Source organism: Opisthocomus hoazin, chromosome 2 (genome assembly GCF_030867145.1).
Source record: "Opisthocomus hoazin isolate bOpiHoa1 chromosome 2, bOpiHoa1.hap1, whole genome shotgun sequence".
Lineage (NCBI taxonomy): Eukaryota > Metazoa > Chordata > Aves > Opisthocomiformes > Opisthocomidae > Opisthocomus > Opisthocomus hoazin.
Window position 1 is genome coordinate 39,590,624 of NC_134415.1, and position 72,089 is coordinate 39,662,712.

Sequence of the window (72,089 nt, forward strand, 5' to 3'; positions counted from 1 at the left end):
CGGCTGTATGTGGGCTTTACTGGTCCCATAGAGCCCTGTGGCTCATTCAGCCTAGAAAGAAATAAATACAAAACCAAGGCGGCACCCAGAAATGGTCAAAGCAGGGAGTTTAAAAAATCAAGACCAAAAGGAAGTGCTTTTTCACACTGCACACAATGAAATTGTTCTACTCATCAACACAGGATGCTGAGGAGACCTGAAGAATAAATTGATTCAAAATAAATAAAATAATGGGATTAGGCAACTTCATTAGAAGAGGTCCATTGGTGGTTATTAATGAAGTAGGTGGAACCTCCAGGTCAGGAAATACTGGAGCCGTTGATTTTAGGAAGCAAGACACTGTAACTAGGAAAGGATCGCGCTTCCCTGGCCCCATTTTTTCCCCTGGGTTTCTATTCCTGAGGCACGCCAGAGGCAGCTACCAGGTGGAGGGACCTCAGGCTGCAGCAGAGCAGCCCTTCTGCTGGAAATGGCCTGAAACTAGGAGCTTGATTCAGTCCAGCTGCAACCCACAGGTCTCTGCTCTGAGAGGAGAGAGGTTGCCATCTGCACAGAGGACAAAACAGGAGGTCGTATTTCAGGATTTGGCATATATCTGCAGAGAGCCTTTGCTCTCAGCAAAGTCTCAGTGGCTGCTCCAAACTTCTTATACTGGGGCAATAAAGGCCGGACACGTGGGTATTAATGTGAAGCGTGGGCTCCCTCCACTCCGTTGCTGCAAGAGGCCTTGTATAGATCTGCCTACTCCAGTATACATGATAAATGTACATGATAAACATACACGATACGTACACATGCATGTATATATGCTGACTCTGGGAAATGAGCAAAAAGAGAGAAGAATCAAAAATCACATGCTCTATCTGTGCTCCAGCAGCATTTCAAGTTATTCGGGGCTGCAGCCTAACTTTTTTACAAGTGACTATTTTAAAACTAAGTAATAAAAGGATTTCAGAGATAATTGATGTAGATCTGTGGTATTGTGCAAGAAAGTGCCCTGAAGAAAGACCCTGAGACAGGCAGCTCATTCAGATTGTAATTAACTCAAAAAGAGCAGGTGAGGGGAGGGACAAGCCTCCAGCCTTTTCACTCTTCTTAAACAAAGAAGACCTTTACAAATATGTGTATATTAGAGCCTTTGGTCTGCAAATTTCTCTCTCGCTCACACCATCATAAAAGATTCAGAGGGCTGTATCTTTTTGATTACTAATTTATGCTGTTTACAGAATGGGTAAGGGGAAAAGAAGAAAAGCTCTGAAAAATCAGGAGAAACCAGCATTCATCAGACAATGTTGTTCACCCTGATACGGGATTTTGTTTAGCTGGAGAGGAAGGACCAGCCTGAAAGCAGGGTGTGCTCTGCTGAGGTAGGGCCCAGTTCAGCAAAGTGGGTTCTCAGGAAGCGAACAGGAGGCAGGAGCGGTAACGATGCCCAGTTTGGGGAATATGTGCTGAACAAGACCCAATGTGAGGCCAAGTCTGTGGTCGGGGCTCCTGGAGATGCTGGTTTCACCCCAAATTGTGGGAAAGTCTCGTGTTCTTAGCTTCGGCTGACTTCTTCCCATCTTCTTCCTTGGACCAACCTGAGGTTGGCTAGGCGCAAAGCGCTCCCCTTTCCCCAAATATGTTAGAGCCATGATGTCCCACTTGTACTTCCCAGAGGTCAGAAGATGTTTTGTCTACTTCAGATGCATGCTGCCAGCACCTGAAAGCAGGGTAGCCTTTTTCTCTTGCCCTGCTGTGAGGCTGCAGGTTTGGTACCACTCTCATCATCTGCTCTGCACTGCTGTAATCCCTGATTTTAATTTTTTCAGTACCAAGCCCCAATTTTTGCCCATGGGAGTCAAGGTGTGCCAGGAATGCAGTCCTTCATGAGACCTGTCCGGGACCCCTGCAACGTCGCATTTTTCCTTATTGCTCTTTTTCCTTTCTATTAGCCAAGCAGAAAACTGACTTTCCTCCTCCACCGCAGTGCAGTCAGCACATTGAAGGTCTACATATTATAATCCATATGTATCTTTTTCCTGGATATCTTAAACTCATTTGCTCATCTAAATATGTGAGCAAAGCTTTTCCTCCCTTGCCTTGACTGGATCCAGACACCCTTAAATTAAAACAAAAAATGGCATTGGGGTGCTGTCACTACTTGAGAAAAGCCAGAGGAATCAAATTAACCATCCCTAATTTACACATTTGTGGGAAGGAAAATTGGAAGTTCAGCACCATGACTGAAAGATGGAGTCCCGGTTTGTCATCTTCTTAAAAAATACATCTTAGTGATTTGATAGATCACAAGGATCCCTGCCTCTGAAACAAAGAAATGGGAGATGCTCTTTCACTGGTGACGTAAAGCAGAAGACACATCAAGCCAGCTGAGGATGCATCCTCCATTAGGCACATAAATAGTTGCACTGAGATCACTTGCTTAAGGTTAAGCACGAATGCTGGCTAAACTGGGGCTCAGACAAAGCATTATGGGGAAGGTGTTTCCATGAGAACATGAAAGGCTGAGTGAAATCAGGGTCATGCTTTAAAATATTGGTGCCCATGTGACAAACATAATTTAGGGCGCAGAGTGTCTGTTTCTGTTAGCACATAAGCGAGCTCAGCTATTCTTTGGCCTGTAGTTTTGTTAACCTGTACACATGCAGTCTGCAGCTGCTTTGCTTTTAAAATGTATCCCCGGATCTGCGCTCTTTAACCTGCAAGCAGTTTTGTCTCATGACTACCAGACTTAACCAGCTTCATCAACAGTTCATTTTTCTTTTTAAAAATCAAAAGAGCTTAGAGAAACATTTTACTAAAAGGAAGGGCTGGCTTTGACATCTGGAGAAGGAGGGGGAGAGCAGGTGTCGTAAGTAGATCTTTTATTTGCTTTTCTAAAAGTTTATCGGGACTCAGTAGTCAGGCCTGAATATTTGCAACGTGCCTCCAAAATGTGCTAATGCCCAGACAGTCGCACGCACACAGGCATGCACAAAAATCCGCCCATAACGCCAGCACATGCTTCTCTAGTTCAGAATAACCTTCTTCCCTGAAGGGCCACGTGCTTAAAGTGCCAGTAACATAACGGCTCATGTAACTGAATTTTAAACTCCTGAAAATAGCAGCTTAGATTGGAAGTGCTGACATAGGCTTAGTGACAGCAGTGCCAATTTAACAGTTGTATGCACTATGGAGTGTTCTTGCAACATTCCTCATTTGAAAGACAATCTGTGCGTGGTATAGACTAGTATGGTTAAAAAAAAAAAACAGAAATAGAGGGGGGGGAAAAAACCCAACTGTGGTCTTGGCTGACAAACTCTGTCAACCAATGCAATCTGTGCTCCTGATGTTTACTGCTTGAAGCTAAATAGGATATTTAGCCAAATTTCAGTTCCTGCTACAAATAAAGCTCAATTTGTGTGTGTATGTGTGTGTGTGTGAGAGAGAGATGATTGCTCATTTAAATGACAACTTTATATATGATAATTATAGTCATTAATGAAGACACACTTACTTTACCATAGATTATGAGGATAAAAGAAGATCGCCCAAGAATCACACTCTGGTATAGACTAGACTCAATAAGAAAATTAGTCCAAATACTATCCGGAAAATTGTTCTTAAATAATGCCCTAAAGGTTAAAGGAACAATGGGTGTAAATGCAATGGAAGAAATTTAAAAAACACACTAGAGGTCACTGTTGCTACTTGAGCAAAAGCTTTTTCTGCTTCCTTTTAGTTTAAGACACTAAAGATCAAATGTTTCAGCAGAAAAAAAAGTACTTCTATTTCTATATATCTTAAAGCATGTACAGTTTGATATCCTGAAAAATAAACAATATATTGATATGGAACGGATGGTTGTGCTACAATTGTGGAACTGGTATGTACTGTACATATGAAAAACTTGGAGTCGTAGGACAATACAGTTCTATGTCATGGAGCCTCTTTCATACAAATGGCATCCCCAAACATTTTATAGCTTGTAGTATTAAATAATATAGCTTTAAATTACAGAGATAAATAATCAGTGGGAGAGGAATTAAATGTTATGGGCAAGGGACAAAAGAAATGTTAGATATCTGTAAGCTGTGCAAAGGCATATATTGCAATTCAGAGCCAAAGATGAAAGAGGAAGCCAAACAATTAAGTCTTGTAATGCAGAAGAAAATACCTCAGTCTTCCCAAATTATTCATGAGCTGGGTATTAATAGGGAAGCAATCGTTTTATATCATAATTACAGTCCTATGCCAAAATGTATTTATAAATATATATATGTGTGTGTGTAAGTGTGTGTCTGTGTATATATGTATTTATAGCTAAAGAAGAAATCCCTTTGAATGCCCGAGGGTGTAGACACTACAAATGCAGGACTAGACCATGGCATGTTGCATTTGTTACCACCTCAGCAATTAAAAAGGACTGGATTTAGAGGAACACTTTTACTTATTGACATGGAGAAGAAAATCATACACTTCATATAATAGGAATTTTACCACCATGGACTTCAAAAGCAGAAGGTGAAATGTTCCCGCAGAATGCAGTTCTCTTCTCTGAGATCTTAGTTGCCTCTTGAATGCCATTAAATTTCATCAGACAACTGGTTTCTCTAACAGCTCCAGGAATTAAGCTACCAGTATGTAAATATAATAAGTAGTCCAAGTGAGTGAGAAGGCAGGTAGATGGAATATTTCTGAATATCATTGTTCTGTGTTTGGTCTTCAGCCTCTGCTTATCACCTCAAATTTCAGAGTCGCCACTGAATTGGATATGGGTTTAGGGTGTTGCCCAGGGATGGTTGCTATATCTGGTGAGGCTCTTACTTGCTGATGTCAGTGGGAACCGAATTTCCAGCTCCATGGGAACAGTATAACAGCTTGAGATACTTTTCCAGCTTTCCTTCAGGTAGTCTTTTTGAAACTCTGTGGATTTTACCTCTGTAGATCCGTTGCCCCTGCAAGCAAGAAGCTCAAGGATTATTATCTCATACCTGTAAATTCTGTAATTTTTAGTGATAAGGCATATCTTTTGCAAGTTATCTGTTGTCTTATTGTCTCTTTTGTCTGTATGCCTGGGATTTTCAGTTATCTGGCAGCCCACTCAGCTACTACTCTGGCTGGCTGCAGGATGTCTGGACAGTTGGCCACTGCCACAGGCCCACAGATCGGCTCTGTATCGCCTGTGTGTTGGTGGCCTGGCATCACTCAGTTCTAGGGTCTTCAAATGCTGGCAGCTCAGGATTATCCCTAAAATACAACACTGAATTACAGAACTGAGAAAGTAGCAGCAAGAATTTATATAGATGTATTCTGTATGTATACACTATTAATTTATGGATTTAATACAAGTCAGGGCCATGTTAAAGCCTCAGGCTGTTGTGCCTTTTTTTTCCCAGAGTTTAATATTTCCTTTTTTTTTTGCTGAGCCAGTTTCTTCTTATAGCATTAGGCATGGCCCTATCTTTTCATGTGACTCCACCCAGACCTGCAATGTGTTATATTTAGACATCTAAAGCATTCCGTGGTACCAAAGCAGCTTTATCATTTCAAAGTGGAAGTTTCTTTGAGTGAGGATACATTAGCAGCTGCTGAGGAACATTGGGCCAACACAGTTTTCCGCAATGGTATTTGTGTGTCTGTAATTTTCCCTGTGGCCAAAATGCTCTTCATTCTAGACAAATGAATTCATGCTGATGGGCAAAGCTGGGGTAGAAAACTGGGGAAGTCACCCAAAACAGTTTGTACAAGCTGGGACATTCAGTCTTGGATGTCCACTCTGAGGCACCTTAGAGAGATCTCACTCTGAGCGAGCTGTCTGAACATTTTGTGGAAAACCATCTCCTGTAGCTTCTTGTGGCTGTGAGCTTAAACTGGATGTGGCCTGAGATTAGGGTATGAGGGGAGGAGGGAATAAATAGTTTACAAAGACTGGCAAAAAAGTTGCATTGTCTGCCCCTGTTTTACCTGTTCATATTGTTTTTGCACTGGTCTTTGACTATGTAACACCTGGTCTTTAGTCCTTTTATTTGGTCTTTACTTGAACAAACCTCTTCTCATCAGAGCCAGTGGAGAGGATTGCTATGGACGACAAAATATTTTGCAAGAGGAGTACTTCCTAGTTTAGGGTAAGAGTGAGGGATTCTGTGGAGTAAGAAAGGCTCAGTGGAAGGTCCTGCCTTTTCTTTCTAAGAGGAAATGCAGGCCAAAGGGTAAGGTGTTTTGCCATTAGCTCTCACGCTTAGTTTGTCTTCTCCAAGTTTGGCAGCAAAGCCCTATCCCTCCTTTCTTTCAAGTTCCCCTTCAAATTCCATTCCTACCATGCAGCCTTTGGTGAATCTTGTAACCAGAGATAGAAAATCGCATATGCTCTTTCCCTGCTGTCATTCATCTTACATCTCTGTATATTGGCTGTGGATGTTTGCTGTGCAGACACCTTCTCCTCTTATGTGTCAAAACCAAGACCAAGATATTGTGGTTGCCAGTGAATTACACTGTACGGCCCAGCAGCTTGGCTTGGGAATCAGCTCGTGAGTGAGCTGGTGAATTCTAAGCCCTGCCACCAAGCTGGGCAGGTAATTTCCTCTTTCAGTTTTCTTTCTCATCTTATTTTTGTATTATAAATTCTATAGAACAGCGAATATCTGTTACTCTGTGAATACACAGCACCTAGAATAATAGCTGCTAGACATTACTGCAATGCATATTATAAATAACTGGGAAGATGATTTAGCATTTTTAAGGACTACGGTATTTATTTCCTTGCAAGCCTTTTTTTCCCTTTTTTTTCCTTTGTCTATTCAGTGATAGCTTTCTCTGAATAAAAGCAGAATCTTACTTTCTTTATGAAGCACACAATGAAAATGTGAAAACTCTAGGTACTGCCTCAATATTATTGAGAGACAATAAACACATGTCTTAGTATCTAGCAATCACTGCACATGAGAGAGAGAGAGACAGGAAATAAAAGAATCATGTTGCTTGCCCTTACTGAACAAATATTAGCTCTTCAGGGTACTGTATTATCACAAAGCACTTAAAAAATCCAAATTATTATAACAGTCTGAAGCAAACTCGCTCAGTTCCTTCCCTGTCACACAGACTCAGCTGCTAATGTTATTTTAATCAAAGATTTGATCAACAATATTAGGCAGATAGTCAGCAGTGAAAATTAACACATATGCTTCTCGCTAGGGAGGAGATTATTATTTTTAAATCTGCATTTAGTTTCCCACTATCCAGAGTCATTTCTTTGGAGACAAGCACAGCAGCCAAAATGTAGTGTGCTGTATCTGACAGTCAGTAGAAGTAGTCCCAGTACGACAAACTTGCCTCAGAGTAGAGGTTTGAAGTTATTGAAAAAAACCCCAATTTGTAATAGTTTAGTGTAAGGAGGCAAAAGAGTTTTCCACTTCACAGCTTCAGGTCTTACGTGAACGCTGCTGGAAGAAGGCTATTTTTCTTGCAGTTGGATGCATAGGGTAAATCAAAGTATTAGCTTTTTAATTAATCCTAGGTAATAGAAAATTAGAACAGACACTTTGGGGCTAAGAAACACTTGTTCCATTGGGCCTGTTTTCCTCTCAGAGCAGGGTAACTCAAGCAAATATTCCTGTTTCCTGGGAACATCAGAGAGACAAGAACTTAGGGCAGGCCCAGGGTCTGCTGCGCAGAAGCTAGCTCAGGTACCGGAGCAGCCCCTTTCCTTTCCTGCCTGTTATTCCTCCTTTCCCAGCTGACTCAGGCAGATGGTGTAGCCAAACTGTGAGGAGCGGCTGCCTGTCCCTCTTGGGAAGAGCTTCCACCATCCCATGCCACCACCTTGGCTAAGTGAGCAAGCTCTGGAATGGGATATGGGATTTCAGTTCCTCTGAATAGCCGGGGGAGAAGCCTTAAATCAACACAGTGCATTCACATCCAAGGAGGTAGCGTGGTCCAGAATCCACATAACAGAGCTGAAACATGATGGCACACGACATTTAACTGATGTCAAATTTAAATCCCTATTAAAAAGAAGTGTTCTCTAGTCTGCACCAGGCCATCCATTCCGGTAATCTCATTCCATATTTCTTTTATTGTTGAAAGAAGACGTAGATTGATGACAGAACGAATCCCAGTAGAAGGAACGCGCTCCTTATAAGGCAGGCTTGGGGGAGAGATGGTGGAAATCGTAACATAGGATGACTTTGTTGCCAGAGAAAGTTGCATTTGTACCATTTATATTTGAAAATCCTTCACCCAGGTCAGCATAGTTCAGCCAAATTAACTCCATCTGGATAGATGGAGCTGAGGATTACCTGTCAGAAAAAGACCTAGAATGGCATATTGTAACTTAGTGCCACGTTTTAAAAGCCTCTTAGCGACTGTGGCAGATCCGTTCAGACAAGGGGGGTGGATGGGAGAGGTACAGCAAGGGCTCCTCGTGCTGAAGCACACCAGCATGGTTATGAAAAGATCTGAACAAAGCCTGTTTGTTCAGCCCTCTCTCCTGGCTTGTCCGCCCCGACTTGTTGTTGCCTTTTAGAGAAATACAGTTGTGGTTCTTGATGGTCTTGAATTAATATACAATCTCGCTAGACAAGTGAATGTTTGCTATTTGCACTGCTGTCAACACATGATATTTAGTGAGATTCCTGTGATGATTTCTAAAGCCTCAAGCTCTAGAGTCACATGAATGTAGACTCATCCCTAGCTTCTTGTAAAAAAAACCAAAAACCAACCATATACAAAAGCTTTGATCTTCATGAGTGTAAAAGAAAAGGACAAAAGTGTGGTGCCAATTTGCCTGTTAAAAATAACGCATGGCAAATGAAAATAAGCAGTGTATTTATAACAACCCCACAATCTTAAAACTTATCTCGTGATGGAGAGAAGAGGCTGGTGTGCTCATCTGAGAGGTTCAAAGCACCATAAAGCCACATCATGCTGCGGGGAGGCTTGTGGTATCTAAGTAAATACTGGTCCCATCACCTGTGGGTATTTAAGCTCTGTAGGACCGTGAATGTCCACACCACCTCGCAGATCTCATGAAACAGGCATTGCCCTGCCACTCATTGGAAAAGCCTGGGCTTGTTCAAGGCCACCCAAAACATCAGCAGAGCAGGGAGCTGGTGCTTCCCGCTTCCTATTACCCTGCTGTTAGATGTGAGAGATCCCCCTCCCTCTTCCTGGGGATATCTATGCTCCCGACTCCTTTCTGTCCTACAACTGCTCTCACGAGCAGGTAACCATGTACTCTTAGGTAGGAGGCTGCATTGGCAATGCTGGTGGAGATGCAAGGTTTTGTTAAATGTTCACTGGCTTGTGGAGAGAGTCAATACGACCATAATGCAGAATGGAGGAAGGGCACACACTCCGGTCCATTTTCAGATCTCAGGAGCAAACTCAAAAACGAAGACTTCTTTAGTTAATGGACTTCAGCTGGCCATAAGAAACCAATGAGAGTGACTGTGAATGGACCACATCCTCCTAAGGTACCTGGCAGCCTAGTATTAAAGGGATTCCCAAGTCAATATATGTTTAAGGTTTCTGAAGGAAGAGGGGCTTAAACTGTGGGGTATATGTCCTCTGAGTGTGACTTGGGGTGGACAGGAAGGGGAAGGACATGATCATGTCCTTGCCTTTTTTTGTATAGGGTGTTTAATGTAGCTTTTTTTTAATGTATTTTTTTCTGTTACTTTTTTTTTTTTTTTTTAATCCCCAAATGGAGATGTTACGTTGCTTTCTGGGTCAGAAGGAACCTTCTGTCACCTCTATAGGAAAATCTTTTGGATTTTGATGGAGAAAGAGGAGGAAGCAAAAATGTTCACTGACCAACCCAAACAGATTTTATTTTTCCATTTCAGCCACTGAAGTGAAAAAAAAAAAAAAAAATCAGTGATTAATACAGCCCTAATTTGGAGATGTATATTTTAAGGATTGCATTATGCTGAATATGTACATTACATACGCAAAGTAAAAATCCATGCCATTATTGTGCCTGTTCAGTAGCCACTTTTCAAATTGAAATATCTCAGCCATTTTAAATGACGTTTTTATTTTTGCAAAGATGCTAAAAGCAATTAGAGGGCAATATTGACTGTTCACTTGCCAGATTCCACTGTTCCAATGAAAGCTGCTTTTGAGTTACTGTACACAAGTGCAAAAAGCATCCCAAATCATTTTACATACATTACAAGCAAAACCAAAAAGAAATCACCATTTAAAAGAAAAGAAAAAAACGTTTATAAAAGAATTGCCTGCTCCCAAGTTGAAACCATGTGTCAGCCTAGAGCAATCTGTTAAACTTGAGTTATGAACCCCTGGAAAAAAATAGTTATTTGCAGTGCAGATGCTGAGACTCACAATTAAAGCCGAGACGTAGTGAGGAGAGGTCTCGTGCTGATGGTTCTGCATAGGGAAAGTTCTCTAAATGCCTTCGATGGGAGACATGATAAATTTTGTGTCTCTTCCATCAGTAACATTTGTTAGTTAGCTGTTTCAGCTGTCTCTTTTTTAATAAAAAAGTAAAAATATGAAAACTTTTGCATATGACCATATACAAATGACCAGGATGGATTGTCTGTAATTTTAAAAAAATCACAATCAACCCATCTTTCCAGAATTCAAGGCTACCTCCAGTTCACCTGAAAGGCTATTAATTTCTTCTCTGTGTGAGTTTATGCAGCAGGATCGTTCTTAGAGAGTTGAGTAAAGGCACAGATAAGTCATCTCAAAACTTTCCTGAGGAGTTAAAACACAGGATGTTGTTTGTATCCAGAGAAAACTATCAGAATCCTATCGAAAGGATGCTTTTGACTTGAGTGGTTGGTAGGTTATCCAGGCTGACCTGGCTGGACGTTGCAGCAGATGCTGTCATCCCCTGGGGATTTGTTCTCCATGCACACTTTGTCTGTGCAGTGTAAAGGGCTACTGCCTTTGGGATCTAATTCTCGGGGTAGATGGTTGTGTTAAAATCAGTTGAGTTATGCTGTTGGGGTAAATTGTAGGCTCTACTCTGCTATCTGCCATTAATTTATCTGTGGGCTATGAGCCAACATCTGTCTTCTCTGCCTCAGGGCTTGATTCTCATTAATACTGAGGCCTCTTTACACCTTCTTGGCTGTGAAAAATGGCCTTGCAGAAGAATTTTATTTACACCCGTTTGGTGGCCCCTTTTTTCACGTCTGACACACTCTTCTGCCTTTTCAACATGTTGCCCTGAAGAACTCGCAAGTGTTTTGCTCTTGGACCTGTATTTTCATTACTGTGTTGTCTGCCCTCATGCATGGAAACAGAGATTTTATCTGCCAGAAATGAATGAGGTTTTGTCGTAATGGTCCAAGCAAATGTCATGATTGAGAGTGTAAGAGGATCAACAGCATGGATGAGTTGCACAATAAGTCTGTGTAAACAGAAGCTGGGATGTGAGGAGGCGGAATGTCTTCCTTCCTTTTCAAGAAAAATGTTATCTAGAAACAAACCGGGCTTAACTTCTCTGAACTGGGCAAGACTCCCCTTATTTTATAAGGCTGAGTAGTGGAAATACAAATTTCTCTGCTCTTGTCTTCCCCCCACCTCCCCTTAGGGGAGGTGGGTTTTTTCCTGGGACATCCCAGAGTTGATACATTCCTGATATTTTCCAGTATCTGCAAAAACAATTTTCTTCACCATTTCAAAATAACAATTGAGTGCCACACCATGTGCCTTTGAGATATGAGACACGGTAACCCTGTTAAGAATTCAACCACAGCCATGCAGAAAAGGAAAGGGGTTTATTTGAGTGGAGTGACACGAGGGTGATGGTTAGTGGGCTGCACTGAGCCATTGTTCATGGGAACATAGTCTTTATTTATAAATTATAAGTAAAGATCTGCTAACTGCTCAGCTGAGGACACTTACTCGTCTGCGCACTTCAGTCCAAGTGCAATAAATACTGATCAAATGTTCACCATCCATATAGTAACAAGGATCTGATCCAAAGCACATTTTTATTTCTACAGGGTTACCTTGGATCACGTTGTGTTTTGTTATGTTATATATGGATACATTGTTATTTAAAGGGAAATAAGGGACAGAGCTGAAAACAATTGTAATTGCCAGTTGGAACTCTTGAGACAACTGGAGACACTGTCTGAAAAGTAGCACCTTAGCCAGTATCTATTAATAAATTTTTTTTGTGCAATTTACAGTGCCATTTATTTTACATAATTTTATACTGTTTTCAGTTAGCTCTTAAAATTGTGAAACAATTAAAATGGAAAATTTTTAAAAAGCTTACTGTCAGGGATTCAAAGTAATACCCAAAGCTTCTACTGACTTCAGTGGAAATTATAGGTGCTCTTTGGCTCTGGAAACACAGCATTTATATTTTGCTAGGTAATCATAAAGGAAAGTATTGTGTAGAGCTTCGTGCCAGATTCCCCATTATGCTGCAGGAATGCACTGATTGCAAAACGAAGAGCTCAGAAACCAAGAAGTGACGCAGTGAGTGTGGCAGGCCTGACCTTTACACCTCTCCTTTCTACGTACGCATTCTGATTTGATCTTTTATTACCTAACCGTATACCGCTTTCACACAGCATCCCTGCCTAATGGAGAGCACCAGATGGATGATGTGTAGCCAGAAAAGCAGTTTGTTGAACAGTCCTTTCATACACTTGCCATTGAGTACAGCTTTAATTTATTAAGTATCATTTGTCTCGGTGTAAAATAATATTGGGCTTTTAAAATTTTTTTTTCTTTTTAATAGACTTCCTCATGGTGACCATTTTTGCAGGACCTGAGTGTATCAAAATTTTTGAAGGTTTTACCTTCAGAAGTAGCCCTGGGAGTATGTTTGTCCCAAGTTCACATGCATGGGTTTAAGCACTTAATTTTAAGCACAAAAATCTCCTCTGGCTAGCATATATTCAGCACAGCAAAGCTGATCCCTCTGGAGTGCAAGTCAAAGTAGGCAATAATTAAGGAAGTAAGTGGAGTCCTTGGCATGTGCTGGTGGAGGCATCTGTCTCTCCCCCGTTATTCTAGGGTTGTAAGGGACATTTGGGGATAAGAATACACCAGAGTCACAAAGAACCGAAGTGACTAAGAGTCTGCTAAGACATTTTCTCAGGGAACTAGCAAGGCTAGTAGCAAATATTACCATCCCAAGCTGTACTTCATCACTCATGTCCTGGAGATTATTGTACTCAGGAGCTCCATCAGCAGCAGAGAGGCAGTGTGTGCTCCCTGCTCTGCCTCGGTGCCAAGCCAGCGGGTTAGCTCTAAATGCCTTCATTGCTGGTCTTCCTCGAAGCTTCAGACCACATCGACGGCAACCCCTGTCCTGTTGAATGGCAAAACTCTGGGGCAGTACTTCAGTGCACCAAGCTGAGCTGCTTCTTACTGGACATACCTTCCTCTGCCTCTACAGCCACTCTGCAGCGTCACCAGGCTACACGTAAATACAAGGCAGAAGCAGAGATCCTCCCAATACTATTTAATGTATTGACTCTCCTGTTGCATCTCTTTCCTGCCTGCAAACTGATGAAGCAGGATCATGCAGGAGCTAAAAAGGAAAAGAAGAAAGATTTGTAGACTTGTAACTTCTCCACTCTTGGGACATGAGTAAGGTTTCTCTAGAGATTTTTGTTTTATTATGGATGGGATGTGTCTCTTGTCATTTTGGATGGCAGTGAAGTAGATACCTATGTCTAAGCCAGTAGTTTGAATGTTTCATCTAGTCAGTGGTAGGAAAATGGCACTTGGAGCTCACAACTGATTTGACCTGGTTTAGATGCCTACCATAGCAAGAGATTATTCACAACCTGGGAGTACTTATTTCTGCCCACTTACTATAGAGAGAGCCCCAATGACTAGCTCAGAGCTGGATGCCTGCACTTGAACATCTAAAATTGGAGTGGACTCCTATTCTTCCGGACTTTGAGGTGCGTCTGTCATCTTTTTGGGCTCCTGCTCAACAGAGCACCAGGGCACACGCTTTACTTGAAAGTGTTGCTTCCAGGCTTTGCTGTGGCGAGGTGGCATTGACCACCCACCTCCGTGCCAGCCTGCTTAGCGTGCTTTTTTACGGGATTTTTACAAAGAATAGCAAAAAATATTCCACTGTCTCCAGCTGTTGCTAGACAGCAAAAACTCGGTGCAGACCCATTCGCCTGAACCAAAATTACAGACGCAGGAATAAAAAAGAGGTGCCTAAAGTTAGCTTTTTAAAGCCCCGTTTAAACTCATGCATATGAGTCCCCATTTCCAAAGCAGGGTGTAGCTGTTTCTATTACAGTTGCTGTGTTTTTCATGTATCTTTGAAAAGTTTTAAAAATCCTTCTTGCATCGTTGAATTTAACCACATTACAGAAAGTCATTTTTTGCAACTTTAGGGGAACTTCTTGGAAAACCTAGGAAAACCTTGGAAAACTGTCATCTATTACCATCAGTGATGGCACACGTAAGAGAAGCTATGCAGAGAAGAAGGGTGTTTTCTTTACAAAGAGCATCCCAGTTTTTTTTAAATGAGGTAGAAAGGAAGGCTTTTCATGCTGTCTTTAGTTAAACTGGACAATGTATTTGTTTTTTTCTGGAACAAATCTTCCAAGTTTCACCTAGAACGGGGGAAAAGTCTTAGCTTTAGCTTCTGTATAAATATTTGCACAATGTTAATTCTAGAGCTTTTGTGTGATCATCTTTAATTGCTTTAAATAACCATAATAAAGAAAAAAACCACTGAGTTTTTTACAAGAAAGACTGCATGCAATTATGTATGGAGATTGAAGTAGTGGCTTAAATGTACAAAGTTTGTTGAAATACGGAAGGAATGGATTTGGCTCAGCAACTCTGAGATGAAACAGAGCTGTTTCTGGAAAGCTATTACAAGTGTCAGTCTGGAAACTGGCTATCTCTGCACCTGCTAAAGAACCACATTAACACCAGTCTCCATGGCACGATCTTTCGGCTGTTAGAATAAGAACAGCATAATTTGGGTTTCAGAAGACCCTACTGATGGCAAAGTAGGAGAGGGTGAAGTTACGCTGACTTCAAGAAGGAAATAAAGGGAAGAGCAGCTGACAAAGGGTCCACTGTATGTTCATAGAGTTTTCAAAGCTGGGCTGTTGTAAAAATTAAGATTGTAGACGAATGTGAAAATTAAGATGGTCTCCTTGAAGCTTCTGGCAGCTGCCCTGAGAGCCCTGGTTGTCCATCTGCTTTCAGACTTTGCTCCAGCACCTGCCCAAGAAAGGTGCATTCCTAGAGAGGGCTCTGTGAGAAGGCACTGAAAACTTCACAAACTGAGCTAGCAAACCAAAGGCAAGATCTGATTATGGAAAAACAGCTGTTGCACGTTGTGCACTTCTTCAGCAGCTGAGCTGTACAGAGCTGTTGCATCAACCCATTAAGTGACACCCTTACTTGGATGAGATGTTATACCTGGTTTTTAGCCTGCTTACTTCTTACTTGCCTCACTTGAGGCTAAGTTAAGACTGTTAATGTGCATGGAATAGGTGGTTATGAGTGTTTTCTGGGCTGTGACTATTTACTTTTACAGAATATCATTTTAATTCGGGGGTGGCCTTTCAGATTTCTTGGTCCTCTTTAAAGAGCTGCTTAGGGTGAGTATCACCACTTTCTGCTGCTCCTGTACGGATGTTCACACAAATACCAAAGGAAAGGCACCCAAGCCTAAGCTCTTGATCTGAAGGGGGCTCTGAATTTTAGAAGCGTCCCTCACCCTAATAGCGAGATGACTACAAATCCTGTGTCTGAGCAGCTCCAGACTTTCTGGGGTTTGAAAACTAACTTCAGATCTGATATTTGGCCCAGCTTGTTAATGAAAATGGAAAATTGCGTTTTGAGCCTCAGCCTTCCTGAAGAACAACCTGTGCCAAACCTGATGAGCTTGAGATAAAAACAAGGATTCGCAGAGCGCTGTGTCCCATCTCAGGCAGAGGTCAGCGGGAGTTTTGAGCGAAGTGGGACTGGCCCCTCTAGCTGGAAACTTCATTATTTTCCTCTGAGTTCCATGGCCACTGGGGTTTGGGACCTATGCAGGTGTGCAGTGGGGAGAGAGCCATTTGTTTTGCTCAGAGAGGATATCTGTGATGAGGGAAATCACAGATTTTATGTGCTCACATTTTTTGTTTCCTTCTTAAGCAGAAAGGGAACCTTTAGAATGCCAAAATCTTGTCTTAATATTTCACGGAAGTATTTTATAAACGCATGTTGCAAATGGCACTATAAATTCTCCACTATGGAAAATTGCTATCTGTTTTGAAACTAGGCAGGATAAATAGAACTATAAAAGGTTACCTGGAGTAAACAGATAGGGTTTCCAAAATGTACCACATGAGATAGATTGGAGCTCATAGTAATCTGTTTTCCGTGCTTAACATACGCTCAGCATCAGCTGAACTCTGTAACTGAGCTGCCATCTGTATCAATCCCGTTCCTAGATGTCATGGCCCTGTTAATGAAATCTGGAAGTGAAATTGTAAATGGATTCAGTGAATGGTAGATGTCAGCCATTGCATGATGGGCAATCATCAATCATCCACTGTCAGTTATTTCTGTCTCAGTGAGTAAGCCTTTATTTAAAGCATAAAGTAAGAATGTTGCCAGACCACAGGAACAAGCCCTGAGCTGTTTGCAGGTGCTGCTATTCACAGCTGCCAATTAAACCCCTGACATTTCCATAATGGCCAAAAGGCAAAGCATATGCACTTGATATAAACATTTTTGTAAAAATTAATCTCAGTTTATCAATACTTCACTTTTTTTTTTACTTTCCCAGGGCGACATACACCGTCCTACTTGGCCTATTGTTTGTTTGCTGCAGAAAGAGAAAAATACGAGTTGGAAAGCAGCCAGGGCATTCATTTCCCCAGGATATACAGCAGATTCCAGTGGCTCGTTTCAACCCTTAATTGGGGAGGGAAAGCACAGTAGTGAGGAATCCCACCTTCGGAAAATGTTATGTGTGCCCCTTGCCCCCAGCCATGTGCACGTGCTCAACTCCATTGCTTCACATTGCGCGCTGGCACTTAGTTCTGTAAAAATGTAATGCTTGGTCCGGCAAATGCTGTTCCTGAAGTTACCCAGCCCATTGTGGTTCTTTGCTGCTATGCCAAAATTTTGCCTTATCTGGATTTTTATACAGAAGTCTGGGTCCATTACTTCTGGCTGGTCCTTTTTGTTACCCCTCTACTATCTGAAAAAAAAAGTCCAAACCACCAAAACTTAAAAATGCGAGCCCTTTTTAATATACACATTATTTTCTTTTGGGCAGGAGGAAAAAAATTTGTCAACTCAATTTATTAAAGGCATTCATCAGTACTGCTGCAAATTTATGTATGTATTTCATAAAGTTGCCAGTGACGAGCTACCTTTTTTTCAGAGAAAATATTTTCATGGAAAAAAAAATTTATATATTTCTACAGAAAAATAAACTGCCTAGTATTGCCACCTGACATTTATAGTTTGGAGGACATAAAACTTTTCAGAGGTCCCTTTATTTTTTGCTCTCAGCTGTTTATAGTTCTTCAGGGGTACACTGATCTATAAGTAAATACAGAAAAAGAAAGGGCTGCATTCACATTTTGGAGGAGATTTCATCACATGCTAATTGCTCTGCCCTGTTTTGCTGCAAAGTCTAGACAAGGCAGAACACCGAGTGGGAAACTGGATAGTACTGGGGCATTTTAAAGTTGTCTTCTTCACTCTTCATGGTACTAAGGAAGACCACATAAGTCAACCAGTCATTTGAAGTGTATTTTCATGTGTTGTATGATCTGGTTGTAAAATGATGCACTATTGGATGAAATTAATTTCTGAAACCTATAGAATTCTGTTAACATAATATATCTGGGGTTGGTGTTAAAGGACTTGCTAGCACGTGTGCGTTAAATTTTATGCCATGTTTTTGCCAGATAGCTGTACCGGTGTAATTGTCAGATGCAGATAGACCCGTGCAGCTTTTATTAGCATAGCTTATTTTACATCATCTGATTGAAATAAGCCATCCTGCCTTAAGCACTTCCCTGGCAGTGGAAATTTGTCTATACTGAGCGGTTTTCTACCTATCAATGTACCTGAAAGTGTTTAGATTGATCTTTTTCAATTTTAATTTCTTTTGTCTGTGTAGGTGCCTTGTGAAGTTCCACTTCACTCCAGATTTCAGGGATAGATGTTGCTTCAGATACCCAGGACCCATTTTTAATTCAGCTAATTTTCTAACATGTATCTTAAGTTTTTTAATGCATTGTTTTTAATTCAAAACCATTCAAAGTGTTTGAGATATACAAAAAAAAAAGCCTTCAGACATCAGAAAAGAATGTTACAACCTCATAATGCTGCTCTAGATTCAGTCTCTTTAGAACCTGAAGAACCAAACTGGCTAAGTTACCCAGGGTAGGTCAACTAATCTCACACATGCCACCTGTTTCCTGTATTTTAAACAGAATGAGTTACAAAAGACTGGCTTAAAACAATTAAACAGAAAAAACCCACCCAAAGCCTCAGCATCAGATGCTTCTCTATGGCATATCTTTGTGGCCATAAAGTAATTTCTTGGGTTCCAGATGACTCTGTATTCATTATCACCCAAGATGTCCATCTAATTTGTGTACCTGCATGTAAGCACAAATAACTGCCAAATTTAGTGAGGTCATGCGCCAGTGCTATCACCTCTGACTCGGTCCCTCTGCACTGAGCTAAAAGGCAAAGGTAGAAGGTAACTAACCCCCGTTAGGCTCAGTTCCTGCGCTCTTGTAGATGTTACAGCAATAATAACAATATTGCTCTGAGTATGTCCACATGACAATGTAGAAATGCCCAAGCTAGCTGTAAACGAACCGTTGTGGATACTGGACGCAGTCAAGATGAGACAGCAGAGAACACCACGAGGACTAATTTACCCTGCTTTTTGGCAGTGTTAGCTCCATATGGGCTAATTTATCCTGCCAGAAAGCCGGCTCATTTACGGCCAGCTCATTTATAGCTAGTCTGAGTACCTCTTCACTATACTGGAATTTGCAATGTAGACATACTTTCTATTATGATGACAAGCATGTGATTGTATTAAGTAAAAATACGGAGGTTGGGATTTTGAAGGCACCAAAGGGCTTCTTTCGAAGGTGGTTTCAGAAGTTACCACCTCCAGCGATCTGCTTCAGAACTTGTGCTGAAGGTAACTTTTTCAATGTCTGAATCAGCACATGGGAGCACGTGCCCACCTAAGAGCCTCTTGAGTTTACAGTGCAGTATTTTGGCTTAAATCACTGAAGAGGATGTGCTTTCATTAAGACGCTAAATGATGAACTCAATCAGAGCAGATGTATCTTTTGGTATGGCAGAAGCAGGCAGACAGCTTGGGTGACAGAGCCCAAAGAGAACTGGGTGCCAGGTCTCATGGAAATGTCTTTCTGCTTTAGAATGCAATAGGGGTTGGGTACCTCATTCTCCTCAAATCTTTTCAAAAAAAGCTGTCAGCAATATTTGTCTTTTTAGGGTTGCATAGATCCAAATGTCGCTATCTAGTCACCTACTATAAAGTCTGATCCAGCTAAAAAAGCTAAAGCACAAACCTAGCTTTCCAGCATGCCACCAGTGAGATTTCTCAGATGCTTAGAGCAACACGTACTTTAAAATGAAGATTTTTATGTTCAAATTCTACCTCCATTTAGTTCAGGCTAGTTAACACACGGTGCAAAGGGAGACTAGCAGGTAGAGGGGGATTTGGCAACTCAGGAAAGCAAATGGGTACTGGCAGCCATTCTTGCTTCTCCAGATGCAGTCACGTACGATGAGCTCCAGGCTCGTCTCTTCCCAGCTTCTAGGGCTGCCCAGCTGTGATCTAGTGTGCTGACCTTACTAGCCAAGTAATGACTTTCATGCTGCCGAGTCCCATCAGAAACTTCATGTCTCTTGTGGTCGTCTTCATCCATGGCTAACTTGTATTATCGTTGGCATGCTTAAAATTGTGATGTTATGTTTCAAATGTTTTTAAAGCTGAAACACACAAGCTCTTTTATTTCTCTTCTGCCTAGTAGGATTATTTCAGCTCCACACATGCAAAACCTCATATTATGCAAGAAATTAATCATATCAGGGTAAAGTAGCTACTGAAAAATTGCCAAGCACCATAAACATTGGTCAAAATGCAGGCCAACCATTTACAGAGCAAGTAATTGAAGCTAGAGGTTCATTGGAGCAACGCGTAACTTTTCATTATGAATTAGAAAGCTTTTCAAACATAAAATGATATCTGAGAAGACTGCACTACCTAAAAGGTTTCAGTAAACACTGAAAAAAAAGTGTTAAAATATGCTGGAGAGATCAATCATGCTTTATGGTTACTTGCTCCACGTAGTTTCACACACATTCTCTGATAAACAATGTCCCACAGACTCTGCCCAGACCTATTATTTTCTTCACCATCAAAGCATCAGGGGCCAGATCCTCATTTGGTTTAAGTCAGCAGAACTCTGCTGAGGTTGACTGCTTACCATTGATTTATGCCAGCTGAAGATCTGGCCTGAAGAGTGACAAAAATGTAATTTTATGTTTTATTTATGTGTGTAAAACAATAGTCCTAAAGGGAGCAGATGTTCCATGTCGAGGGAGGAGGTTTATGAAATGCAATTCCAGACACAAAAGCTAATCTCTGTGGTCAGGGAAGGCATGAGGCCTGTTTTACATGATGAACTTTAATTGAAATCTTGCTCTTTTGTGTTCATTTATTTCTTCTATTTGGAAGCCAACAAGCATCCTTTAAATTGCTTGCCAGCTGCCAGACACCTTAAAAAGCAATAGGTAGTTGTCTTAGACACCTGGAGAAAGTTGGACAATCTTCACTTGTCCTCCCAGTACCTGCTGAAATGGTATTAATTTCGTATCACATATTTCATATTAAGTGGTCACTTCACTAAAGAAATTTCCATCTGTTTCGGATGGAGCTGTGGAGAGAAAGAGCATTCAGTTTTATGGAGGGTTTTGCAATTGTAAAATGTCTGGGGTTTTTCCAGTTTGGAATGAAAACCAAAGCATTTTGAAATTCTGTAAAAAAGAGAAGGGAGCGTCTGCCTCTAAGTCTCAGGCCCTGGACCTCTTATTGTCCCCAGTGCCGAAACTATTCTCTTTGTGGACCATGTTCCCTCTGTTGGTCCTAGAGCAGGAGTTCGGCTGCTTTAAAGCAGCTGCCAGAATGCAAGTTAGGGAGCTGAAAGAAAATCAGTGGCAACAGCCTACTTGCAGGAATGTCATAGATTTTCAAGCACCTCTTCATGTTTTCTTTCAACAAGCTGATTCCTATGCCACAGCACCCACCCTAAAAAGGAGAGAGCATTCAGTGATACGCCTTCACCTTGGCTTTATATGGCACAGGCACATCCCATGGTGAGATCTGAGCTCTTCAGAGGCACAAAACAATAGTCAGCTGAGCTGTGCCGATTCACATCAGCTGAATTCTATGATTCTATAATTTTGGGCCGAAAAGTGTAAGGATGGATTTTCTCCCTGACCCTTCTATGTTCCTCCCCATACCCTTGCAGTCAAGTACGGAGAGATGGAAAATAAGCTGTGCTTATCAGAGGGCAACAGTGACATCTAAACTGCACCTTCAGAAAAAGAGTAAAAGGGGAGCAAAACTGGAAGATAATATTCCCGTATTCTATTAAGAGTAGAAGACAGAAACAAAAATACAGATTGAGGAAGCCTGTGTACGAGCAGCAGAATGGAGCAGGAGCTAACTCTCTTAACTCAATTTAGTTGGAAATCACCGATGTAAAGTGTGATTTTGTCCTGAAGCAGGCTGAGCATAAGAAGTTTGAAAGTCTCTGTGAACCAAAATTAGAAAAAGAAACCTAAGGCTAAACTGAAAATGGGATGCAGGGAACGCTGAAACATTTCATTCACGTTTCAGCATAATTTTTTCTTAATTCATTTTAGAAGTCTGGTGCATCTTCATTGTAACACTTTTCAACACAAACAGCAGCAACAACCACAACTTTCCATTCTGAAAACTTCAAAGCGGGAGCTTCCAAGGTTATAAAAATACTTAATTTTTGTTTGCCTCTCTGACTAAGAATAATTTTTTCAGAACAGCTTAATTTTGTTAGACATGGCATTCATTCTCTTTCAAAGCCACTCTGAGCGATGTTTCGAGTTGCACATTTCCAAGGGCGTGACTCACATCATGTAATGGGAGATGTCGATGGGACATGTCTTCACAGCCACACCAGTCCTTCTAGACTCCCTTACAAGTCTCCCAGCAGAGAAACAGGCATTTCTAGGACACAATCTGACCTGTTTTAAACCCCTGCTTTAGGAGGACATCAATTAAGTCCTGGAACTGTCTCTTTTCCCGTTATTACCTGAAAAGTAGTCTAGGGTGACTAACGCCAAGGATCAAAAGAATCCCACCCAAATATTCTTGTCTGTGGGGATAGCTGCTGTATTATGCTGTGGTAAAGCAGTTCACATCTCTGGACACCATATGCAGGCAAGTGAGAGAAATAAGGTTTATAAATTGGAGTGAAATCACAGAAGAGTAATAAAATGCTCAAAAAATTGGAAAGACTTACTTAGAAGGAAGTATGAAAGTACCTAAATATGTACAAATGCAAAGTGCAGGAGGAATGTGTTAGATTCTTGATTATCACTTGAAATGTGAAAATGCAATTGAGGCAGAATAAAAATGAAGGCTTTCCATGGGAACAAAGTAAAGAGGGTGGGTTGTGATAAAGGGGGGAAGAATTTTCTTATCAGATGGTCTGTTTAGTCTGGGGAGTAGTTTTCAGGAGAAGCAGTAGCCTCAGAGTTTGAGTCATTTCATACCAGAGCTTGGAAATGCACAATAGAGATCACTCCTGTCTAGGCAGGGAATGAAAAAATAGGGTCTACTGATCTTATCCAGCCCTCACTTCATTCAGCAGGAATCTTTTCCACTGACTCAAGCGGGATTTGGATCAGACCCTTTTTTACCTCCTATGTTGATGGCTGTCTGAAAAGACTTAGGAAAAGAGACAAACTAGAGCCCAAGTATGACACCAAGAATGGCTTTTTTGGGCTGCAATAAGGAAAAATGCAAGTCTCAGAAAATTATGAAGCGGGCAGCTGGCAAATCAGAGGGACTGTTTTAAAGCTGGGAGCTGAGTCAAGCTCTAAAATGTCGTTACAGAATTAGATGACATTGAGCTTGGGTGTAGCTAATTCCCTTAAAACTGGAAGCAAACACTTCTCGAACAGCAGCTATAAGGGCAGCGTCATCATTTGGCAAGTTTTGCTTTTGGCACAGCAGGGGGATAGCTCTGCATATCCAGCTTATTTTATTTATATGCCCAGTATTTGAAAGAAGTTTTGCTGTGGGTAACAAAACATAGCTACGTTTTATATCTGATTCAAGAGAAAACAATAATAATAGAAGTGGGGTAACATTTTTGTATATGCCTGAGTGATTCCCTTTGCCTGTTTTCAACCTACCTAACGGCAAACCTCACTTCATTCTACACTGCTGTAATTAATTTGACAGGACTGGAAACTTGCTCTTCCCATTCACACTTATTATTCATCTCCTCAGAATGCCCTGTAGCGAGTACAAAGCACAATAAAGCAGTATTTACCAAATCCCTCAATGCTAAATACACCTTTTAAGCTGACTCTGCACAATGCCAGCAGTGAGAAGATCCGACTAAAGGGCAGCCAAAGAAAAACAACATTTTCCAGAGCATCGTCTCTTCACACATGGCTAGCGAGTCTTAGGCAAGGAAACTATGTCTTTTTGCCCCCCTTCGAGTTCTACAGTAGGCTCTGGGGATCCCAACTTATTCCTACTGAAAGCTTTGCTGTAGCCAAAGCAAATGACAGAATGATCATACTCAATAAGATATGATGTTAGTTCACAAGAGCCACTGGGTAATTTCATACAGGCGTATCTTTTAACCTTTCATCACCCAAATTAGAAACATCATAACACAACATAAAACACATCTGAAAAATCCATCGGAGACAGGAACTCAGAATCATGCAAGTAGAAATAAGCGGTTTGAGAATTAGAAAGTATTTTGAGAAAACACTGAAATTGAATGTTAGGTTTCCTTTTTAAAAATTCTTTTTGCAGAAAGGGACCTTTTACAAACACACGAGGTGATTAAGGAATTTAAAAAGTGACACACGCTTATTTGCACATACTAGGGAAGTAACTCATACATTTCGATCAATGAAAGAGATTTTCAGCAGCAAGTTACCAGTTGGGTCCTCGACTCTAATCGCCAGTTCCCTTTGCACCTTTATGCCTCTGTAAATCTCACCTTATGTGAAGCTAAAGGTTAAGTTTTCAAAGTACCCGAGAAAATTTCTACAGAGCATAGGGCAGCACCGTGCAGCTATACCCACATCACCCGTAAATGAACTAACTCAAATACCGAAAGGGATAGAATCACAGTAGTAGGGCAGTTTTTTCCAGCTTTTTGCTCTTAAGCTCCAAATGTTGCTTTGCATGGCATTCAGCCTGAGTTAGATGCCACAGTATGCAAGTCACTTTGAAAATGGGGACTTAAAGCCAGTTTTTGAAGATGTGTAAAGAAACGGACAGGCATTCAGTGGGATTTTTCAAGGCACCTGTGAAAATGGAAACTAAGTAACTGCACATAGGTGCTTTTGGAAATTAAATACTTTAAACTTTTGAAATTTCTGAGAATTAGATTCCTGACCTGCTTCTGAAAAATTTACGTTGAGTCATTTTTCCAAGATCTTGAACCTCCTTATTCATGTTGGAGAATAGCAAATCCCGACATGTTTCATGGACAAGCATGCACGCATACACACACAGAAGCTTCCTTATTCCCTTTGGTCTTAGCTTTTCTCCATTTATCCACTTGTTGACCTATGGAAAATTTACTCCTGATTCCTTTTGCAGTCACAGAGATCTTGCACCAACATTACATTGTTCATTTCTGCACAGGTATTTCGGTCTTACAGTAACGGACTGTTCCAGCCTTGATGCAAAGCCTAATGAAGACAAACAGGAGACTCCCGCCAGTTTAGCTTTGTTTTGGATCAGACCCTAATAGAGAGAGGATTTGGGCTCGTTGAATTGTAGCTAGAATAACAGCTCAACTCCTTCAGGCGTAGCTCCTTTCTGAATTGCTGTAGAGGAAAACCCACTCTAAACAGACTGAATCTGGAATAGAACCTTGGATAATTGGGAGTAGAATGGATGCATTGACTTCAAGGGGAACTACTGCATGAAAAAAGGTGTGCTGGCATTGGCCTTTGCTGTGTTACATAAGAAAGATGGTTCTTGAAACTAATTAATCCTTGAAAAGATCAGCTGACCCATCTCATTGTTAGCAATACATTTTTAATTATTCATTTTAGTCAAGCATCATTTGAACACAAGTCAATTTGCAATTTCATTAGAGTACAGAAAAGGCCTGGGGTCTATTCCTGGTAAAAAGGAAAAAATCTCTGGCAAAAATTCATAAAGGATGTTAATCCTCTAATTAATTTTATGTATCAAGCAAGAATTAATGTGTCCTGCTATTTAAGCAGAAGTCATCTTGCCAAGAAGTGCATTTTGTCATACCTTCCCCTCCAGGAAAACCTCTTTACAAGCTTTGTGGCAAAATACCCTGGCAACTAATGACTAGCTTTGAAGCAACATTCACAGACCATTTGCTCTGATGACATTTGGAGCTTTTTTCTCCCCCCCCACTACTCATTCCAAAGTCTATTGTAAGTGTAGTGCTCTCACTGCACTGCCTTTGAAAACTAATCAATAAAGCAAGATTTGTCAGGTTGCATCTGAGGAGTATCACATCTTTTAGCTCCTTTCTTGGTTGAGTTGCTGTACACATTTTTAAACTAAACCTTATGAACAGATTTGAGTATGCTGTACTTACAATATTCACAGGCACACAAGTGTGACGCCTTTCTTTTTCTCCCTTATGTTAACTTCAAAAGTTCAAAACCTATGGCAGTTAACCTTCCATAAAGCTGACATTATATGGTCACCATACATAATCAAATGATGGATTGCATGTCAAAGAGTCACAAACAGCGAATGATTACCCCCGTTACAACCATGAGAATTACAGTATTGCAAAAATGGAAAAAAGTGACTTCACCCCCTGCCAAAGAATTCCAAAGAAAACACATCCATGTTAGTAAATACCGAAACGCATTTTGATTACCTCACTAGCATCAGTATAAATCCTAGAGGGAGGCAGTCGTACTCACAGCGATGGATGGAGATCAGAATATGGGCCACAGAGTTTCATCTTTATTGTAACTTTTGACTTTCCTTAATCAATGCTAAAATCTTTAGGTCTGATTTCTCATTTCAATGGCTTTGTGTAATGTGTCTCAACCGTACCTCATCTAATTTAATAAGATGCAAGCTAAGGAAGTACTTAAGTTACTTATCAAGGGTTTCAGATGACACATTATTATTGTACTGAAAAGTCAATATTTGTTAATCATGTTAGTACAGGAACTGATCCAGGGCTACAATTCTTGAATTGCAAAGGCATTTAAGATTAATTAAACCTATCTCCTCTTCACTCAATGTATGCACACAGAGCACCCCCCTTCACTTCTCTCCTGGAATGGACAAATCGGTGTCTCCATAAGAAAAACCTATCTAGTCCACAGCTTTAGGATGAAAAACTATTAAGTTCCTCACCTCCTCACTTCTCTGCCTCCACCATTGCTCTGGTCATTCAGAGCACAGCTTCAAGCATTGGGGTAGCTCATGTTCAGCATCTTGGGATTATACCCCTTGCCTTTGACACTAGTATGATATCAAGCCTATTTTATTCTACCTGTGACCTTTGCACAAGACTGCAGTTGAAATCAGGGGAGAGCTGCATGCTGAGCAAAAGCAGAGCCAAGCTGGGCAGTGTGCTGCAGGTTGAGAAAGCTTGATTGCTCATTTCATTTCAGCTGGGATTGCTCATCTGACAGGCTCCCACTTTAAAGGTACTGAGGTGCTGAGCAAGCCTTATTCCACACAGTGGCAGAAGAGCAGTGAGTTTACACTGTATTACTCATTCCAATTTTTCTTTTATCATACATTGTGGGAACAGTTAAAAACGATCTATGTCTGTCTTTCTCTGTTCTAAAGTTGTTGATGAATTTGGCATGTATAACGTGAAATGGTTTAGTGCACTTCCTAGGGCTAGGTACAGTGTGAGCAGGTGACGTGCAGGCTTCCACATGCAGAGCTGCCAGTGCACTTTCAGGCTGGATTTGCAACGCTTGCGCTATGCCAGTCTCAGTCTCCTCTAAGCATACCGTCAGCTGCTCAGGGGTGATGTCTGTGTCTGTAAATGCGCATATGATAAGCGACGTGGTGACTTCCTGATACGATCCTATATTTATTCAGGACCTGGCTTAGAATGAGAAACAGATTTGCCTTGAAGCAGGAATCTCTTAGGGGCTGAAATGTGGCTCACCTGCCACCCAGCATATAGTATTGTACTTTGTATATTGTTGTGGTTTTCCTTTACTCCTTTAAGCCATTATTATGCTGGTCTAAACAGTGTAGATTAAATGTTTATATGAAAATAATAGAACAGAGTGGAGAATTGGAATCAGGTGCATTAGAAAAGATTCTGATCTACATAAAACTCGGCAAAACACAACAGCGAGGCTATCTGCACTGGATTAGCCTAGATTTACACTCATGAATGTGATAGTAGTATTGGAAACCACAGGTCTGATTCACCTTAGAGTTACTTGCAAAATTGGTTATCAAGTGGGAGGGGTTCACTGTTATCAGGAGATTGAATTGGTGTTGTGTATTAAATCATACAGTGACTGCATGGGTTTTGATCTAAGCATGGAGAACATCAACGTGCAAATTAAAAAAAAAAGTAACTGTTTTGAGTACTGTGGTATCTAGTCTGCTTACATCTCAGATCAACCCAGTATTAAGTAAAATGCTCAGATGCATGTTTTACAAAATCAAAATGACACATTCTGTTTAATATTCCAATTATTGTTGCACTATTAATCTGAACGTGCTAGTAGTGGCTGTCACATATGTCTAGCATCTGAAAGCCTCTAAGCAGTAATCCACTATCCTCAGGTCATTTTTTTATATTAATTCAATTTAAAATACAAGACAATTTACTCTTTAAAGTTCCCCTCCCCCCTTTTTTTAATTAAACATTATTTTATGCATGTGTTTTAACACACCAGTTGATCCATTTAGACCTGCTACACACAGGCTGAGTTACTAATCAATTTATTTATTTATTTTTCTTTAAATCAATAACTATGCCATTTTTAGTGTGCTTTGGAAGTATTCAAAATCTCAGACATTTCTCTGTATTTATTTGCTTCAGTTGATTGTTAGGACAGGAAATGTCACACTTGTATTTACTGGTCTATGCAAACTCAGTTTGATAATCTTAGCTCATCTCCCAGTGGAGTGTGTATCCGTGTCACAAATGTCACCTTTGAAACTGGCACTAATTGGCATTCATGTTGGAAGTCTCAGTGGAATGGCCACAGACACAAGGTGAAATTTTGGCTCTGTTGAAGGCAATAGGAGTTTTGTCATTGACTTTAATAGGGTCAGGACTTCTTCCAGAGACTGAACTGCCTCTCATATAGATGTTCATAGTGGGCTGGGAGCTTCAAACCCTCTGTGTTTACTCACGAGTAATAAAATGTGTTTTTCTGCTGATCTTCGTCCTTCCCCTGCCAGGATCTAGTCCTTTTTTTAAAGGACAGAGTGAATAAGCTCAGATAAGACCTCCAGCTTCCTCTTGTACTGTCCTCCCCAAGCCTCAGCTCCCTTCCTTCTCTTTTACTTGATCATAATGTCTTTCCAGGCTCAGTTCAAGTTCTCTGTCTTCGTTATCTCTTGGTTCTTCTTCCGTTCTTGTGTGTTTTTAACCACACTGTTTTCTATACCCTCTGCCTTCAAGCATGTTTTTTCTACTTTGTTTTAAAAAAATGAAATTCCTTTAATTCAGTCTGCCTTTTTAACAACACACTGTTTCCTCATGTCTGTTGTCTCTACATTCTTAGAAGTTGATGTTTGTTTCCACTTGTAAGTAGCTTCTCTGTCTCTGATTTTTAATAGACAGGCTTCTCCAACTCCTGTACTTGGCTCCATCTGAGGACAGTCTTTGCCCTTCTCTTTCCTGATCCTCCCTCCCAACACTTGGCTTCTTAGTTCTCTGTTTTTTCCCATTCCTGATTTATTTTGGAGATGCACTCTCGCTGGCAGCTCCTTTATTTTCTGTGCCTCCCTTTGCAACTTGATTTCCCCATTGCCTCATAGAGGTATCTGTGTGAGAATCCTCAATGCACTTGCCCTTCACTCTCACCCACTCTCCTTCTCTACCAGTGATGCTCTTGTCTGGACTTTCATAACCATCTGCTTCTGTACATCCAGCTGCCACTTCAATATTGGCTTGACTTCTTAAGGTTACTTATTTACAACTTCTTCCTGATTTTCAGATCCTCATCTCTTCTATCAGTTCTGCTACATAGGCTGTCTCCTAGACCATCTTTTCTCCCATCTTGCTGCCCCTTCTGCTGCCATTGATTGTCTTCCCTATCATGGTGGCAATCATGATTTTTTTCATCAACTCAGGCTAAAAATGTTATGATCATCTCTGTTCTTGATGGGTGATGTCGGCAAGATCTCCTTGCTTCTTCCCTTCCATCTAAAATGCTGCTTGCCAATGCTGCCTTGTCTCCACCAGCCAGCGGCTTCCTTGATTTTCTACTGCCTGCTATAAGAAATTCAAGCCATTAAAATCCCTGTTAAATCTATTGTTTGAAGTGCTGCTGCCATTTATCTTCCACTCTTTATAGCTGACTGCTTCTCCCATTCTTCTCTTTTACAGATTTCCTCTGTCCCCTTTTTCTTCTCTGCAACTTTCTGCTGTGCTGCTGCATAGACAAGGAAATATTTTTTTTGTTGTTTGAGCAATTTTTTCTTTTGCTTCCTGAAATCTTTCGTTAAAACTCACCTCTAAAATTTCAGCTGTCCCTTTCTCTTAGTCAAGGAGAGGTTTTAATGCACCAGAAGACAAAAACTGTGAGACTGTCCAGAGTCCTGTTAATGCAATCTCTTCTCTCATTCTCAGGCACAGCTCTAGTAAAGTCAGTTAATGTCCACCATGTTACATGGAGCCTGTGGAGATGGTAGAGAGCAGTGATTGGGACTTATGTTTATACGGCATGGAAGGTGCTCGGTCTGCTACAATACATTATTGCTAAGAATGTAGAATAATCACTATACTGAGAAATGAAATAATTGCATTTAGGGGAAAAAAATGAAGAAAATGGTGAATACCTTGAAGCCTGGTTCAAAGCTGAAAGCAGGAGTTGCAAGTTATATGGCTCCTGTTATCTTGCATTGAAACACACTGTCTACTATTTTGGAAAGTTTCCATTAAAAGTTGAGTAGGGCGTTCTTCGTACAATTACTTGTGACTCAGAAAGCATCGATACACAGAACTTCAGGTTTTACTGGGTGAGTTTTTATGACTAAAGATATACAGGAGTTAGAATGATGTCATCTCAGTGAGATTTACAGAGCAGGGTGAATTTTTTGCATAGGTTTTTATTTTATTCTGCAAAGTTCCCCCAGCCAACCTAAAAGGAGTGCTGTAGGAGTATGACAACTAAACTCCCTAGGACAGAAATAATGAAATACTTCTGTGTATGGACCATTAAGTGACATTACTAGAAATATTCCCTCTGATACAGAGAGAGAATATAATGCCACACAGTGCTACAAAATGTTTCATTCTTTAGTATCATGATCTAGAGGCTGTGTAGGCCTCGACTCAAGAGTCCAGATGTGCTGCAGACAAGTGAGTCATTTTCCAGTTCGTACAGGGCTGCCCTTGATTTTATGAACTTCAGGTCAGACCAATATATCCTGTGTTCTGTGAATGACTCTTTTTGTGTCAGGACCATGATATAGTTTGGACAAGGCCTAGAGCTGAAGGTTTTAAGTGGTGAGAGCTACAGAAAAATTAATGGAAGGATCCAAATCTAGATCTCCAGCCTGCTTTCGTGTATCCACATGCCACAACTTTTATGGTGACCAAAAATCCCCCACTACAGGAAACCAGGTTAAATTAAATGCTTGGGGTCACTATATGACCTCCCTGTCTCACCTTTTTTGTCCTGTAACTCAGGTATTTTGCCGATCCATTTTTTTTACAGAGTGTGATAGGAAAGCTTTTCCTTTGGAAACCCTTCCATTCTGAGCCAGCTTTGAACTCTGAGTTGGTTCAAGGCTTCTCTGCAGTCTAGAAAATCTGAAGGTGACCACCATCCTTCCACTGTGGCTTTGTGGCACAAAGTCTTGTCTTCTTTCCCACTGCAGACTGTGTGCTGACAACAGGCCCTGCTGTTTGTCACAAAATTGATTTGACTAAGTTTATATGATTCTGTTTAAGTGTGAGTTAATTACTGTAATTGTCTGGTCTCTGAGTCCATCAGGGCTGATCAAGCCTCATGACTCCTTCAGCACAGCAGTGGATGGCCATGCAGCAGTGTATTTATCTAAGAACACTGAAAATCTGTGCTGCCTCTTCCATCTGCTGGAAATCTTCCAGCTGCAAGTAAATTTTTCCTGACACATTTAGAATATACCTTAGAAAGGAACTTAAAAAGGCATCTCTCCGTTACCCAGTAGCCCATTGCAAATACCCATCTTGACCAATAAAAGGTGAAGCACACCTGTGGGGCTGGAATGAGAAATCATAAGTTTCCCACTGAGCTCAAAAGAAAGTTTCCATGTTCCTGCTGTGCAAGGACATTTTATGTATTGGAGGTCAATGTTCTGCACATTCAGAGGAACAAATCCTCAGGTTGTGTAAAGTGTCCCCAGCTCCACAGAGGAGCTGTGACAATTTACACCAGCTGAGGTGCTGCTCAGCATTTTTGGTTATGGGCCTTATTTACTCATGGCTAGTTAGAGTTCCTGTGGAGCTGTTACAGCACTGTGTGGGTGTAAATCTTTCTTTAGGTGCCTTTGGAGCAGTTAGGAGATAGCATGGCTGTCTATAAAGTAGAAACATCCTTGAGCATATGCCTGGCATAACCTTGCAATAGAATGGTGCGGTAGAGCTCTGCAATATAGCTATTCTTACCTAAATGAAGATCTACAAATAACATCCACTAAAAAGCTGCCACACAGGATAATTAGGTAGTGAAAAAATCCCTTTGTGTTTTGGCATAGCCCATTTCATTTGTGTCTGCGTCTTTAGGCAGTTACGTCCAGGAATAAACCTACCTCCTCATCTACCCAAGAGTGTTGTGCTGACTTATCTCCTTTTTCTTCTAGAAATTGTTTAGTCAGGCAATGGTGTCAGCCACTCTTTTATTGAAATAAGTTTGTTAAACAGTTGAGCAGCAGCCTTATGTAGGCAAGGCCTAAGCTATTGCCACAGAGCAACAGTTCTTACTCGCTGCAGTAAAATAAGGTCAGCGTAAATAAGAATTTACTTGTATGGTTAGACTGTTAAACAAACACAGCTAATTTCTGTGTATTCACAGAGGCAATTCACATCTCCCTGTGGTGGGATGCAGCTGTGCCACAAAGGCTGTGTGGCATTTTCACGGCAATGCCCTGAAATACAGACATTTCAGAACACCTCCCTCTCCCCACACCACCATGAGTGGTGCCAGCAAAAAACAGGTTAATGGTGAACAAGGAAACCATTACTGGCCTTTGTAAACCTCCCTGAGATCAGCATGCACAAAGCCAGCAGTTGAGTAGAAGGAAGGAAAAGCTCGGTCTCCTGAGTCCTCATCTGCTGTCCACTGTGTTGTCCAGGGAGGCTGGTTCTACAAAGCACAGCATGACATTTCAATGTATTTTCTGGATGTGGTATGTGAATTGCAAGGGATACAAAACTGTCCTACAGAAAGATGTATTTCTAGGTAACACTAAGGGGGAAAAGGAGGTCCCCATGAAAAAATATTTCCCTAGCAGTTTTTAGCTTTAAAGATATTAAATTACAATACAACTTCCCAAGAGTGTTCTTGCAAGTCATTTATACCAAAACACATAAAATTACAGTAAGTCTCCATTAGTACTGTGGCTACTTTTGTAATCAGATTTGAAGAATGTGCTCCATCAGTGGAAATATTTTGATTTAAGTTCATATTGAGGAGCAGTCTAAAAGTTATGCTCTAAATTACACTTTAAAATAAGTCCCATGATACATTCCTACAATATATATGGTATGCTGACTCTGTGTAATTAAATTCTTGTCTAAAGTTGTCATTAAATTGCAGTAAATATTGAAGGTAGCTTCATTTTAAAATAGATTTACTTCTTGATTTTAGCTGATAAATATTCTTGCATAGAAAATGAATTAAAATATTCATACATATATATAACAGGGCAGGACCGGTGGTTTCAGCTATTATGAGCAAGCAGACTGGCAGTGGCTTCTATCAGCAGTAAGGTAGCTGACCGATCACAACATGGAGAAAAGCACAGGGTAACACACAAAGCTTGTCAAGGAATGAAAGTCCCAGGCCCTCTCCCATCTTCTCTCTTCCTAGGTCAGAAATAACATCAAATTACTCATTAATTAGTGAACTGCAAGACTTTCTGTGAATAACAAAAATTAGGCAGGTTTGGAGGGTGTAATCTTTTCTTGTATGTTCTCAAGACATCATGGGTACAACACTACCATTAAATGAAAAGGATGGGAAGATTTCACTGAGTAGACTAGGGGAGAGAAGGGAAATTTTTTAGAGAGTCTAAAAAAAAACGTATTTTTCAGAAGTTGCATGAAACTGAGTGGGGTTATAGAAGAGAAAGTCTAAAAAAAATCCCTGTATCTGCAGAAGAGCTCAGGTGTGCATTCATTCTTATTAGTCCCTAGAGAATCCATGCTGGATTCTCATGCTATGAAACTTAACCAAAAGAGCTTCAATTGGAACTTGCATCTTTTAGAAACTCCATTAATTAGACTGTAGGAAACCAGGCATGATTACTTTCAGTGTTCACAAAACTACTTGTGTTTTTTCTGGAACACAGACAGGCAAATTGCTGAGATGACAAATATATTCGACATGTCTTCCAAGAATCTCTCTTGCCCTTTCATGAATGTTTGAATCTCTCCATTTCCCAAATGTATGCTTGTTTGACGTTTTTATAACTAACAGGTATTTTATGTAGTTTCGTTGGTGCCTCAAACTTTCTCAAGAAAATGAAAAAGGGTCTGTCTTTATCTGGTCTACACTGATTGACATTATCTTAAACCATCTTGAAATTTCTTTACATTCACCTCCATAACTTTCTACAGGCTGTCCTCCAACTTCTCTTCCTATCTCCATGGTTATCTATTTGAAAACTGTCACTTGGTCAGACTCTTTTTAATGTGTTATATTGTCAAGATTTGACACTAATGCAGTGTATTCAAACTTTTTTGATCTCCAGAAATTTTTCATCGGTGATGTTGAGCCTTTCAGAAGTACCGCATACATAGATTGCTGTATAGCATACATGAACTTGCTGTTCTCACTCACCCTGCACGTCTCCTTCAGAAGCAGTCCAAGTATTCCCCCCCACATCCAGAGATTACAGATTGTACCGCTTTCACACATCAAACTTGGGATCCTGAAATGTCAGGAGTGGATGACTTCTGCCTTAGAAAGTATTGGACTTAAAGATCTAACTAAAAGTAAATGTAAATTTGAAACTTAGTAGGTAGCTCCAGTCTCCCATAAAGGAGCAGGTGTCTGGTTGTTGTGGCAGCCTTAATAAGACATGATTCCTAATTAGATCTGCAGAGCACGCTTAATGACCACTTCAGACATTGAGGGATTACAGTTACCAAGAGATGGAGTGGAAAAAAGCCCTGAGTAGTTTCCAAAAAGCCTGTGTGAGATTTTGATGGCAGTGTCTTCTCTGAAGGGCCTAAGTCAGCCTTTGTGACCTGGGAGAAAATTGTAGAGAAAATGAGTCTGTGAGATTTCACCCCCAGTCCATAAACAAGCATAGCTTTCTTTTCTTTTCTTACTATTGGTTAGAAATCTGGCATTAAAAACAAACAGAAAATCTTCTGGGATCTTCTGATGTTTTATGTTGGAAATTTAGGTCTTTGCTAGTTTGACTGCCACTTCTGATGAGTGGCTTACATTGAAGTCACACAAGTCAGCATGCTGAAAATCAAGCAAGTGACATGGAAAACATAGTCATTCTATAAAATGATGTTTAATTTATTTATCGCTAACAGCTAGTTCAAGTTCAATAACAAAATAGTTATTAGGGTTAATGTCGTCTTCATTTACAGTATTAGAGTTTACAAAAATCATCTGGCCCTATCCAGATACAGTGTAGCCTATGAGAAGCAACCAGGAAGACAGGAGTTCAGATTTGTCATATTTCTAAACATGTCATTCAGGTTTTTGCCATAGAACACAAGAGCTAATTAAAAAAAAAAAAAAAAATTCCTTTGCAAGTCATTATTGGTGAAGGAAGTGTTAACTCCTCATTCATCTCATCAATTCATCTACTAAAATGTTTCCAAACTGTTATGCAAGCCTTAAAGAACACATTTTTCTTTCTCTCATTATGTCCATTTTTGTTGCCATTGAGGTTCAGCTTTCTGCAGGTCTCTGACACCCAAAGGTGCAGCTCAGTATCCAATGGGATGTTCAGAAACAACTGTTCATCAAGCTCTTTTTCATACCACTCTGAATCACTAATGTGACTCCCCATGAGTAACTTCCCCAGGTGCTTAAATAGCCTTCAACACCTGGCCCTACAGCCATGATCCTGCAAAACATGCTCAACACACACTCCGGTGAAGAAATTCCACCCTGCTCTCCCTTCCCCCCCCCCCCCCCAAAAAAAAAAAATAGTTCAAACCTAAATTGCTATGCTCAGTTAGAATGAAATATTTTATATGGGCATTTTCTGTTCATGGAGAGTGTGGCTGCACATGCAAAGCTTCATTCTGGTATCTATCTGGGTCCTGATTTTCCAGGGTTAAAACCTGAATGAAGTTTTTCCTGTAGCGAGGACAAGCTGCGAAGAGCAGGCAACCTCATTAAAAAGGAAATCTATAAATCCTGTAGTTGTCTCCTCACCTTTGTTAGCTACATTGTTGGAGGTGAAAGCCGTGAACTGCAGCTTTTAAAAGGTATGTGTAAACGCAACATTTTTCCCCAAAAAGCTTTGAAACTGAGCATAAACAATAAAAATTTCTGATAAATACAATGCTGTTTTACTAGATTTATGTGCCAAAGACAAGAACTACTTACAATAATGAAATGCACGGGCTTGATTCTTTATTCGCCTGAGTCACTCCATTACCTCCAGTGCTTTAAGGAAATTGCTGCAAGAGTAGAATCAGGCCCTTAATGGTTTGCCAGCTACCATACTGACATTACACCCAGACAATAGTCACAGAAATTTATATTTAGTTCCACAAGAACAGAACGTTAGATATCCTTAAGTGTTTTATGAGGCAGGACTTTTCTGACTATTCTGACAAAAACCACCAGTATGCATAGTAACCAGACCTTTGAACAAACATTGCAGTTATGATTTACAGTACAATTGCAAGAGTCTTCCTAGCTTAAGCTTTGATGGCCACTTACTCAGGCTGTCATTTTTAGCTCCACAGATTATATCTGCCTTAGCTGCTTCCACAAACACTGGACTCACTGGAGTGTGTTGCAGACAATACAGCTCTCAAACAATGAAGCATTTGTGTTCATTTTCTTCTATTTTATCTTTGGAATTCTACTATTTAGGTCACTATCTGTTGCTTCCAGCTATTCTTTCCTGACAAATTGTAGCTCTTTTTAGGCTTAAAAAGATATAATCAATGAATTCATCTATGTTATTCCTCTGGGTATAAAGGTCTAGATGTAATAAGTGGTACACATAGCATAAGATTACATTGCTATTCCTGAACTGCAGCCCCAAGATTAATTGTGCCTTGTAGGCCAAAATTTAAAGAGCTGTTGGATGCTGGCCTCTCTGAAAAGCTGATACAACACAATAAAACCCCAATATTACTAAATTTCTCAAATGCTGTAAACATGATCCCTCACCAGCATGAACTGGCAGGGTGTAAATGTATGTATGTATATTCCACAACACATATTTTTAGATACAGATAGGAGAGTAGAGACCAATGGATCCTTTACCTGATCATATCTGCCTTTCCTAAAAGAAAAAAAATCCACCACACGTTTTCCTTGCAAAAGACAATCCTTGGATTTTAGCAAGTAACATCACTCCTTGTGAAATGCATTAGTATCTGTGGAATAAAAATTATACTCAGCTATGGGGACATAAAGGAATTCCATTTACATTTAAACTTAAGCTCACTGATTGCTCTGCTTATGTAAAAAATTACTGTGCTTTGAATGAAATGAGGATGAGTGCTTAAGCAAACAGTCATAAATTAATTTATAATGAAACATGACAGTCATAATTTAATTTAGAATGTATTTAAGATTGTTGTTACTATTTGTATAGGTCTTTTTTGCCTCAAGGAAGATGTGGCTTCACAGTGAAATGTCAGCTATTGAAATACCAAACTTCTTGTGCGTACATTTGTATTAATTAATTAAAATGATGTAGATAGTTTCCTAATGAAGAACTGTTGTCTACTGCAAGCAGCCAGACAAAGGCTTGCATGATTGAGGCCCATGCAGTATCAGTGGGTCACCAAAACCTTAGAGTAAGCATGATGGATGCTGAGTATAATCTATAAAATCTGTGGGGTGGTGAGGCTGCCACTCAACCTCCTTTCTCGCTGGCGAGGAGAGAGAACGTCACATGAGAGCAAGGAGTAGAGCTGCAGCTTTTGCACTGCTCATCTCCTCCCCAAAGCTGTGGGCTGCCCATGTGCAGGGGAGCAGCTGTCTAGGCCCAGTACCGCACTCCTGAAATATCTGTTAGGCAGATGGCTGCTTTTGTTGACGTAGAGCTAAGCACACCTGAAACAATAATTCCAGCACCTGACGTCCGAATTGGCCTCTGCGCCACTGACTGCCATAAGAGCCCCTGCAATGCCTGTACACTTAAACTATGCCCCCTCAGTTAGGGGGCACGGAGACATCTCTAGCTACACTCCTGCTGCATTGCTGGCTTTCATATCCAGATGTTAGAGAATTAGGCAAAGGTTAAACTCCTCCTGTCCGCACCTCGGTTAATGTCAGTATGCTGCCCTGTCTGCTGGGCTGGGTCCATGGCCAGCACCCTGCTGGTGCCAGCATGGTGGCAAGAGGTGAAGGGCAAGGCTGGCACTTGGAGCAAAGGCACTCGCAAGAAAAAAAGCTGTATGGTGTGTAGTCTTTGAATTCAAAAATAAAAGTTTATTTTTCATTAGATTTCTTCTAAATATTTTGGATGTTTCTGACCAGTCGGTATGAATATATTTATTTATTGTTTAAAGACAAAAATTCCTAGCTAGTGGAATTTTATTTTTGATAGTGTACAGGTTGTTCTTCTTTGTAACTATTTCTAAGTCCTAATGAATCTTACTTCTATGAATCTTACTTCTGCCTGCACTGACTCCACCAATGAAACTATATGGAGTTAAAGTATTTCTCTTAAGCTTTTCACTTTTATCAAATTTGCCTAATAGAAATGGTATAGAAGTGGTTTAATTGTAATGCAAGAAATTATTTCTCTAATAGTGTTAAGCCACACAAAGAAGTAACTATTCAATTTGTTAACTGAGAGATGGTATGGTAGGGTATTTGGGGATAGTCAGGGTGTGCCCAAAAAACCCTTCGCAGTTCGTCTCCCCATCAGTCAAGAAACCATGATCCCAAGAACTTGTGATTTCCATTTGGAAAGTAACATTTAAGAAAAAAACAAATTACAGGCCTTGAAGCCTAATATCTACACTAAAAATAGGTATTTATGAAAAGTAAAATAAAAATCAAAGCCCCTCTGTTATGATTAGTTTAATAGGTGAGGGCAACAGATGCATTTGCTGTAAACTGTCAAAATTAATGTTTCGCACTGATCAGCAAACAGATTAAGTATGGTTAAGCAGCACATGGAAAACACTTGGGTAAGTAAGTGACAGTAATTGGTCAAAAAGTAGTTTGTGCCTTCCTCCAGTTGGAAAGTTTGCAAAGGGTCCTTTCCACACCTCTCATGGCAACAGAATTCCCCTTGTCATACATTGAGCTCCTATTTTACAGCTCAGGAGACAAGAAGGTTGGTTAGATACTCATGTTAAAGGATGAGCCGGCATACTCTTGCCCTGCTCTCAGAGGGAGATCAGTGGTAGTATTTTAAGTGAGCAGCTCCAGGGCCTTTCTATCCTGGGTGCTGAGAAAATCAGTATTACTTAGAAGGGCAGTAAGCTGGTTTTAAACTTTGAGTGTGCTCAAGGACACACAGTGGCAATCATTCACGATGTATCACTTTGTATGCTGAGCTTGGGTAGCCATAATGTGCTTAACCTGTATTTCACGTTATGTCTACTCTTTATCCCAGTTTCAAACCAGATTAAAAGTTAGTCCTTTTGCATCAGAGAACGAAATCCTCAAAAAAAACCACCAAACTCTCCAGTTCCCACAACAGCTCCTTCCTTTCCAGTTAGCTCCTCTTCTCAAATCAGAAGTATAATCAATCATATTATCCTTGGAAACAAAAATTATCCTGATTCCTTTACAGAATTATTTCTAGAGAAATATCCTAGGGAGGGAAGGGTTGATAAGCTGAACACTGTCCTAGCAAAAACCTAACTTCTATCTTTCTCAATAAGATTTGATGTTCTTGTGTATCACTACCTTAAAAGCCAGTTTTATAACTCTCGTATTTAATATTGATAGTAGAAGCCTTTTCTCCTTGCCACTTTCTTGGCTAATACTGCATCTGGCAAGTTACCCGACAGTTTGTATTTTCCTAGACCACCACAAAACAAGCATATCCTTCAGATACACAGCTCAAATTATTTTCTCAGGATAAATACAATTTTTGCAACAGCCACTGTTTGGGATTTACTTTTGTCATGTGGACATGCACATCTGCTGTCTTACAAACTGTTTGAACACTGCCAACAGAGGCTTGACAACACACCAGAGTCTTGACATTTCACATTGTATTATCTGTTAAGGCTACTATTATGACGAAGTTCTTTGAAAAGCTGGAAACATTTTTTTCTGGGTTAATTTTTAGTCATATCAGTGAGCTGATCCAACTCATCAGATATTGCACAACATCTGGAGCTGCCAGGACAGGGAGCAGCAGCCATAGACTGCAAGTAATGCTTATTGGGCACCAGCCTGGTCTTTGGTGGGCTTGGGGATTTGATTTCATAATCAACTAACTACCACCAAAACCAGTGGTTAACACAAAAGCAAATTCACAGGTTTGAAAACCAGTATAGTTAAGTATTTCAGGACTCTGCTGCAGATGGTCGTGTGCAGAACCAGTTCCTCCATCACGGATTTCTAGTTTAAATGGAACAAAGGAAGGACTTTGTCACCACTATAGGTAGAAAATTGAGGCATGAAATAACTGGGTGAATTACCAAGAGAGACAGTTCAGGTAAAGTCCATACAGAATTCCCATTTCACTTCCTTTTATCAGTTTCTGTAGTATAGTATTTTCCAGAACAGACTAGAAAAATGTAAAAAAGTTTAATGATGATTTACAAATATACAATACTTACATTTTTAGGAGTTACAAAAACGGCACATCCTACAGAAACCAAAAGCTTCCTCTAACCTTTGGTAAATTTCAAAGTTATTTATTTACAAAGAAAAATTACAGTCACTTTTCATAGTGTTACATGTTAACATATAAGCATTTGTCAGCTGAAAAATATCTTGCAGCTTACCCACAGGCAGTTTGTGCAGTTTGAGCTCTGCTCCCATCTATCACATCAAAAATTCTATCAGCCCCTGTTAAGCTGACATGGCATTGCATTTTTGTTTTAACAGCTTTTCGTTTGAAAAATATGTACAACCCACAAGGCTAAATTCATGCATGTTGTTGAGATTTCACCTGGTGTATTTTATATTGCTCATGGTTTGGTAAAATGACATAGGCTACCTTTTCTACCTGGCTCGGTAACACATGTTTAGAAAAAGGCAGTGCGATTTTGTTAGGTAGGGTATTTTGAACTCTTCATGAAGGGAATTAAAAAAAAAGATAAAATGTCCTTTTCGGGATGTGTTTTCACCTTACGGAACTTTTATATTAAATTCTTCCTTCACTATGTACAATTCTTACCTAAGGTAATGGGAGACAAACTGAGCACACTTTCCAAATCCTGTTCATTTCCGTTAGTTTTGCGACATTGGATGTTTCCTAGATTGTACTTTCTTTAAACCAAAACTTAAACACTTTCTTCTACCTGAGAGCAAACATTAGTATTTCTTAGTCTGTGTGTACTTGGAGAGTCTTCTTATAGATTAAAATAAAAATACAGCCAAAACACATACAGTCTGTTTTTGACATCTTCCACTTTTGTGTGTATACAAGTGCTTTCATGCTCTGATAATTTTCAGACTACACAATTTCAACATGTAACAGTATGTGAACTTAATACATTCTTCATTGTGCTGAAGGGAGTTTGGGACTACACATTTACAACTGGTAGTTTTTAATTAAAACTAAATACCACCAGAGTATTAGTTATGGTCCAGGTCAAGATTTTTTTAAACTGAGAAACAGAAAAAGCTTGCCATCAGCAGCTGTGAACAAAGTTTAGAAAGTGTCTTCCAGCATTACAGTATTTCCCTCCCAGAAACTTACTCAACAGACAAAATAAACTCCAAATTCAAGCATCTTTAAAGAATGCCTGCATTCGGGATTTTCTTCGTGCAAGAGCTTCTTGTTTTTTTCTTTCAATCTCTTCTTGAGAACATTTTCTATTTTTTTGTTCCACCACAGACACTGTAAATAAAAAACCACATATTAGGAGGCTTCAAGTTTGTTCAATATGTATTTTAACTTATCTGTTCTCCATGTTTGAAGATCTATGGCAAGAGCACACTATTGTGACATGCCAGGCACCCAAGTTAAAAATGGCTCATGTATCCTGTCCCCAAGGCAGGAAGGGGGATAAGATGCATGACCTTTGTAGCGCTACTGATTACTACCTCCCAATGAAAATACTGGGACGCAGACATTTGCTTCAAGGAAATTTTACTTGGCTGCCCTTCAAGTGAACCTTGTGACATCAGGAGTCAACACAGGAGATGGCAATGGGTTAAGAAAATTAAGGCTATCAGAGTGAAAAGGGCTCTACAATTTAGTGAGTTAGGCAGAGATATGGGCATGGAGATGGTATAGACACAGGGGTCAGATACAGTACAGGTGTCACACAAATAAAACCAGAAAGGTTGAAAAAAGGTCAAAAGTAGCAATAAAAATTGGCAAAGGAGACAAGAACATGATAGCTAAGCGTAGTATTTTATATGTTGTGTTACAGAACTATAAATTCTGATACAATAAAATGCTGACTTTACTGGAACCAACAGGAACACTCCCTGAACATGTCAAGAATTTTACCGTTTTTATACACCAATTTCCAATCAATGTACTTTTAACATATAGTCTTTCAAACTGGATAAATAAAACAAAGGGTCTCTTTGCTTCTTAAAAAAATAGGTGTCCATGAAAAATTACATATCAGTTTTTGCAAGGATCACTTAACGTCAGTCTTTTTGTTACAGCAATGTCCTTTCACCAAAATTTTAAGATTAGGACAGTTGTTATTTACCTGTAAAGAAAATCTATGCTATTCTTTTTCATTCCTTTGTTCTCTAGAACATTCCACAGAATGACTAGTTATCTCTACCCTCCCTTGCTCCTTAACATGTGAAATTGCTGCATTGAATTCATCTGCTTCTTTGCTGGGGAAGAAACACAGATAAAATACTGATTCTTCAAATAATGCTGCCTGGCAGTTTGCAGGAATTTATTTTTTTGTTATTTTTGTAATAAAAATTGAGGTTGATAGAGTACAATCTAAAGGCATGTTTTATCAAAATTAATATTGATTAAAACTTCACCAAGCCACGAGATCAGGTAAAAAGTAAGACTGACTGGTACTTGACTGGTTCTACGTTTCCCTAGCAGGTAACACCAGTGCATGGATATTACAGACTGTTGCTTGACGATGGAAAAGTAACTGACCTCCCCCTCTACATGAAAGGAGATGTTAGGGTTTAGACTGATAACACAAGAATATTTCACTGGCAATTTTAGCCACAGAGCAGACAACAATACAGGCTGAGGTTTCAGAAGCATCAAATGATTCGAGGTTCCAATTTCCAGGTGTACAATAATAAAAAAAAATTGGCATTTCGTATCACCTGCTGCCTTCTTCCCCAGCCCCACCATTAACTCGGGTTTTATGAATCCTGGCTAAGTAATTTTTAATGTTTTTCAAAATGAACCTTAAATTAAAGCACAGATTCACACTGCAACATTTACAATGTATCAAAATAGTAGTATTTTAAGTAACAATTTAAGAATCTGGTACACTGAGTGCTGCCATAAGCCTATACTCGATCCTAGTGATTCTGAGTGTCTATGAGAGAGTGTGAAGTATTCAGAGAAGTGGAATGAAAATGGGAAACAGAAGATCTTAACTACAGGAACTCAAGAGACGCGTCAGGACAATTTTATTTTGGCGAAAATAACCTCCAGATTCTCATCAGAACATTTACTAATGCCTAAACTGAATGGATGAATCTTGAAGCCTACTGTAAGTCGCAATACAATATAAATTTCTCTGACATTCTGATCATAGTAATAAAACAAACAAAAAGACAAATACCTGAGGTAGGCAGTGCAAAAGACTCTGAAAGGTGCCTCTTGAAAGGTGGTTTCTTATTGTCAAACTTGCTGTGCAAAGTCACATTCACGTGATTCTTGCTTTCTTCCAAGCCCTGCAGAGTAATTCCAATACCAGAGTAACTCCCTGGATTTTCAGACCCTACATGAAGAGCACCCTGAGAACTGTTAGTCTTTCGGAACTTAAACTTTGAAGGCATAAGTGATGTTTTATTACCAGAACTGTTACTTGGTGTCTTTCCTATATTATACAAAAGTTCTGAGCTGTCTACCGTTTTGCTACTAAAAATGTTTACTGTATTAATAGCACTTACTTCAGAGCCAGTCTGTCCTGCCGGCACAGAATTTGACCTGTACCATTTTCCCCAAACAGTCTTTGTAGTCTCTTCAGAAGCAGCTTGATGACAGTTTTTACACTGTGTGTATTTACACTCCATAGAAGTACCCGACATCACAGTGAGAGGACTTGAGACGTTTTTGCAGTCCACTATGTGACCTGTTGTGGCCAACCCATGTGTAACCTTTGATGAATTCCTACAGGAATCGTTTAGTGAGAAAGCGTCCTGCTTTGCATTTGCTTTTTGTGCCAAAAGGAGATCAGGTTGTCCTTGTTTAGATGCTGGGAAGCTGTTATCAGCATTTGATCTGGAATTAATACTAGCTCCTTGCACAGTTTTAGCTCTTTCAATTCCTTGTTTAACATTCTGGCTCTGAGTCTGCTTTTCTATATCATCACACACCTGATATAACAATTCGTCATCCTCACAGTTTGCATCCCAAAGACTATCAGATTCACAAAACATATCTAATACCTCCTCAGAGAATTTCGGTTCATTCCAGTCATCGAACGACAGAGGACATTTCTTTGGTATTTCAACTTGATTTAAGTGACCTGTATTAGCTTGGTTACCCACTTTAGTTAGATCATTAGGTTTTGTATTGGCAGAAACACTGGATGATTGACACAAAATATTCTGTTGTCTATGAGGATTAGATCTTGAAGGAAAAAGAGGAAGAGGGTTACTTCTAGACTGCATAGTTTCATTCCCATTCTTCACTTGAGATTGCACTGAAACAGGAACACAGTTCAAATCATTGTTTTGGGCACTTTTCCAAATAGAATTTTTTTTATCTGGCTTAACGTCACATTTGCCATGAAAGGCTATGGTCTCTGCCTTTGAGTTTTCTGTCTTATAATACGGCTTTTGTAAAGAAAGAGATTTTACAATATTTTGTGTGGTTTTACTAGAATGTTTTGAAGGTGAAAACTGCAGACTGTTAGATTTGTGTACACTCCCCAAACAAGTTACTGAATTGCAACTACTTTCCTTTGTTCTGCTGGCATCGCTGAAGCCATGCGTAGATGGATTTCTAGGAATCAGTGGTGCTTCTTCAGTACTTATCAATTCAGGATTTTGGGTTATTTGCATCACAAAAGAGTCATCTGCCAAAAAATCTGTATCCCAGTCATCAAAATCATCATTAACTACTCCAGCAAGCTTACTGGAGACCAGCAATTGTGCCTTCGAAGAACAAGGATTTTTTTTTGTCACCATGTGTGTATCAGGTTTTGGAAAAGTCTGGTTCACACTTCCTAGTGCACAAGAAGTATCTTTTTGATATGCCTCTGAATTACCATGTTGCATGTCTTTAATTTGCTCAGGAAGGTGTTCCTCTTCCAAGGTGCTTTTATTTACATGGAAACTGTTATTTAAAGAAATACTTGATAGTCCTTGGCTCAACTGTCCACTACACTTCTGAGTAGAGCAGTCAAAAAGAGCATGAAGGGCTATTTCAGCCTCAAGGTCTACAGACTTTTGACTGCCATATTGACAGGGCTCTGCAGCAGCGATTCCAGTGCTCTGTCCAACTGGTTGCAGTGACAGAACAGTATCTGTTTCAGAAACTTCACTAAGGAGTGATTTCAGGTTCTTCATAGTTACTTCATCTTTAGAATGATTTAAAAACTTTGAGGCAGTCTGGATAAAGTCATGACCAAGCTTCTCTTGTTCCTGAACAGCATCTAGCTCTACTAGATTTTTATCAAATTCCTTAGCCAATTTCATGAGTTCCTCTTCAGGATTTTTTACTTTATGATCTCTACATTAAAAAACAAAAAGAAAAGACAGCAAAGAAAGTCAGACCTACTGAGAAAGTTTAGCCAAGCTCAGTAACACTACCATATGAGCTGTTCATTCTCTAGTTTAACAACTACAGAGAATATGACTGAATCCCACCACTTCCAGTGTGCAGTCAGCATGCAATCCTTCTGGTAATTCTCAAGAAGTACCCCATTAAGAGATAACAAGCCCAAAGTTTAAAGCATTCTGCATGCTAACATACAATTACATGGCTCACTGTGCATAAAGGAACATCACATACCCTTTTTCACGAAGCCCAGCTGTGATGGGCAAGACAAAACTGGAACTTACCTTGTACAACTTAACTTTGTCCTAGCTCGCACTTTTACTACTCCAGGTGTACAGGGAATGGCATCCTCACCAATCCATGTCCCTAAAAGGGAGCCTTCATTACAGGCTGCTTTTTCATCCTGAATGATTAGATTTATAATGCTTAGCAATTTTATTTCAGATAAAGATTGGACTAGACACACACCTTGCCTTAGTTAAAGCTGCTAGACCAATTAAACTGGATCAAATCTGCTGAAAGCCCCCACAGACAGGAGCTAAACCAATACAAGGTAAGCGAGATTACTGCAACATTGTCTACTGATAGTTGTATCACTTTAACTATATGAATTTAAAACAGGAACTTCTATTAAAATAACTGACATTTACTTTGTTGCTCAAATCTAATACTCTATTTACTTCAGGTTTAAGCATAATCTGCAATATTCACATTACAAGCTGTGATCGAGTTTAGTACACTACTAAGGAGCTAGTTGAGATGCACGGTCTTTATGCACTTAAAGCAGCATTAACAGATCAGAGTATTTGAAAGAAATCATATTCTGTGTGCTTCCAGGAAAAAATTCTGACTTCTTCCATTACAACTCATTTATACAAGGAGCCTTTAAACAAAGATGAGTGAAGGTTAGAAACTAAATGGATTTGTTTCAGAGCTTCAAACTTTAGGCTTGGATTTGAATTCTGAAATCTAAGAGATACAATCCTGCAGTAGTAAAATGTGTAGAGTGCCAGAGCCAAATGCTGGATGTGAGAAATTACTGCATGTAAGCAAGGAAAAGTACTTTGAATTTTACTAACATGGTAGTTTTGGGTAGGTTTTTTTCTTTTTTTCCTTTTTTTAAGAAAAAAGAACACAAGCAACAGATAGTTGCAAGTCCAGTCTGACAGTATTTACATTTACAGCAGTGCTGTACTCATTTAAAAGGTAGAAACTGGCATCCCTTATCAATGATTTTCCAATTCTTCAGTGTAATTTTTCACAAATACGCTGAATAGTCAGTACATTTTACAGGGCTCTGTCAAATAAGCAGGCATATTTTGCAAGCTAAATAATGCAGGACTGTTTTAGGAAAAACAGGTTCTCCTCACGCACTTAGTAAAGGGCAAACAGTAAGCCAACACTATCTTATTTTCACTTTCCAGGCAGCGGACATCAGATTTACAGCAAGAGAGAGACACCAAGAGCATGGATCTTAGGGTAAAAAGGCAAATTATTCAGAATAAGGAAGTAACGCTACCGTGTTTATATTATTGTGGAGTCTCTCTCCCATCTGAGTCTTGTTCTTGTACTTCGGCAGTCATTCAAGATCACTCAAAATGCTTAAAAACAACTGCTAAGTAAATCCAGTATGTGAATAACCTCTTACCTTTCAACAGATGAGTGATTAAGGATAAAAAAATAAAACAGTATTCCTAAGACCAGGGGCAGTAAGTTGTATTCTGAAAGTAAACATTTTGAAAATGGAGCTGCTGCAAGTCCACTTTCTTAACACATCCTTTTTTACAGCATCTGTGGCTCACAAGAGCAACCAGTCAAATGCTATGCTTATTATTTTATTTCAGTGCAGTTTTACAAACACATTACTAGATTTCTGCACACCAAATTCTCACCATCTTAAAAAGACTGTAACTAAAACTCAGCCTTCACTAAAACTGAACACTGTAGCACTATTCTGTTTGATTACTGCATATATAGAGCACAGAAATTAACAATTACCTGAGGAGCAATACGATTAACAATTTCTGAAATTTCTACTGCGCATCTTCTGGTAGACTGTTTGGTTTTTCCATTGCCTATGAAAACAAACAAACTAACCTTCTTAAAAACATGCAAAAACAATTCAAAGATATGCGCTAAAATTAGAACTTCATTCAGCACTATATTGAAGAATTTATGGTTTTTTACTAAAAATAAACCCAAACAACCTAACCATGATAACAGAAAGGGACTTTTTTCAAGAAATCTGCGTAACTTTTAGTTACACTTCCGGTGCATGCCTCAAACAGGCACCTTGAAGTCTGGATTTCATTAGTATTACCTAGTCTGTGTGCAACCGGTGAATGAGGATCCCAAAAGATTTCTTGCTGTATATCGGTGTCATTCACAGGAGAGCTGAAAGTAGGTGTTCGGGATTTCCTACTCAACGATCTCTTTGGTGTTTTATGTAAACATGACTCTGTGTAAACAGAAAGATGATCCTTAATAAAAATTAATTAATAAAAGGCCAAAATAACTTAGAACACACAACAGGACAAGGCATAAAGAAGATGCTTTAGAAACTTTAAGAATAAAAATCAAGTTCACACTCATCAACATTCCTTTACTCACAACAGGAATATTGTTCACAACTATACATTTAAGGCAGGATATGCCTCTATCTTTGTCGGTTACATCACCGCAGAGATAACAGAGCATTACATGATACTGACAGCTATGTGCTTAGCATCTGATGGTAAGGATGAGAATTCAGTCCTCCTGCTTGAGGGAATACTGACTTCAGCTTGCGTTAAGAGAAAAACTATGTATAGCTATATGGGAGAGTATCTTGTATTCTATCTTGCTGTGTCTTTCACTTAGACTCCGATTTGGGTAACAATTTTAATGGGCCCCCAACCTGTTCTGGGTCACAACCTACCTGCGTCTATACTTCCCTCCACTGGGCCTTTTCAGCAGGAAAAAGCTACTTATTAAAAAGTTATTAATAATATATAATAGCCTATAATAACAATATATGTAATTATTATCAATATTATTATTAAAAAGCTATTATTCCACCTCTTGGAAGCAGGAATATAGCTATTCAAAACCAGCCTTCAGCTGTCTCAGATCAGCAAGTGAACTGAGCGTGCCACGTGAAGCCTGATGAGTCACCCTTGCCCTTCATAAGTGACCTCGCAGTGGAAGCCTACGGGAACACTTTTAAACGACGCAGTCACTACGTGAGAAGCATCCCAGCGGACGCTTTGCACTTCGGCGCTCAGCACGGCCGGGCTTCACGCTCTCCTCGAGTGAATCAGCGTCTTTGCTCGGTTCTAAGGGCCTGCCGCGGGAAGAGGCTCTCCGCCACACCCTGACACGAGGAGACCCTTCCCAGCGCGCACGGACGGGAGAACGCGGGGCCCTCTCCTCACAGACAGGCCGCGCCTCCCCCGCCGCTCCGGGGTGGCGGGCAGGGCAGGGCAAGGCCGGGCCGGGCCGGGTCGCCGCCGGCGCGGGGCCCCCAGGGGCCGCTCCCGCCGTACCTGCAGCGCCGCGCACCGCCGCCTCCCGCGACGGCGACGGCCGGGGTGCGCGCGGCGCCTCCCCCGCGGGCAGGCCTCGGCCCGCGCCGCCCTCCGTGCCGCCGGCCGCCGCCGCCTCCTGCTCCTCCTCCTCCGCGGGGGGCTCCGCCGGCCGCCGCCGGGTGAGCTGCTCCTCGCCGCCGCCGCTCCGCCTCCTGAGGGCGGCGGGCCTGAGGCTGGGCCCCTTCTGCCGGCTACCGGGCATGGCGCGCGCTGCAGCGGCACCGTATCCACCCCGCCGGCGCCGCCATTTTGCCGGGGATCCTGCCGCGCCGCCGCCGATTGGCCACCGCCGCGCCGCCTCGAGCGGCCATTGGCCCGACGCGCCGGGGGTGGGGCGGCGGACGCGGCAGGAAACTGCAGCCGCCTGGGCCCTCGCACTGCGCGCCCCTGGTCCCGCCCACTCTCCGTGAGGCGCGTTCAGTCGCTCCCCGCCCTGGCGCTGCGAGGGTCGGTTCCAGTTCTGCGGGCAGGCTGCGGAGTGACGCGTTCAGAACCTGTGTTCTAGTAGTTCAGTGAAAGAAAAGTCCGCCGCTGTTAGAGGGGCGGGATGTGCTCTCCGGAGGGCTCCGGCCATCGGCCAGGGCTGAGGTGACTTCGTGTCCCTGAGGCGCCTCGTGTTCCTCTGAGGCGACTTTATCTCTGAGGTGGCTTCGCGCCCTCCATTTGCCTGTGGCTCCTACCCCGCGCTGGCTGCCGCCGTCCCTCCAGCCCTGCGGTGGTCCTGGTCTCTGCTGAGGTCCTCAGGGCCCAGAGGAGGGGTATGCGGTGAGTGTCATGAAAGAGAAAACAAATCCAGACAGGTATAAACCGTTTCAGCCAAGCGTTGGAATTGGTGCTGGCAAAGAGACTTACAGAAGCCAGATCTGGTAGGTAAGAAATTAACAGGAGGTTCCTGAGGGAGAGTGATATTACATCATTATTTAAAGCAATATAAATGCAAACACATGTATGTATTACATCATAAGGTGGGTATTTCCTCCCCGAGCCACTAAATGTAAATGTATAAACATACCTACCAAGCGTATAGAGTCAAGGAGTGAACTACTTGTATACTGGTTGCCTGCCTGGTTTTCATTTAATCAATTTGGAGTACTTTGGGATCACACTTCATTTATAAGGCGTGAGCAGTGGATTTCAGTCCAGGATTGGGACTATGAGAAGTTTTAAAGTCACCAAAGAGTGATTCCCTGAGCCATGAAACCTTTTCTTTCCACCTGAGGCCTCAGGCAAACAATATGGTTTTTCACTTCTCCATTCTCATGAGGGTAATTAATGCCAGTAAAAGACTTTTTAACAAGGAAAAAATCAAGTACCATGTATTAAACAGAGAAGCTATGTTATATACATGGTTAAAGTATCACAGTCACAGAAGGTTGTGACATGGGAGTAATCAATTTGTTTATGTCATACCTACCAAATACAAATCGGAGACAAGACTGAAAAAATGGGTCAAGAATTAGGTTCCAAAATCCATCATAGACATCTGAACATAGCTACTGTCTTGAAGGCTACTAACATGGCTAGATCTTTGCATTTGTACAAAGTGTGGTGAAGGTATACATGGCATTTTTGGCCACTGGTTTGCCATATAGTAATTAAAAGCTGTGATGCATCGTGCAGGTACAAAAATGGCTTACCTGGACTCTTTATGCCATAGCTGCAATGAAGATTACTTGCTCATTGTTTCCAGTTAAAATGGATACTGAGAAGAAATTCTGTCTTCTATTAGTGATAGATACAATTTGAGTGATAACAAAACACTGAAATCAACACACTTACTAGAAAGTGCTACTTAAATCCTGATGTCTGCTACCACTTCCTAGTGACCTCTTAGCAGCTGGGTACTGTAAAGTGGTCTGCTTTCGTATTGCTCTGTGTTAACAAGCATAGTCTGAAATACTGTCATCAATAATTAAAATTAAGTGACATCTGTCATATTCACTGAGTGCTATGAATTTTGCAGTGCCTTCTTTGATTTATTCCTTTCTCTGAGCTCATTGTTCCCTAACTGCATTCATAAAATGTGAATATTTGCCACAGGTCTTTCACAAGGTTTTACTCATACAGTAAAAACATTTGGAAAAAAAACCCCAACATATTTAACCTGTATCTAGTTCTGCATGAGAAATCTTGTTACATCAATTTAAACGTATGCAAAGTTGTGTTATCAAAAGTTGTCAAACAAGAAAAAATTACCTGCATGTACAGAAAAGCTGAACAGGTTCGTGATAGACCCCCTCCCCCCACTTTCCTGATGAATAAAAGTGTGTGTATCTGATTGCAGCTTAAGAACTCAGCTCTGAGCTGAAGCTGTTTATTAAGTTAAGAAATGTAGTGGTAGAAGTCTGTGATGTTGAAGGGTTTCTCTGTGGAGCTGTAGCCTCAAGGAGGAGGGAGTTTGCGTTCCCTTGTCGTGGTATGAGCAGCTGGATCAATGGCTAATTGTGGTGAGACTGCATTCCAGGGACTCGCAGCAAACTCCTAGTGCTGCAGTTGTGAGTCCTACTTTCAAATCAAGAAGAATAAATAATGGAGGAGACTGAATGAATAATAAAGTTAGTTTAGTTTCTAATAGTACTATAAACTGCCTGAGAACTTTTCTGTGTTTTGAGACAAGGATCTAAAATGAAATTAAATAAATGTGAAGATCTGAGAAGTTTCCTAAGAATTTCCTGTTGGTGTAATGAGAGCATTGAAAATAAGAGTGAAAAAAGGCTCCTTTTTAAAGTCCTTTGAGCACAGAGCTTTAAAGTGAGCATTTTTATCTCAGAAAGAGTAGGTGTCATTAGTGAGGTTTTTCAAAATATCTAACGTACCACATCAATGTAACTAACAAAGAGAAGTGACTATGTTACTGTTCATCCTTCATTCTTGTTAGGCCTGGAAACAAGGGAAAATCAATAGCAGTGATTTCAATGAAAATATCAAGACTTGTGAGAGGATGGAAGTTATTATAAATAATGAAATTAATTTCACAATTACTGCCTTTTTCCAGAATGCTTTTAAATGGTCTGTGTCAGCTATCTTGGGTTTTTTTGTTCCCAAACTACATTTTCATTTCAAAATTTATTTCTTTTTAGGCACTGAACAAGAAGTAAACAAAACACACACATGCACTCATAATTTGTCTCCAGTGAAAATGTGTGTGTGCATTTTGATCACCTGAGACCAGGTGAAAAGACAAATTCTCCAAGCCATTATGTTTCTTGAACAGCTTGTTTTAAAAAATGGTATGGGTACAAACTCTACAACTTAGTACAATTCTATGATACTTTAAACATACACATGTTTTTTCCTAGGGAAGGAACAGTTAAATAAAGACTGTATGTAGCCGGGTAGCCACCTGTACTGTGTACCTGAGGAAATATGATAAGCAGGTCACGGTCTCTCTGCTTCTGCAGTTAGACTTCTGGCAGGTCAGGTATCAAGAAAAGCCATAGGCTTTCTAGACCTGTGAGAACCTCTCTGTTTCTTTGGTTGTGTACAAAAGCAGAACACAAAAGTAAATGTTAACAAAAGCAAAATATATCTAAGGTTATAGCACTACTGCATTCAGTCTAGTTCTGCAGAAGTCCTCAGGAAATTCCAGTGGTCCCGAGAACAAGAGCCTCTGGCCTTGCTTCCTTGCATGGTGCCGAGTGCCCTCAGCCTTGCCGTGTCTTCCTCCGGAGTGTGGCTCAGCAACACTCAGGGACGTGCAAATGGCCACCGAGTGAGGTAACTTCATTCAAAGCCAGCTTGGGTGTTTCTCTGCAATGCTGCCTCGTGCGATGTAGGCGTACCTTGGTATGTCTGGCTTCACATCTGTTGTCCAGAGGATAACCATGGACCTGTTGGATACGGCAGTGAGAGGAACCATGTAACAGAGAAGGGAATTTAGATGCTTAATGTAAGATGCATTTATAAATACAACCCTGTGGACCCAAACAAAAATAAGACACCCACCAGTATAAAACTTAGCTATGAAAGTAAAATAATCTATCCACAGTTTTCTGCCTTTTTTCCCCCCAGAAATCCTACTCATCCATATATTCTCTAAAGAAGCCTTGGAGTGTTTACTGAAATAGAGCACTACATGATAACAGATAGTTTATACAAGTTAACAGCCAGAGATATGTGTTTTGTTGCCTTCTTTGGGACTGTAGGAAAACCTGAGAGGGTGTCTGAAATGTTATCTTAATGGACAATAATTTTTTCCATCCATAGGGGAACACAGGCATCGTGCGTGTATTTTTGCTTTTATTAATAGCATTTTGATAGCACAGTTATAAAGCTTGTCCTTGGCTTGTCTTGAAATATCATACTGACTTCACTTATTATAGAACGTTACTTTAATTTTCCAAGGTGAAATGTTCGCAGAGCAGAAACTGGTGAGGAAAATATGGCCAAAACAGTTACATATACCTTTATTTTTAAAGTGCTGTCCTGAAGGGTTTGCAGCAATTTTTGCTGATGCATAAATTGACCTAGACAGTAAATGATACATGACCTTAAAAATATCTGAAGTAGCCTTGCTTGAGAATTTTTAGTAGAGAGTTATTAAATGTCAGAGTAATTTACACAGGCATAGCCTAGTTTATGCTTTTGCATTCTCTTTCCCTCTTTCTCTCCACTGTGTCATCCGAGAACCATAGAAGCTTTAAAAATATTTTACATATATCTCTTTTTTTCTTATCATAGAGGTTCATCTTATTTTATTTATCTCACTCAGAAAATCTCATCAAATGTGAGACTATAATGTAGCTCACAAAGGCCTGATCCGGCAGAGCACTGAAGTACCTGCATAACTTCATCATGATGACATTTTCCATTCCTCATTAACTGGCATTTGAAGGAAATTTTCCATTGCTTGGTGTCTGGGCATTTAGAGGAAATTGTCAGCCAAAATGGGTGAGCCATTCAGAAGAATTAGGTCACTCAGTGAACAGGCTACAAGTCGCAGAGGCCTGTAGGGAGCCCTGGAGGTTCAGGCCCCATTCAGAAAGCTGGACATAGCCACTCGAAGCGCCTTCTGTTAGGTATTTATTATAATATAGGCTTAATTACACAGCTGTTCTCCAGTGCTCAGGGTAAACTGCACTGAGAAGATGAATCATGGTTGTGCAAGACTGCGGAGACTGCTGTTTGTAGAACTTGTGCCTTAAATCTTAGCTGGGCCAGTTAGCTTCAGCACACTGCTGCCTGGAGACAGGTCAGCAGCTTCTTCTTCTGGCACAGGTACAACAATCAGGCGTCTCTGCACTGTGCTGGCTCACACTGGGTAGGCTTGCACCACGGAATGACCAGGAGGAGTCTTGAGGCAGCCATCCCCCATCCACTCACTGCATCTGGCCTTGCTGCCAAGAGCTTTCAGAGCTTTTCATGATTTTTCACTGATGTCCGTGCTATCGTCGTTTGGTGTACCAAGGAGGACATGCATCTTGGGTGATCCAGCTGGGATGCACCCTCTGCTACCTTATTGTTTATACATGAAGAGAAGATATAAATAAGGGCAGGATCAAAAACTGTTCATAGAAATTATAGCAGCAAGGTTTTCTTTTATTTTCTTTTTTTTTTTTTTTAAATCTGTTGATCCTGCTGTATTACAGCTTCAGGCTATCAAGGAGTGAGAAATAGGTTTTCTGTTCTGCTCTCTTGGTTTCTGGAATTTTTTTTATCCCTTATAGGAAAACAAGTTAGAGGGTTCTTTAAAGAACAGGAAATAATAGGTTTTTGGCTTGTTTGGAAAGCCTGACAAATATTAATCTGCTATGTATCCTGTAGATGATTTCTTTCATAAGTGACAAAAACTGACCTGTATTTGAGACCTTGACTTGCTAAAACTCTCACATGCTGCAGTGTAAATCAGTAAGGTATTTTGTCAGCTACCAAACACAAAACAATGGATAGACAGAGAAGACAGCTTTTTGATCAAGTCTTCTGGAGAAGAAAATAGGCACTGCTTATTTATTTAAAGTAGGCTTAGCTTTTGATTGATATATCTGTTCGAGGAGAATGTTTAGCCTGCAGTCCTAAATAGCTTACTGAAGAATCAGTGATCAAACTAGTAGGAAATTCTCCAAGTGCAGTCATTCTCCGTTTTTCTCCAACATTCTCAGCGTTTTCTGGATAGACTATTTTGGAAGTCAAGTGTTCATAGCTTGCAGTTGAAAAAACAATTTCTTTTACCACAGTGCTTTTTTTTTTGAGGCTTTTGTTTTATAAGTTCTATACATTATCCTTTGAGCCTGTATGCCATTAGCTATAAGCCACAGTTTACATGGAAATGCATAACAATGAAGTCTCTCTGTTCCATGTGCGTGTGTGACTCTCATTATGCAACATATCCTGCTGCTGGTTTTAATGTTGGGGTCATTGGAAGTTACTCTCTGCTAACAGCAGTTTTGTCATCTCTGCGCAATGATTTGAAGTCTGACCAGTACGTGATGTCCGCATTATAGGACTGCTGCACTGTGTGACCTAACTGCCATTATTGGTTGTTTCAGTGACAAGACCAAGCTTGGAGTGGGTATGGAGGTTTGGCCCCAGCTCATGGAGCCCTAGTTTCGGGAATGAAGCAAGAGAAAAATTATGTTTCTGATGCCTCGTTTGCTTTCTGATAGCACTGTTTCTTTCCCCAGAACGATTGGTTCTGGCACCTTCCTCAAGTAGGGCTGAGTTCTGGGCCCAGGGTCCCTTCGAGCTTTATACGCCGTGGCTGGATAGTCCTAATTCATAGACTGAGCAAACAAGTGCCCAGATAAGAATTAGACACCCTTTTGATTATTAATTTTTTCATTTATTTTCAGATGGCTTTTCCTTTTGTCGTATTGTTCACACATAATGCGTCTGACTCTTCCTATGTCACACTACATCTTTGCAGTAATTTTCTGCGCTGTTCTGTCCCTCTGGATTTTACAGCAGTGGATCAGAAAGGAAGTGCAAGCCCTAGCAGAAATAATAAATCCACTGCAGGTCTTGAAGGTACTAATTTCTGCAAAACAAAATAGTGCCTCAATTCTGTTATGGGCTAGAAGGGGTGATCAAAGTGAAATACATTCATTGTGGAATTGGTTTGCAAAGCCTGCTTCTAAACCATTACACACTCTTTCTGGATTTCTTTTTTTCCCTGCAAAAGTAAATAATGGAGTTGTGTCCAGTCTAGCCTTTAGGACTGAGTCCCATGCAAGCTCTCAGAAAGTTCAATTATTGCTCCCAAACCAGGGCTGTATCACGAGGTGGGCAGGGAAGCTGGCAAAGGGGTCACTGGATAATACAAATCTGGACAACACACCGGAGATCTGTGAGAGGCCACAAAATGTGGTACTTGTGTGTTCTGCTGGGAACCGTACACATAGTTGCCGCACTGGAGTGCTGGGAGTCATGGTCTTCTTCCAGCCGCCAAATCGCCTGGAGCACTTGAACATCTGTGGAATATGTCCTGTGACTCTAACTGGAAGGTCGGTGTGGTTGGTCATCGCTGGAGTAATCTGACATTTGAAAAAATATTTTAGGAACTGTCCTATAATTACAGATACTTCTAATCTATGCAATCTATTTAATTAGGTTCAACCATGCCCAATTCCTTGTCTGATTGCCTGAGCCTTTCCGCTTAACCAGTCAGGTTTATTCAATAAGGTGTCCTATAATGCTATTTCCTTCCTTGAGAGTATATGTTGTCATCCCTGACACAGACTTAAGAATCCTTCCACTTTTTTCTTATTTGAAGATCCTCTGTCTCCACAGTAAAGCCCTGTGCTTTAGTTAGGAATCACCTAGCTGAGGCAAAGCCTAGGTGAGACTTTGGATCTCATTAGTTTTAAGTACCTAGAAGATTCTTAAGAGACACCGCAAGTATAGAGTAGGCACAATATAGGTAGAATCCCATAAATTTAATACAAGTTAGTTTAAATTGTGCCTTCAAATAGTTAACAAGATTAGAAATAACAAGAAACGAATACAGTTGCACAGGCAGTTGACTCACTATTACTGTCATTTCCTTTTGGCTTTGGTCATGGGGATAACAAGGTAAGAAATAACTGTTTGTTTCCTTTTATTGATTGGTTTGATATTTGAAATAAAGATGATTTTTTTTTGTCTGAACAAGTCCTTTGTAAGTTAATATTATGTTAATTAGAATGGATGTGTTCCTGAGCCTTATTTTCTCGTTCATTTGATCTAGTTAGCTGATTAATTTTTAATTGCCTACTGAGAGATCTTTACCATATTGTGATTTGTGTTTTACCTTTACATTTGGAAAACAATGGTACACCTAAAATTACTCTAAAGTATTGTATTGAGGTATTTCTATGAGGGATAATTGCAAATTATTATTTCTTCCTGCTTCCTAATTTTAGTGCAATCTACTTTGAGTTAGTGCTCATTAATCAAAAAGGTTTGCATAGTATGGAGTAGTAAGAAGGTATTTCAGTTAGGCAAGCTTCACAGTAGAGGGTCTGTGACTTGGTGATCAAGTGGAAGTGAAATCTCTTGGCTGTATATGAATACTGCAGCGAACACTTCCCAACTTACAACGTTTATTCTCTTTCCCCACAGTAACATTCCGAGATTCTCAGAATGAATGTATTAAAAAGCTTCAAAATAGAAGTATAAAATTCTAACAAGGCCAAGTGTTGATTAAAACTTATTTTCTAGTGGTGGAAAATAAATCACAGTTCTTGGCAAGTTATTTCAAGTTATTCCCAGAGTGTTTAAAATTTGCACCTTATTTTTAGACTGAATTAGTCTTGCTGTAACTTCTGGCCCTTGGATTTCTTTTTGTCTTTGCCTGCTAGATTGAAGAGCCCTCTATTATCAAATTTATGTGATAAAATAATTCTTTAACTTTCTCTTTGATAAGTTAATTGATTGAGTACTTTGAGTCTCTTGCAGTAAGACACATTTGCTAATACCGTGATTGTTCCCCTGACTTCCTCATAATCCATGGAATTTTTCATAAGTCTTTCTTAAAATACCACCATGAACCCCGTGAAACTACTAATCGTTTCACTGATGCCAAATAAGATAACATAACCTCCCTACTCCTATTTGATATTTCTTGTACATCTGGCAAGCATAGTGGCTTTTTGTTACTACACTACTCTACAAATTCATGGTAATCTGGTTACTCGTCATGGCCTCTGTTCCCAAATCCCTGCCTCCTCTTTAGAATCTCTTTTTCTCAGAGTGGAGTCCTCCCTCATTAAGTCTGTCTCATTATATTCGTTACTTGATGCATGGGCTTCCTGTTGACTATACTGAAGTACATAATATCTGGTTACACTCGCCTAACCCAACTGTCTTCTTCATTATTTTCCGTTTTCTAGTTATCTTCCAATATTGTGAAAATGTGATTTTTAAACAAAAATGAAAGATAGTCTAGGAGGCAATAACCAATTCCAATACCAGTGCCTTATTCTTCAATCACGTTATGATGGCTTGGATATATCTGCTACATAGTTTTTAAGTAATTTAAGATGCCATTCTGATTCATCACATCTAATTCTAGCCATCCAAAAATTAGCTTCTAACGGTTGGTAGTTCTCTGAGCTCTTAATAGACAGTGGCGAGAGATGGAGACCTTCACAGAAAGATGTAATGGACTTATCTGAAAAGTCATAAATCACTTTTTGACAGTACCTTTTTCTTTTTGTTGACTGTAATGGGAACATAGAGGAGTCAAGACAAGATGCCAAACTTTTAGACAGCTATAATTACTGTGGATGAATCCCTTCTCTTACACTTTTTTAGCTTTTCAGTCAAACTATAGTGCGGTACAACGCCAGTTCTCTTACAGACGTCTGTCAAGATGGTTGCCTTTGGCAGTCCCATTTGTAATCACATCAGAAAATGATATCAAGTTAGCTTGACAAGATCTGTTTTCCAGAAACCCATGTGGATCAGCTTTAATTAGATTATCCCTTTTAGTCCTTTATCAAGTTACTTATCACTTATAAGCCTCTTTTGCTTTTCGATCAGATCTTTTTATCAAATTCCTACTTTTCCACTTTAATATTGACACACATCCAAATTGTGAAAAATCTGAGGCTCTGATGTCTTAGATTTTTTCGTTTGTTTCCACCCCATCTATATCAGGTAGACTTTTCTCTGAGGTGCTCCTGCCACTCTTTGATCCATTAGCAGTAGATCTCAGGATGACTTAGAGCCATCTCTTATAAGAAGATCTTCAGAAGTCTGCCATGCAGCCTACCCATATGGTTACGTCCTGCAGTCTTCACAGTGGAGGGTGAAGTAGTGGGTTTTTTTTGTTTTGGTTTGTTTTTTATGACTTGAAGTGAAATGTTTCATAAATATATTAGATTATGTGTTTCTCTTTCCAAACTCACATGTCTTAAAAGATTTTTTTTAATATCTGAGGAAAAGTTACCACATTTTACTTTCTTCTTCTTCCTTGTTAATTTTTCTCTGTGAGAGACGTCTGGAAGTAAACAGAGACTATAGTGTCCTGTTGCCCTCTGACTGCAGAGCTGCGTACAGGGCTGAAGTGAAAGCTATAACCTTGTATTATCAATGCGGTAAGAGATGAAAACCGACTTTTTGGTTTTTTTGGGTGTAATATTATTGCATGAGGAGAATGCTCTGGAATAAGGATTTCTGCCTCTAATTTACAAGGATGCTTGCAGAAGAAAAGCGGTAGGAGAAAATGTAGACAATGGTGTTTTCCTGAAAAAGGAGACTCACCAAAAGCTTGAAACTCTACATGACAGACAAGAGATATTCTTGCAAAAGAGTTCATTCAAGTCAACATTTAACTTGAGACCTGCTGCTGACATTTTATGTATCAATACGCTAAGCTACCTAGTACCAAAGTGGTGAACTGTAAAGGCCAGTCATTGCCATCCTGTCCAGCTTGATCCTTCTGCTAGATTTTGAGTAGCATCGCAAAGGACAGAAGATCTAATATTTCATTCCAGCCACTCCTGTTCATCTGTTGGAGGGATGTGTTGCCATTGTAGAAGTGGATCCTTTCACAAGATGCATAAGGATTTCTTGTACCTAACTGATGGTGGACTGCAATGTTAGCAATTATAGGAATAATTTCTTTTCTGTAAAGATGGATTAGAGAAATAATTCAATGACATGTCCTTCTTCCTGGGTAATCCAAGGACAGATTTTGCTGGGAGGCAAGATGGTGTTACCTGACAATGATATTTTACACTGATTCATTCTGAGTGTCCTAATAAATAGCAGGGAAGCAGTTAATGTCTAGCGTGACCACCCACTGCTGGAGCTTAGTTTGCCTCAGCTGCAGATGTCTGGAATTTTCTTTCTTCTCTTTTCTTAGTCTTATCACCTCCTTAATTTTTTTGTCATTCTCTACTATTTCTGCCTCTGCATCAGAAGTAAATGTAATAGTTTTGCAGTGGCCAGACCACCAGATGGGCCAACTGGAGAGTTTCAGTTCATGAAGGGACTGGGAATGCTGGGGTTTTTAAGTTCTGACTTTGCTAGACTACTGTCATATGGGACATTTGGAGAGAATATTTTCCCAAATGCAGTTTTATAGTCCAGAACTAATATCTTGTAACACAGCAAGTGCTTCACAGGCACACTGCATAGTTACTGCTCCAAGATCTTCTGCATCAGCTTGACAGAACATTTGCACTGAAGCCATTTCAGATCTTTGGGACAGATCACACTTACGCTCATTATAGGAGTTATCTAACCAGCAATGAGCTGCATCTCGACGTGAAGGTATTTATGTGATTACTTCTTGGGAGGTGTTCATCCAAGTGTAAATTACTCTGCCTCAGAACAGATTTTAGCCGGTGCCGACAGCTTGGATGACTGGCACATTGTCATTTTCATAACACACCTAAAAGGAAAGTGCCAAAAGAACGTAGGTGGCATTGGTGCAGTGAAAAATTTCCAGTAAAAATTTCCCTCGAGGTATATTGGTAGAAGTAGGTTGCATTCAGTTAATATCCGGGATAAAACAGGATTAAAAACTATTATTTTTCTTTCACACTGTTTCAAGGGGGGTGAATCTCAGTTCGTGTTAAAGCAGTGCATGGTGATACTGCCATGGTAACACAAAATTGTGTGGTTTACACTCAATCTAGTGCATACTTGTCCTCTTTTCAGTTTTCCCCGAACTACCCTTCCCCAGCTGGGCTGATGTAATGAAGACAGCTTATTTTCTGTCCTAAGCATTCTGTCAGAGTTGGGGCGAAACTTCCATGCTGTTGTGGATATTTTGCCCTGGTTTCCCCAAGAATACACTCTGTGTGCCAGCTAGTCAGTTGTGTTCTTCTCTTTCTGTTGTCCAGTTACAATAAAATTTGACAAAAAAAGGGTATTTCTGAAATTAAATTCCTACTAGTATTATGAAAAGTGGTGTCTAGGAAGAGAAGACAGACCGAATTTATCACCCCCATTCCTCTGAACAAGAGAATCGCCGCACTAGAGTGATGCTACATATGCTCCAGAGTTCACACATTACTAAACACATCTCACATGCACTTTATATTAGACACACTATAATCCAGCCATGAGATGCAAAATCAAAGTGAACCACACTTCGTAAGTTTACAGCTCAGGAAATGGAGAGAAGCTGCTTTCCTTCTGCTCACTAGAACAGAAATCCGTTTGAAAAGAGGGTTCATTCCAACTTCTAGTTTGGAAATGTGCTACATGTGATTTCATCCTATTAGTTGTGATGGTCACCATTCAGTCCTCGAAGTGATGACATGATGTACTGGGGGAAAGGGTTGTTTCCAGTGTTATCAGGATAAATATTCCTAAGAACACTTGACCAAGAACACACATGTTTTTCAATTATGTCTGTTTAAAGAAACCAGCCATTTCCCCACAGTACCGTAGAATCTTTTTTTTTTTTCTGGCAAGAGCTGTGAAGAATCTGCAATTTCTATATATTATAATAGGTTTTAATGCAGAAATGGTTCTTGTCCAGGTTTGTAAAACAGAAGGCGTGTAGCCCGCAGTTTTATTTGTTTCATTTATTTAGCATGGCGTGGCTAGGTCCTGAAACTAGCTTATATGAGGTCATTACCCTATTGATTAAATAGTGTGATGAAAAGGGCATGATAATACACTGCTGGGAGATTATTGCCAGACACTTTGCAAACAAAGCTGCTGAAAGGAGAGCAGTTGTGAGACCTTCAGTGTGGTGGGTAATTAGCAAGCAAGTAGGAATTAAAATAAAGGATACATGGTGTGATATAGTGATTATGTGCAGATAAGTAATGTTTTGAATGCTCCCTTTTGGTAACTCTAACGCGAATACATCTTAGTACAGGAAATGTCTGCTGGGACTACGCTATCCAGAATCCTTAAACAAGCTGTGCAGTATGTTGTCCCTGACAGTGAAAAGAAAGCATGGAAGCAGTGCTGCAGATCTGCCTCTTTTTCTTCAAACCTTTCTCTCTGGGTCTTTCTTTTCTTTTGAAAATCTAATATTGGTATAATGAGTCTTAGAGAAAAATAGTAAATCTGTGCTATTTCTTTGGGATGGAGCACCATTTCTTTAAAAAAACCCCAAACAATCTTTTTGGGGCCAACAACTGGATCTGAACAAACTACCTTTTGAGCAGAAGCATCAGCTCCTGCAACAAGAAAGAGAGGTCTACACCTGGGATGTACAGGCAGCAGCAAATGTGATTCTTGCACTCAGACTAGCCTCTCCTCTGACGAGCATGAACACTGACGTGTTCCTGAATTAAATTAGGGCATCTGATTTATTCAGTGGCATATGTTTCACCTCAGAAACCCTCTCAGGCCTGCAAAAACCAACAGGTTAGAGGCTTTCCAGGCAGCACCTGAGTTGTGTAAAGGGGAATTAAATGAAAATTTTCAGAATGTGGCACAGGCCAACTGTAGAGTGATAGATGGATAGACGTTGAAAGACATCTTGCCGGCCGTGCATTATTTCTTTGCCCGGTTTCAAGCTCCTTTCAGTCATGAGATCCACCACAAGACACTGAAAATTTCATAAATTTTATTGGTATTACAGTTCTTCAGGGCCCTTACCCACAGTGTTATAGACCAGAGAGGGAGAGCTCCTGTCTTAGCATCTTCTTTCAGAAATCTCAAGCTGCATGTTGAATAGACAAAGTTAAACAGCCACAACAACAGTAACAACGAGAGGGAAGAGGGCACCAGGGAAAGAAGAATAGGAGGGAAGGAAGAAGAGAGGAAATGAGAAAAACAGTGCTGTTGTGGGGGAAAGCATCTACTCAAGGCAGAACAAGGAAGCAGCTATGGTGAGGGCAAGGTAAATGGGGAATACTCTGTCTGGCTCTATTAACCTTAATTTTAGTTCCTCTTTTCCATTTTTCAGCTTAAGTAAGCAAACATGTAGCCATGTTTATATAATAGTTGGAGTAATGAAGATGGAATATACCAATTTGGGGCTAATTCTTGCCCTCCGGAGAGCAGAGGGACTGCAGCTGTGGCTAGCCCCTACTGAAAAGGAGTGGTGAGGAGAACAGCTCCTTGTATCCGACTTCCCATTACATCCTCACCAGGGACCACCATAGTCTAACCCTTAAAATAAATAGATGAGGTTAATTTTTCCAGCAGTAGAGTTGGTTTAGCAGCTCTCAGCACTGGTTCAGTTGTGCTCCCGCTGAAGCTAATGAAGTGGTTTCCTTGGGAACAGTTGGACCTGCTGCAAACTTTTTGAAAAGCCTGTTTATAGCCTTTTTCAGTCATTGGGGTTTGAGTCTTGGAACCATCTTTTGGTCTTTTCCTATTTGAAATCTTCACCTTCCAGATCATAACAGGCAGGGTTTTCCTCAGCTTTATCGCAATGCCATTATGTACTTATGGCCATAATGTCCTTTGATGAGAGCACGTGGAAGAAGCATGCACCGTGGCATACTTGACCACATCCTCTGAAGCTGAGGTTGTGGCTGAGATAATTATTTTCATCACTGGAAGAGAACAGTCAATGCTGCCTAAAAGAGTGGGAAGATACATGTATGTGTGAGCATGTGTTTGTGTGGTTATGCCATGTGGTAAGAGCAGAGCCAGATATACTTCCCCTTGGCATTTTTTAACTTGCAAATCCTTGGTAGAGATGTAACCGGCAAAGTCTCGTTTCTCTGCCTGAAGTCCTGTGTTTGCCTGAGGTTTAGCGTGCTGTGGATGGCATCTCGCTGCAGAAACCCTGCACTCTTGAATTCCTGTTCTGCCATTCCCCAACTGACGCCCTTTGCTTCTGTGGGCAGGGGGGAAGTTGCCCTTCCTCCACATTGCTTGTTTTTGTTATACTAGCAGTATGAGGTACCCTTTATTTATATCTGAACGTTAGGGATGTTGGGCCAATCTGGTGCTTCCAGCTGGCTGAACACTTCCTAGCGCTTTGGATGCCACATATAACATAATTTATTGTGGAAAACAGTAGGGGTAATACAATTCTCGCTATCAAAGGTTAATGTAGAATATCAGCAGCTCTTCGGAAAGGATACACGCATTGTTGGATGGCCTGTGATTATGTGCCTCTTATTAAAATAGAAGAACAAACTGCTTTCCTTTTTAATTGCTGCTGTTCCCTGCCTTCTATTTTCCCTCCATCCCCTAGGTTATTTTAACTCCTTCATTGCATTATGAAGTTTTCACACATTTCCTCAGGGAGAAAAAAGCAATTGTACTTTGTTTCTTTGGCATGAAACTGAGCAAACTAAGGGGGATTCTTTTTTGCTTTAACTAAAACATTCATTTCTGTGCCAAGATAGAGCAAAACTGCTGAGTTAGCCAAGGCTGTAAATTGAACTGGTCGTTTTACCTCTAGAAAATATTAAAGCATCCTTCTGCCACTGAGCTGGCATCCATTGCTGGATCAAGTGCTACTATTAACGGGAAATCGGAAAAGTACATTATCACTCCAGTACTGTCATTACCAGAGGGTTTCATTGAACTATAGTGTTCAGGAAAGTGAGACTGCAAAGACCACAGAAAAATGGCACACGTAGAGCAAGGGAAGGAAAGCTTCAGACAAAAAATTTGGAGATACATTAAAGTTTGTGAAGTTACCCAGCATGGGAGGCAAGTGGCCGCTTTGTTAAAAAGGAATATGATAGGTAAAGCATCCCATTATTCTTCAAGTTGAGAAAGAAACTGGTGCAGACTTTTCTAATAGGCTTGTCTAATCAATTCTACAAGATCTGAAACCTGTCAAGGCAAGATTGTGTCTGCCTGAAATCCAGTGAGGTACATTCTGCACCAAGGAAAACCCCAACAAGACGTTTTTATTATTATATTTATTTTCTATTTCTTAGCTTTCCTGTAGATTAAGCTCCCTCTCAGGGATTCCTCTGTTGAAGAGGGGTGTTTTAATCATCAGAAATACACAGTAAACTGTATTGGTAGTTCAGTTAAAGATTATAAAGGAAATGGATAGACCAAACAGTTAGTAAAGGCTGTGGTTATTTAAGATGTTAATCTACCACCATGGGTGTTGCTAGGTCAGCAAGTGGGGAAGTTGCCTTCTTCCTGGAAAGCCATACTGAATTCACCAGCTGTTTTGGCATCAGACCTATAGGGGAGGCTTAGGTAAACATTTTGTTGTAGTTCACAGTCTGGACTGCATCTGACTTCCATTTTATGGGATAAAAAATGACAAATAATACATAAATTCTGTTCGTTTTGCTTTTCCTTTTCCAAGTTCTTCAGAGACTTTAAATAATCTTCCTGACACCCGTGCAAGGTAAGCATAGCTATCGAGTTTCACAGATGTGGAAACTGAGGCACAGAGGGGTTAAATCGTAACTTTTGAAAATATGAGTGCCTAAAATGAAGCAACTCAAGCCCGTGGTCCAAATAAGAGAAATCCTGAGCTCCTGATTTCACCAGAAAACAAGGAAGCTCAGCCTATCTGTGGAGCAGGCCCTGAATTGACATACTGAAATCTGAGCAAGTGTGTCACAAGTACGGTTCCCCAGCTTGTGGTCAGACCACTAGACCAGAAGACTCCTGAATGATTGCCAGGACCAGCATGTTGTTTCTGGCCCTGTTTAGGACTTGGAAATCTCACTTTTTTACTGATTATTGCTCCCCATTTACCTGTTTTTAGTCAGGTCCCTTAACTCTACACCTGCTTTTTCTTTTGTGAAAGGTCCTCTTTACAGGCATGATCAAGTTCATAAGAAAAGCTCTATAGGAACAGAAAATATATTTTTGTTTTTGATTCCTGGGATAGGATTCCCTCCGAGAATTACTCATCAAGCCACATATTTGCTTTGCTCAGCACTATTCTAGTAGAAGTATTTCCTGTTTATGTAGTCTTACACAGGAGTCTGACATTCCCTTGTTACCACAACAAAGTCAGCTGAGAGCTTGGAAGGCCCAGGGAATCCAGGATTATGGCCTGGAAGTTAAAAAATGAGCGCTGTTTATCTTCTGGGGCTCTGGTCAGGCCATCAGCACGTTCAGTTTTTCAGCATGTCCTAAGCTGTTAACACTGCGTAAAGCTCTGTTTGTTCTGAGTGTCTGAAAGGCTGCTGCCTGCAGTTCACAACAAACATCCCCAGCCTGGAGTTCCCAAGGAGCAGATGTACCTTTGAAACGGTGGTTATTTTGCCCGAGCACTTATTAGTTTGACTAATACAACTGTCAATTCATAGAATCAGTAAGTTAAACAATATTGAACTACTATTTCACAATTCTTAGAAAATCATCTATTTCCCAAGTTACAGCTGAAAGGAATATCCCCACCCTCCCCGAGTTGTTTTCAAAGTGGTTTCAAAAATCATTCAGGTAATCAGACTTTAGTGGTGTGAAATTTTATCAAAGGGCACTCTTTCCCTGGACTCGGATATGAACCTATTTTGCCAATCAGATAAAAATTTCCTAAGCTTTTTCCTAGCAACATCAGTGGTTAACTTGATCTTATTGCACTGCAAAGGATTTTGTGCTACAAATCATTTTTCATAGAATCTCTTTGTTATGTTGGGTGAACTCTGGACATACTATCTGTAAGAATGTTTCCAGGAACATTAACAGCACAGTGTAGTCTCCAATGACATGAAAATGACTTAAAAAGCATTTCTTTTAAATTAATGAAAGAGAGAATGTATAATGAAAAGGGCCGAAATGGAAATGTTTAAGTGTATTAATAGGCAGAAGAAATACCCATGAAGCAGAATAATGTCTGTATACCAGTCTCCTGTCCATTTTAAATTGTATGTATTATTTTAGCTGTTGGGACTCCTTCCTTCTACCTTGTGAAAGCTGACAATTTTTACTTACAGCCTGGAGCTAAACATTGCAGTGCCTCAAAATGGAAGATGAAACAGCCCAACAGGTTTTCTTTGTCTTTTGAAAAAATGGAGTGTCATTTCTTCTCCCTCCCCCTCGTGTGTTCCTCCCCCCCCAGTACACCCCTACTAGTATTAGCAGCTTTTCCTCCAAAGAAGCACTAGATGGTGCCCCTTTTCTTTCAGTGTGACAGAGCTGGATTTCCCAAGAGACGTGCTACTGCCCTGATGTGAAGATCATCAGGCACAAAAACTTGTAGGATCTACCTGTCCCTTAGTATAATGAAGAGCCTCAAATAAGTCTCTTTTACTTCTTTCAAGTCTTCATACCTGAACTAGATCCTTCTTTAGGAGACCGTCTTGTTAATGATAGAGAATGCGTCATGACTTCAAAAATTCGTGAGCAGTAAAATAATTTTTTAAAAAGTGATTTCAAACCAAAAAGGAGAAAAAGCAGGGCATGTATCTCCCTCCCTGTTTTCAGTAGACTAACATTGCAGAATCAAAGAACATTTGCAACATTCTTTGCTGAAAAGAAAACTTTTCAAGTCAAGAATCTTTAATTGGGTGTTAGCTGGGCAATCTGATTGATATTATTTTGTTAATCATTATGACCCTTGTTAATTTGTTAATTTTATTATGACCCTTAGCCTTTAACTGATCGAGCAGCCTTTTGTGAACAAAATTGATATTACAGTTCAATATTTATCTTTTAAAATAAAATGCCAGACAGTGAGTATAGCCTAGCCTTGTATTCTGCATGTTCTGTCAACTTACACTGTATCTTTATTTAAAAAAATCTTGCTAGTCATGGTTAGCAGATTGTTACCTAGCCTTTGAAACCAGAATGAGTAGTTAGTTAAAAGGATATTACCTATCTGCATCTATATTTCTTTCTGCTTTGGCACAACTGTTTACCTGGTACATGTCATTTTTGTATTTCAACGGTTGATAATTTCTAGTCCCTTAGCAGAAGAAACAGATAACATGACATTGAAACAAATTTGGAATCGACAACAAATAAAATATCTACTTGCTAGGAATGAAAGTTGAGGCAGATATCAAACCCCTCATTGTGAAACCCCTAAAATTGAACTGAAAAAAGCCACTTCCTTTAATCTGTTTATTTATGCATTTGAAATGGCATAAAAATAAACATTCTTTGAAGTGACCCGAGATAAATTAGTCCAGGTTTGTCATTTCTTACTATTTTTGTAAATGGTCCTTAGAAAATTAGGACTGTTGGCATCTGGGAACAAAAATGCAACTGGGAAAAGAAGCTTTAATACGAAACAGAAAGAATTATTCCCATGCTCTGGCTGCCCTGTCATATGTCATGACATGTGGCAGGTTGACTGCTCATTAATTCTATTTATATCAGCATGATAATACACCCCACTGAGTACACATGTGTTAAAATATTCATAAATTATGTTTAGTGCAAGCAGATATACATTACATGCCAAAAGAAGACTATTATTTAAAGACAAAACTGGTAAACAGTCAAACACAGGGAAGTCTTTTTAATGTTGGTCCAGTACATTGTGTATCATCAAACTCACATTTAATTGCCTTTACTTGCAGACTCTGTCTCCAGCAATGCAATATCCAATGCACCTTTATATTTTTTAACAACTTGCAAAAGAAGCAGCTTTTACTGAAAGTAATTGGAATTTCAGCAATTACTGTAAGTGTCATATTATCTCAAAGCAATAACTATAACAATTTGAAATATTTAAATTGAAGGTTTACTTTGACCTTCACATATTTTAAGGTACTCTCACACAGCTGAAAGCTCTCCTTTAAATATTAAAAAATTCAAATGTCAACTATTTTTGGAGGGAAATGCAGTCTAATCTTACCTAATAGTAAATTTTAAGCAAAAAATAGCCAGAAATAGTTAATCATACATTGCTCAGGATATTTTATGTTACATATATGTATTTCTTAAACTTTTAAAATGCCTTTTAAAACCGAAAAAATAAAAATAATTTTTACAAGTAGTTAATTTTGTATAGAATGTGAAAGTAATCTCAGAATATTAAAATGGATATATCTGCCTCTTAAAATCTGTTTGCTCAGAATCAAAATACTCTTCTATGTGCAATCATTTTTGAATTTCTCCTAGCATTGTGTTAGAATTATTAGAGTATTTAGACATATGCTTTTTATCGAACAAGAAGTCATTATGAATTGTGTTGAATTCCTTAATTTAAAAATGCGTTTAAAATGCCATTTTAAATTTAAAAATGTATTTCAGAACTTCAGAAATTATCACAAATTATTGTGGACTAAAGGCACAGGTGTTAAAATCACTGCAAGTTTCAAAATTATTAACAGAAGGTATGATACGATACACATTTATTTGCAGTTATTGTGATAGCAGTTATCCTTCTAAGTAAGTACAAACCAAGCTGGTTTCGATATCCTGTAAGTGGTTCACATTTGGAAAACAATTTCTAAACTTTTTAAAACATCAAATGTTGTAATGGGGGCAGTGAGGAAGGAGGAGGGTGTTGTTCACGATGAAATTTCAAAAAGATATATGATGAGAGCCAGAGTTTATGTACATTGCAAAGGGTAAATAGTTACCCTGTTTCTACTCAGTTGTAAGGGATCTAAACAGGGGCAGGATGAAGTGACTGACTGTAAAGCATATATAACCTTTCTAATCACAAAACCATACTAATGTTTCTAGCAGCAGTGAAGCACGTTGACTTGTGATGAAGGACGAAGAGGGGGCACAGGAGTGCGGTGTTACAAAGCCATCTCTTCAGCATGTTTTGTGGGAATGATGGCTTGCCCAGGTGTTTGTGGGCAAAAATGTTGCCTCTTGATTTCGGCTGTACTGTCAGATGTGCCAGCAGAGTTTACCATTGCCCAGCCGTACAAGTGGCTCAATTTTAGTGATCAGTGAAATGGTTAGAAGGGATTGGGAATTTTCTCTTTGACTGAAAAGGCTGATTTAAGGAAACTGAAACTTTTTTTCAGACAGGTATCAGTTTCAAAGAAGCTTTCATCAGAAGAGATTTGTCAGCCGTCGGATGGAATTTCTGGTTGAGACCAGAAGGAGATGGCAAGGTTGGAGTATCAGGTAGCGTCGCGGTCGGGGCACTCACCTGGAATGTGGAAAATCAAGGTTTGGGCCTAGGGACTTGAACATGAGATTTACACAGTGAGTGCCCTGAACACTAGGCTTTCTAGTTGTTTGCTTACTATGCTTTAAACTGTTTGTGCAAAGTGGAGCCTTGCTAGCAGCAGATCTTGAGACCTGATGTGGCCCTGATGTGTCGATGTGTCAAATGAGCCTGAGACCTGATGGCTAAGGCAGTCAAGTGAAATGGGCAGAGAGTGGCAAAACAGGCAGCACGGAGTGCTTTGCCTCCCTAGCTTTTAAAGACTGTCTGTCGCCCGTCTCTCATTCTCGTGTATAAAATTCAAAAAGTCTTGGTCCCAGGGAGGAATGGGAACATTTCTGAAATCTCATAAAAGCTTTGCAAAACGTGAAACCTGCTTCTCCCATCCCATCCATCACTATCCTCTTTGCCATAGAAACAAATTGCAAAAATCCACTGAATTCCTGGGAGCAAACTGTGAGTCATGTAATACAATTTGTCAATTGCTAGAGAATTTAGTGGATGGAAGGTTCCTTATAAGTATAACAAATGAGGTCTCTTAATAAGGCAGCTTTTAAAAATAAAACGCTTTCTGAATTTTAAGAAACTTTGTAATAATATAAACAGGGCTTTTAGTCTTGGTAATGATAGCAGCAGATTATATACACCATCTAATTTTATCAGACGATAACAGTTGTAGTTTTTATCTTCAAAAACAGGTTGTGAGTGCTAGAGGGGAATAACTCTTCATAGCAAAAGCTAAGTTAATTTTATGTTGTCTTATGTTGCTGGCAAAGAAGCCTTTTTTTTTAGTTCATCTCTTTTTTATATTTTTTTCTAAAAAAGGAGTCATTTCAAACAGCAGTTTATTTTAATACAAAAAAAATCACATTAAAAAGATCTCTCATTATAAGCTTTCTGAAAGTTTGCTGTGCACTTTCATGTAAAACTTGGCCTCAGTACAGAACTGCTGTACAATCATTTTCATCTGAGATTTGAACATATTGGAAGAACTAGAGCAGTTCTTTCTTCTAGCCTGTCATTTTTTTCCCTTGGAAATGATGAGCATATGGCAACCACCCTCACTGGATTCTCAAACAACAGGAGGGACCTTATTTCGATTCCTACATCCTGTCATCAGTGAATCCCATGATATTTTGTTCTTGCAAGGCTAAAGATGTGATTCGCATTTGCCATAAGGACAGAGCTTAATGTGATGCCATTTTACCACAGGAGCCCTCAATCAGTTAATTAAACATGATATAAATCACTGCATGTATTTGTAAAGTAAGATTAATAT

General features: G+C 40.0%; 1 protein-coding gene across 4 annotated transcripts; it reads right to left on the reverse strand.

Moving 5' to 3' along the window:
• Positions 1–40,253: 40,253 nt before the first annotated feature.
• ETAA1 (ETAA1 activator of ATR kinase) lies at positions 40,254–49,698 on the reverse strand. Of its 4 annotated transcripts, none has more exons than XM_075413306.1 (7): positions 49,414–49,698; positions 48,210–48,347; positions 47,888–47,964; positions 46,174–46,292; positions 44,554–45,841; positions 43,725–43,836; positions 40,254–41,833 (listed from the first exon to the last, which is right to left on the reverse strand). In XM_075413306.1, the coding sequence occupies exons 1-7, from the start codon at positions 49,655–49,657 to the stop codon at positions 41,718–41,720; spliced, it is 2,094 nt and encodes a 697-aa protein (XP_075269421.1). In that variant the 5' UTR covers positions 49,658–49,698; the 3' UTR covers positions 40,254–41,717. The 4 variants fall into 4 exon arrangements, with proteins under 4 accessions (XP_075269421.1, XP_075269420.1, XP_075269422.1 ...); XM_075413305.1 differs by having other exon boundaries at positions 40,255–41,833; positions 44,056–45,841; XM_075413307.1 differs by having other exon boundaries at positions 40,255–41,833; positions 43,725–44,737.
• Between the last annotated feature and the right edge of the window lie 22,391 nt (positions 49,699–72,089).

Coding starts and splice junctions, on each gene's coding strand:
- ETAA1 (XM_075413304.1), bottom strand. CDS start 49,657: ATGCCCGGTAGCCGGCAGAAGGGGCCCAGCCTCAGGCCCGCCGCCCTC. Junction 47,965..48,209: donor ACCGGTTGCACACAGACTAG/GTAATACTAATG, acceptor TTGTTTTCATAG/GCAATGGAAAAACCAAACAG. Junction 41,834..43,724: donor TTTTGCACTGCCTACCTCAG/GTATTTGTCTTT, acceptor TTTTATTTACAG/TGTCTGTGGTGGAACAAAAA.